Source organism: Oreochromis niloticus, linkage group LG5, assembly GCF_001858045.2.
Source record: "Oreochromis niloticus isolate F11D_XX linkage group LG5, O_niloticus_UMD_NMBU, whole genome shotgun sequence".
Classification (NCBI taxonomy): domain Eukaryota; kingdom Metazoa; phylum Chordata; class Actinopteri; order Cichliformes; family Cichlidae; genus Oreochromis; species Oreochromis niloticus.
Window position 1 is genome coordinate 28,299,248 of NC_031970.2, and position 60,519 is coordinate 28,359,766.

Genomic DNA, 60,519 nt, shown 5'->3' on the forward strand with positions numbered 1-60,519 from the left:
TAGGCACTTCCTTTCCTTGGCAAAATGGGTCAAAAGAAGGACTTGACAGGCTCAGAAAGTCAAAAATAGTGAGATATCTTGCAGAGGGATGCAGCAGTCTTAAAATTGCAAAGCTTCTGAAGCGTGATCATCGAACAATCAAGCGTTTCATTCAAAATAGTCAACAGGGTCGCAAGAAGCGTGTGGAAAAACCAAGGCGCAAAATAACTGCCCATGAACTGAGAAAAGTCAAGCGTGCAGCTGCCAAGATGCCACTTGCCACCAGTTTGGCCATATTTCAGAGCTGCAACATCACTGGAGTGCCCAAAAGCACAAGGTGTGCAATACTCAGAGACATGGCCAAGGTAAGAAAGGCTGAAAGACGACCACCACTGAACAAGACACACAAGCTGAAACGTCAAGACTGGGCCAAGAAATATCTCAAGACTGATTTTCTAAGGTTTTATGGACTGATGAAATGAGAGTGAGTCTTGATGGGCCAGATGGATGGGCCCGTGGCTGGATTGGTAAAGGGCAGAGAGCTCCAGTCCGACTCAGACGCCAGCAAGGTGGAGGTGGAGTACTGGTTTGGGCTGGTATCATCAAAGGTGAGCTTGTGGGGCCTTTTCGGGTTGAGGATGGAGTCAAGCTCAACTCCCGTCCTACTGCAGTTTCTGGAAGACACCTTCTTCAAGCAGTGGTACAGGAAGAAGTCTGCATCCTTCAAGAAAAACATGATTTTCATGCAGGACAATGCTCCATCACACGCGTCCAAGTACTCCACAGCGTGGCTGGCAAGAAAGGGTATAAAAGAAGAAAAACTAATGACATGGCCTCCTTGTTCACCTGATCTGAACCCCATTGAGAACCTGTGGTCCATCATCAAATGTGAGATTTACAAGGAGGGAAAACAGTACACCTCTCTGAACAGTGTCTGGGAGGCTGTGGTTGCTGCTGCACGCAATGTTGATGGTGAACAGATCAAAACACTGACAGAATCCATGGATGGCAGGCTTTTGAGTGTCCTTGCAAAGAAAGGTGGCTATATTGGTCGCTGATTTGTTTTTGTTTTTTTTGAATGTCAGAAATGTATATTTGTGAATGTGGAGATGTTATATTGGTTTCACTGGTAAAAATAAATAATTGAAATGGGTATATATTTGTTTTTTGTTAAGTTGCCTAATAATTATGCACAGTAATAGTCACCTGCACACACAGATATCCCCCTAAAATAGCTAAAACTAAACACAAACTAAAAACTACTTCCGAAAACATTCAGCTTTGATATTAATGTGTTTTTTGGGTTCATTGAGAACATGGTTGTTGTTCAATAATAAAATTATTCCTCAAAAATACAACTTGCCTATAATTCTGCACTCCCTGTATGAGAGTAAGAAAGAAAGGTATATCTTTGTGTCCACCTTTCTCTGTTAACGCCCTACCTGGCCCCCTGGCAAAAGCTTTGCTAGATCCGCCCCTGCACAGTTACCAGCTGTCAGCTAAATAAAAAAAAGGAGCTTGGTGTTTATTTCTCTCAGAAACAGTTCATAACTTCCCTTCAACTCATTCATGTCACCTAAAAAAAAAGGTAAACCTGTTTCTCCATCACCAGTTCAGCTCTGATGATTCAGTAAGGTCATCTCCTGGTTTCGACCAGCCGCTTCTACAGCTGTGGCTCCAGCAAACATCAGCTGATACTAGAAATTAAAATCAAATGAATTCTAACAACAGCTGATCAAGCTTAAACGTGCTGCTGTTGTTTAGCGCGATAAACAAACAAGAGAGAAAAGCCGATCATTGATCAGTTTCATGACTGAAGTTTGAACAGGCGAGAGAATGACAGGGGAGGCTGTCATAAAGTTCAACATCAGTAACTTAGCGGCACACAGCTGTATAGAAACTCCATCGTGCTAGCTACCACGCAGTACGAGTTATTATAACTGATTGTAAAAAGTCAGCACAACGAAAATAAACTACACCTAAACTCGGTTTATATCTGACCAAATAGAGTGCAGGTCATAACTTCTTACCTGAAATTCAGTTCACCTCACGCTCCGACCGGCAGCCGCCTGCTTCTCCTGCCTTCGGTTTCCCTGATCCACGATCTACCACCGGTCGATCGGCGGTCGCCTCGCCGCCTCGTTCCCCGCATGTTCTTTCTGACACACACCGGTGGATAGCTGCCCTCGGTTGTAGCTCCGCGTCAGCGACTACCAAACAACTCAGTTATTTTTTCCACATCGACCAGCATCTGGACAATCCACCGCCTTTCACTGTTTGTACCGTTACTAAAAAAAAAACCCTCATCGGCTCATAAAAACGAAAAATAAGTCCAGCTATGACCCTGAGTCAAAAAGACAGCCAGCTCGGGTTAGCTAGCTACCTGTCTAGCTCTTTGCAGGCACCGAAAACATCAGAGCTAATATGGGATGTCTTGGTAACACGAGCAGATATTTGAAGTTTACATCTGGCCAATCCACCACCTTTCACTGTTTATACCGTTACTAAAATGAATAAATAAATAAATCATCGGTCCATATAAACGAAAAATAAGTCCAGCTAAAACACATACTGTCGGCGAGCGACCGGGTGCTGACACGAGTTTCACCCGCCTCAATATAAGCCAAGCCTGGGTGCTTTTTCACGAAGGGTCGCTAGCGGTGCTAGCTAACTATGCTAGCGGCGCTAGCTAGCTAGCCGGCTATCAGCAACACATAAGAGAACTGCTGCTAAATAAACTACACCTAAACTCGGTTTATATCTGACCCAAATAGAGTGCAGGTCATAACTTCTTACCTGAAATTCAGTTCACCTCACGCTCCTGCCTTCGCTTTCCCTGATCCACGATTGACCTCCGCGTTAGCAAACACCGGTCGATCGGCGGTCGCGGCATGTCCTTTCTGTCATACACCGGTGGATAGCTGCCCACTGTTGTAGCTCCGCGTTATAGCACCACCAAACAACTCAGTTATTTTTCCACATCCAGCTGTAACTCCGATTCTGTGCGAGCATTTGCGAGAGACCGGGGAGGTGAAACGACAGAGAGAGTCCCCTCGCTATCCATTTGCAGCCAAGTGCGGCAGCTAGCTAGGTAGCCGGCTAGCTGTCAGGCAGGACCGACGTCGTCAGAGCACTGTCGCTAAATATGGGATGTCTTGATAAAACAAGCAGATATTTGAAGTTTACACACCTACATTCTCGCCTGAAAATATCTTAAAAGTTTATTTTGTGACCTAGAAACACGAATAAAAGACATATAAAACGAAGTGGTGGCCGCCATTGTTCACTCTGTAGAGGCGTGCTATGAATTGTGGGATATGGAGTTTTCAACACAAGGATAAATCTTTTCGGCTGTACTACTCCCGGTATACCACTAGAGAGAGCCAAGACACCACAAATGAAGTCTGTTTATTTGGCGCCAAAAGATGAATTGGCCTAAATTTGTACTAAAATATTAATATTTAAAAAACTATAAAAGTCATAAACACCAAAAGTCACAACATAATAGTCCAGCTCCAGCCGCACAAAATGATCTAACATATGTAATCCTAATGTCAAAACTGTTTGGCAGAGGAGCGCGGGAAAATTTTCACTAAAATATTAATATTTAAAAAACTATAAAATTCATAAACACCAAAAGTCATAGCACACCATTCCAGATCCGGCCGCACAAAATGAGGTAACATATATGAAGCTTGTCTCAAAACTGCGGGGCGTGATACGTGCCGAAATTTAGGCGGAAGATGGAGAATAATAATAACTAGAAAGCGAAAATTTCAGAAGAAATTTTATGTGTGCCTATGCCGCTGCTAATCTGTGTAGTTTTCCATTCATACGGCTACAGACAGCAAAACTCAGAAGAGCAGCCATTCTCCACCATGAATTATGGTAAAAACAAACACCGCTCGCGCCTCACAGATGACAGCTTACAGTTTTGGGTAAAGATGAGGTCACTTTGTACAGCCCCGATTTGCAGACGCTGTGCACACAGGTTCATAAGCAGAAGTCCCTCTGTACCACGGCAGACCCCGACAATGTTTGCACGAACACACTTTGAACCAGTACGTTATGGACCACTTTTCACACATGGTTGGTGTACCCTCCCAGCCAGCTGTAGCTTTTCAACTCACAGCCCGACACACACCCAAAAAACAGCCGAGAGAGCACAGACTACGCCCGAGAGGTGTGATTGCAGATGCCCCTCAGGTGGGTCCACCTCCCCTGCAGCGGCACTGCAGACCACGCCCCGCCACACATATCAAACACGTAAAATAAATATTTATGCACTTTTGCATTCACTTTTTGTTTTTTGTTATTTTTACACAGTGTTCTGAATGATGAACAATGGTCTACAGCCAATCTTGTGTATTATTATACAAACTTTGGTTGTAAGATTCAGATAACTATTTAATAAAAGCTAAATATTTTATACAGGGAGTGCAGAATTATTAGGCAAATGAGTATTTTGTCCACATCATCCCCTTCATGCATGTTGTCTTACTCCAAGCTGTATAGGCTCGAAAGCCTACTACCAATTAAGCATATTAGGTGATGTGCATCTCTGTAATGAGAAGGGGTATGGTCTAATGACATCAACACCCTATATCAGGTGTGCATAATTATTAGGCAACTTCCTTTCCTTTGGCAAAATGGGTCAAAAGAAGGACTTGACAGGCTCAGAAAAGTCAAAAATAGTGAGATATCTTGCAGAGGCATGCAGCAGTCTTAAAATTGCAAAGCTTCTGAAGCGTGATCATCGAACAATCAAGCGTTTCATTCAAAATAGTCAACAGGGTCGCAAGAAGCGTGTGGAAAAACCAAGGCGCAAAATAACTGCCCATGAACTGAGAAAAGTCAAGCGTGCAGCTGCCAAGATGCCACTTGCCACCAGTTTGGCCATATTTCAGAGCTGCAACATCACTGGAGTGCCCAAAAGCACAAGGTGTGCAATACTCAGAGACATGGCCAAGGTAAGAAAGGCTGAAAGACGACCACCACTGAACAAGACACACAAGCTGAAACGTCAAGACTGGGCCAAGAAATATCTCAAGACTGATTTTTCTAAGGTTTTATGGACTGATGAAATGAGAGTGAGTCTTGATGGGCCAGATGGATGGGCCCGTGGCTGGATTGGTAAAGGGCAGAGAGCTCCAGTCCCACTCAGACGCCAGCAAGGTGGAGGTGGAGTACTGGTTTGGGCTGGTATCATCAAAGGTGAGCTTGTGGGGCCTTTTCGGGTTGAGGATGGCGTCAAGCTCAACTCCCAGTCCTACTGCAAGTTTCTGGAAGACACCTTCTTCAAGCAGTGGTACAGGAAGAAGTCTGCATCCTTCAAGAAAAACATGATTTTCATGCAGGACAATGCTCCATCACACGCGTCCAAGTACTCCACAGCGTGGCTGGCAAGAAAGGGTTAAAAGAAAAAAACTAATGACATGGCCTCCTTGTTCACCTGATCTGAACCCCATTGAGAACCTGTGGTCCATCATCAAATGTGAGATTTACAAGGAGGGAAAACAGTACACCTCTCTGAACAGTGTCTGGGAGGCTGTGGTTGCTGCTGCACGCAATGTTGATGGTGAACAGATCAAAACACTGACAGAATCCATGGATGGCAGGCTTTTGAGTGTCCTTGCAAAGAAAGGTGGCTATATTGGTCGCTGATTTGTTTTTGTTTTGTTTTTGAATGTCAGAAATGTATATTTGTGAATGTGGAGATGTTATATTGGTTTCACTGGTAAAAATAAATAATTGAAATGGGTATATATTTGTTTTTTGTTAAGTTGCCTAATAATTATGCACAGTAATAGTCACCTGCACACACAGATATCCCCCTAAAATAGCTAAAACTAAACACAAACTAAAAACTACTTCCGAAAACATTCAGCTTTGATATTAATGTGTTTTTTGGGTTCATTGAGAACATGGTTGTTGTTCAATAATAAAATTATTCCTCAAAAATACAACTTGCCTAATAATTCTGCACTCCCTGTATGAGAGTAAGAAAGAAAAGTATATCTTTGTGTCCACCTTTCTCTGTTAATGCCCTACCTGGCCCCCTGGCAAAAGCTTTGCTAGATCCGCCCCTGCACAGTTACCAGCTGTCAGCTAAATAAAAAAGGAGCTTGGTGTTTATTTCTCTCAGAAACAGTTCATAACTTCCCTTCAACTCATTCATGTCACCTAAAAAAAAGGTAAACCTGTTTCTCCATCACCAGTTCAGCTCTGATGATTCAGTAAGGTCATCTCCTGGTTTCGACCAGCCGCTTCTACAGCTGTGGCTCCAGCAAACATCAGCTGATACTAGAAATTAAAATCAAATGAATTCTAACAACAGCTGATCAAGCTTAAACGTGCTGCTGTTGTTTAGCGCGATAAACAAACAAGAGAGAAAAGCCGATCATTGATCAGTTTCATGACTGAAGTTTGAACAGGCGAGAGAATGACAGGGGAGGCTGTCATAAAGTTCAACATCAGTAACTTAGCGCGCACACAGCTGTATAGAAACTCCATCGTGCTAGCTACCACGCAGTACGAGTTATTATAACTGATTGTAAAAAGTCAGCACAACGAAAATAAACTACACCTAAACTCGGTTTATATCTGACCCAAATAGAGTGCAGGTCATAACTTCTTACCTGAAATTCAGTTCACCTCACGCTCCGACCGGCAGCCGCCTGCTTCTCCTGCCTTCGGTTTCCCTGATCCACGATCTACCACCGGTCGATTGGCGGTCGCCTCGCCGCCTCGTTCCCCGCATGTTCTTTCTGACACACACCGGTGGATAGCTGCCCTCGGTTGTAGCTCCGCGTCAGCGACTACCAAACAACTCAGTTATTTTTTCCACATCGACCAGCATCTGGACAATCCACCGCCTTTCACTGTTTGTACCGTTACTAAAAAAAACCCTCATCGGCTCATAAAAACGAAAAATAAGTCCAGCTATGACCCTGAGTCAAAAAGACAGCCAGCTCGGTTAGCTAGCTACCTGTCTAGCTCTTTGCAGGCACCGAAAACATCAGAGCTAATATGGGATGTCTTGGTAACACGAGCAGATATTTGAAGTTTACATCTGGCCAATCCACCACCTTTCACTGTTTATACCGTTACTAAAATGAATAAATAAATAAATCATCGGTCCATATAAACGAAAAATAAGTCCAGCTAAAACACATACTGTCGGCGAGCGACCGGGTGCTGACACGAGTTTCACCCGCCTCAATATAAGCCAAGCCTGGGTGCTTTTTCACGAAGGGTCGCTAGCGGTGCTAGCTAACTATGCTAGCGGCGCTAGCTAGCTAGCCGGCTATCAGCAACACATAAGAGAACTGCTGCTAAATAAACTACACCTAAACTCGGTTTATATCTGACCCAAATAGAGTGCAGGTCATAACTTCTTACCTGAAATTCAGTTCACCTCACGCTCCTGCCTTCGCTTTCCCTGATCCACGATTGACCTCCGCGTTAGCAAACACCGGTCGATCGGCGGTCGCAGCATGTCCTTTCTGTCATACACCGGTGGATAGCTGCCCACTGTTGTAGCTCCGCGTTATAGCACCACCAAACAACTCAGTTATTTTTTCCACATCCAGCTGTAACTCCGATTCTGTGCGAGCATTTGCGAGAGACCGGGGAGGTGAAACGACAGAGAGAGTCCCCTCGCTATCCATTTGCAGCCAAGTGCGGCAGCTAGCTAGGTAGCCGGCTAGCTGTCAGGCAGGACCAACGTCGTCAGAGCACTGTCGCTAAATATGGGATGTCTTGATAAAACAAGCAGATATTTGAAGTTTACACACCTACATTCTCGCCTGAAAATATCTTAAAAGTTTATTTTGTGACCTAGAAACACGAATAAAAGACATATAAAACGAAGTGGTGGCCGCCATTGTTCACTCTGTAGAGGCGTGCTATGAATTGTGGGATATGGAGTTTTCAACACAAGGATAAATCTTTTCGGCTGTACTACTCCCGGTATACCACTAGAGAGAGCCAAGACACCACAAATGAAGTCTGTTTATTTGGCGCCAAAAGATGAATTGGCCTAAATTTGTACTAAAATATTAATATTAAAAAACTATAAAAGTCATAAACACCAAAAGTCACAACATAATAGTCCAGCTCCAGCCGCACAAAATGATCTAACATATGTAATCCTAATGTCAAAACTGTTTGGCAGAGGAGCGCGGGAAAATTTTCACTAAAATATTAATATTTAAAAAACTATAAAATTCATAAACACCAAAAGTCATAGCACACCATTCCAGATCCGGCCGCACAAAATGAGGTAACATATATGAAGCTTGTCTCAAAACTGCGGGGCGTGATACGTGCCGAAATTTAGGCGGAAGATGGAGAATAATAATAATAAGAATAATAAATCCGACGAATAGTAATATGTGTGCCTCTTTCCATAGGCACACATAATAAGAACTAGAAAGCGAAAATTTCAGAAGAAATTTTATGTGTGCCTATGCCGCTGCTAATCTGTGTAGTTTTCCATTCATACGGCTACAGACAGCAAAACTCAGAAGAGCAGCCATTCTCCACCATGAATTATGGTAAAAACAAACACCGCTCGCGCCTCACAGATGACAGCTTACAGTTTTGGGTAAAGATGAGGTCACTTTGTACAGCCCCGATTTGCAGACGCTGTGCACACAGGTTCATAAGCAGAAGTCCCTCTGTACCACGGCAGACCCCGACAATGTTTGCACGAACACACTTTGAACCAGTACGTTATGGACCACTTTTCACACATGGTTGGTGTACCCTCCCAGCCAGCTGTAGCTTTTCAACTCACAGCCCGACACACACCCAAAAAACAGCCGAGAGAGCACAGACTACGCCCGAGAGGTGTGATTGCAGATGCCCCTCAGGTGGGTCCACCTCCCCTGCAGCGGCACTGCAGACCACGCCCCGCCACACATATCAAACACGTAAAATAAATATTTATGCACTTTTGCATTCACTTTTTGTTTTTTGTTATTTTTACACAGTGTTCTGAATGATGAACAATGGTCTACAGCCAATCTTGTGTATTATTATACAAACTTTGGTTGTAAGATTCAGATAACTATTTAATAAAAGCTAAATATTTTATACAGGGAGTGCAGAATTATTAGGCAAATGAGTATTTTGTCCACATCATCCCTTCATGCATGTTGTCTTACTCCAAGCTGTATAGGCTCGAAAGCCTACTACCAATTAAGCATATTAGGTGATGTGCATCTCTGTAATGAGAAGGGGTATGGTCTAATGACATCAACACCCTATATCAGGTGTGATAATTATTAGGCAACTTCCTTTCCTTTGGCAAAATGGGTCAAAAGAAGGACTTGACAGGCTCAGAAAAGTCAAAAATAGTGAGATATCTTGCAGAGGCATGCAGCAGTCTTAAAATTGCAAAGCTTCTGAAGCGTGATCATCGAACAATCAAGCGTTTCATTCAAAATAGTCAACAGGGTCGCAAGAAGCGTGTGGAAAAACCAAGGGCAAAATAACTGCCCATGAACTGAGAAAAGTCAAGCGTGCAGCTGCCAAGATGCCACTTGCCACCAGTTTGGCCATATTTCAGAGCTGCAACATCACTGGAGTGCCCAAAAGCACAAGGTGTGCAATACTCAGAGACATGGCCAAGGTAAGAAAGGCTGAAAGACGACCACCACTGAACAAGACACACAAGCTGAAACGTCAAGACTGGGCCAAGAAATATCTCAAGACTGATTTTTCTAGGTTTTATGGACTGATGAAATGAGAGTGAGTCTTGATGGGCCAGATGGATGGGCCCGTGGCTGGATTGGTAAAGGGCAGAGAGCTCCAGTCCCACTCAGACGCCAGCAAGGTGGAGGTGGAGTACTGGTTTGGGCTGGTATCATCAAAGGTGAGCTTGTGGGGCCTTTTCGGGTTGAGGATGGCGTCAAGCTCAACTCCCAGTCCTACTGCAAGTTTCTGGAAGACACCTTCTTCAAGCAGTGGTACAGGAAGAAGTCTGCATCCTTCAAGAAAAACATGATTTTCATGCAGGACAATGCTCCATCACACGCGTCCAAGTACTCCACAGCGTGGCTGGCAAGAAAGGGTTTAAAAGAAGAAAAACTAATGACATGGCCTCCTTGTTCACCTGATCTGAACCCCATTGAGAACCTGTGGTCCATCATCAAATGTGAGATTTACAAGGAGGGAAAACAGTACACCTCTCTGAACAGTGTCTGGGAGGCTGTGGTTGCTGCTGCACGCAATGTTGATGGTGAACAGATCAAAACACTGACAGAATCCATGGATGGCAGGCTTTTGAGTGTCCTTGCAAAGAAAGGTGGCTATATTGGTCGCTGATTTGTTTTTGTTTTGTTTTTGAATGTCAGAAATGTATATTTGTGAATGTGGAGATGTTATATTGGTTTCACTGGTAAAATAAATAATTGAAATGGGTATATATTTGTTTTTTGTTAAGTTGCCTAATAATTATGCACAGTAATAGTCACCTGCACACACAGATATCCCCCTAAAATAGCTAAAACTAAACACAAACTAAAAACTACTTCCGAAAACATTCAGCTTTGATATTAATGAGTTTTTTGGGTTCATTGAGAACATGGTTGTTGTTCAATAATAAAATTATTCCTCAAAATACAACTTGCCTAATAATTCTGCACTCCCTGTATGAGAGTAAGAAAGAAAAGTATATCTTTGTGTCCACCTTTCTCTGTTAATGCCCTACCTGGCCCCTGGCAAAAGCTTTGCTAGATCCGCCCCTGCACAGTTACCAGCTGTCAGCTAAATAAAAAAAGGAGCTTGGTGTTTATTTCTCTCAGAAACAGTTCATAACTTCCCTTCAACTCATTCATGTCACCTAAAAAAAAGGTAAACCTGTTTCTCCATCACCAGTTCAGCTCTGATGATTCAGTAAGGTCATCTCCTGGTTTCGACCAGCCGCTTCTACAGCTGTGGCTCCAGCAAACATCAGCTGATACTAGAAATTAAAATCAAATGAATTCTAACAACAGCTGATCAAGCTTAAACGTGCTGCTGTTGTTTAGCGCGATAAACAAACAAGAGAGAAAAGCCGATCATTGATCAGTTTCATGACTGAAGTTTGAACAGGCGAGAGAATGACAGGGGAGGCTGTCATAAAGTTCAACATCAGTAACTTAGCGCGCACACAGCTGTATAGAAACTCCATCGTGCTAGCTACCACGCAGTACGAGTTATTATAACTGATTGTAAAAAGTCAGCACAACGAAAATAAACTACACCTAAACTCGGTTTATATCTGACCCAAATAGAGTGCAGGTCATAACTTCTTACCTGAAATTCAGTTCACCTCACGCTCCGACCGGCAGCCGCCTGCTTCTCCTGCCTTCGGTTTCCCTGATCCACGATCTACCACCGGTCGATCGGCGGTCGCCTCGCCGCCTCGTTCCCCGCATGTTCTTTCTGACACACACCGGTGGATAGCTGCCCTCGGTTGTAGCTCCGCGTCAGCGACTACCAAACAACTCAGTTATTTTTTCCACATCGACCAGCATCTGGACAATCCACCGCCTTTCACTGTTTGTACCGTTACTAAAAAAAACCCTCATCGGCTCATAAAAACGAAAAATAAGTCCAGCTATGACCCTGAGTCAAAAAGACAGCCAGCTCGGGTTAGCTAGCTACCTGTCTAGCTCTTTGCAGGCACCGAAAACATCAGAGCTAATATGGGATGTCTTGGTAACCCGAGCAGATATTTGAAGTTTACATCTGGCCAATCCACCACCTTTCACTGTTTATACCGTTACTAAAATGAATAAATAAATAAATCATCGGTCCATATAAACGAAAAATAAGTCCAGCTAAAACACATACTGTCGGCGAGCGACCGGGTGCTGACACGAGTTTCACCCGCCTCAATATAAGCCAAGCCTGGGTGCTTTTTCACGAAGGGTCGCTAGCGGTGCTAGCTAACTATGCTAGCGGCGCTAGCTAGCTAGCCGGCTATCAGCAACACATAAGAGAACTGCTGCTAAATAAACTACACCTAAACTCGGTTTATATCTGACCCAAATAGAGTGCAGGTCATAACTTCTTACCTGAAATTCAGTTCACCTCACGCTCCTGCCTTCGCTTTCCCTGATCCACGATTGACCTCCGCATTAGCAAACACCGGTCGATCGGCGGTCGCGGCATGTCCTTTCTGTCATACACCGGTGGATAGCTGCCCACTGTTGTAGCTCCGCGTTATAGCACCACCAAACAACTCAGTTATTTTTTCCACATCCAGCTGTAACTCCGATTCTGTGCGAGCATTTGCGAGAGACCGGGGAGGTGAACCGACAGAGAGAGTCCCCTCGCTATCCATTTGCAGCCAAGTGCGGCAGCTGGCTAGGTAGCCGGCTAGCTCTCAGGCAGGACCGACGTCGTCAGAGCACTGTCGCTAAATATGGGATGTCTTGATAAAACAAGCAGATATTTGAAGTTTACACACCTACATTCTCGCCTGAAAATATCTTAAAAGTTTATTTTGTGACCTAGAAACACGAATAAAAGACATATAAAACGAAGTGGTGGCCGCCATTGTTCACTCTGTAGAGGCGTGCTATGAATTGTGGGATATGGAGTTTTCAACACAAGGATAAATCTTTTCGGCTCTACTACTCCCGGTATACCACTAGAGAGAGCCAAGACACCACAAATGAAGTCTGTTTATTTGGCGCCAAAAGATGAATTGGCCTAAATTTGTACTAAAATATTAATATTTAAAAAACTATAAAAGTCATAAACACCAAAAGTCACAACATAATAGTCCAGCTCCAGCCGCACAAAATGATCTAACATATGTAATCCTAATGTCAAAACTGTTTGGCAGAGGAGCGCGGGAAAATTTTCACTAAAATATTAATATTTAAAAAACTATAAAATTCATAAACACCAAAAGTCATAGCACACCATTCCAGATCCGGCCGCACAAAATGAGGTAACATATATAAAGCTTGTCTCAAAACTGCGGGGCGTGATACGTGCCGAAATTTAGGCGGAAGATGGAGAATAATAATAATAACTAGAAAGCGAAAATTTCAGAAGAAATTTTATGTGTGCCTATGCCGCTGCTAATCACTGTAGTTTGCCATTCATACGGCTACAGAGAGCAAAACTCAGAAGAGCAGCCATTCTCCACCATGAACTATGGTAAAAACAAACACCGCTCACGCTTCACAGATGACAGCTTACAGTTTTGTGTAAAGATGAAGTTACTTCGTACAGCGCCGATTTGCAGACGCTGTGCACACAGGTTCATGAGCAGAAGTCCCATTGTACCACGGCAGACCCGACAATGTTTGCATGAACACGCTTTGAAGCATTACATTATGGACCACTTTTCACACATGCATTCACTTTTTGTTTTTTGTTATTTTTACACAGTGTTCTGAATTATGAACAATGGTCTACAGCCAATCTTGTGTATTATTATACAAACTTTGGTTGTGAGATTCATATAACTATTTAATAAAAGCTAAATATTTTATATGAGAGTAAGAAAGAAAAGTATATCTTTGTGTCCACCTTTCTCTGTTAATGCCCTAGCTGCCCCTGCACAGTTACCAGCTGTCAGCTACACAAAAAAGGAGCTTGGTCTTTGTCTCTCAGAAACAACTCATAACTTCCCTTCAACTCATTCATGTCACCTAAAGTGTAAACCTGTTTCTCCATCACCAGTTCAGCTCTGATGATTCAGTAAGGACATCTCCTGATTTCATCTTCATGCTCCAGCAAACATCAGCTGATACTAGAAATTAAAATCAAAAGAATTCTAACAACAGCTGATCAAGCTTAAACGTGCTGCTGTTGTTTAGTGCGATAAATAAGAGCGAACAGCCGATCATTGATCAGTTTCATGATTGACGTTTCAACACGCGAGAGAATGACAGGGGAGGCTTCGTAACGACAGAATAAATCATAATGTTTTCTCTGAATGTGGGACGATTCCGTTTTTACGGCACGGCAACTCTATGAACTAACCCTAATGAATAAAATAAAGTCCAACGTCAGTAACTTAGTGCGCACACAGCTGTATATAAACTCCCGTGGCAGTACGATTGTAAAAGGTCAACGAAAATAAATTACACCTAAACTCGGTTTATATCTGACCCAAATAGAGAGCGACCGGGTGCTGACACGAGTTTCACCCGCCTCAATATAAGCCAAGCCTGGGTGCTTTTCACGAAGGGTTGCTAGCGGCGCGAGCTAACTATGCTAGCGGCGCTAGCTAGCTAGCCGGCTATCAGCAACACATAAGAGAACTGCTGCTAAACAAACTACACCTAAACTCGGTTTATATCTGACCCAAACAGAGAGCGACCGGGTGCTGACACGAGTTTCACCCGCCTCAATATAAGCCAAGCCTGGGTGCTTTTTCACGAAGGGTTGCTAGCGGCGCGAGCTAACTATGCTAGCGGCGCTAGCTAGCTAGCCGGCTATCAGCAACACATAAGAGAACTGCTGCTAAACAAACTACACCTAAACTCGGTTTATATCTGACCCAAATAGAGAGCGACCGGGTGCTGACACGAGTTTCACCCGCCTCAATATAAGCCAAGCCTGGGTGCTTTTTCACGAAGGGTTGCTAGCGGCGCGAGCTAACTATGCTAGCGGCGCTAGCTAGCTAGCCGGCTATCAGCAACACATAAGAGAACTGCTGCTAAATAAACTACACCTAAACTCGGTTTATATCTGACCCAAATAGAGTGCAGGTCATAACTTCTTACCTGAAATTCAGTTCACCTCACGCTCCTGCCTTCGCTTTCCCTGATCCATGATTGACCACCGCGTTAGCAATCGCCTGCCCGGCCTCATATGTCTCGTTGGCGGCATGTCCTTTCTGTCACACACCGGTGGATAGCTGCCCTCTGTTGTAGCTCCACCACCAAACAACTCAGTTATTTTTTCCACATCCAGCTGTAACTCCGATTCTATGCGGGCATTTGCGAGAGACCGGGGAGGTGAAACGACAGACAGAGTCCCCTCGCTATCCATTTGCAGCCAAGTGCGGCAGCTAGCTAGGTAGCCGGCTAGCTGTCAGGCAGGACCGACGTAGTCAGAGCACTGTCGCTAAATATGGGATGTCTTGATAAAACAAGCAGATATTTGAAGTTTACACACCTACATTCTCGCCTGAAATAATCTTAAAAGCTTATTTTGTGACCTAGAAACACGAATAAAAGACATATAAAACGAAGTGGTGGCCGCCATTGTTCACTCTGTAGAGGCGTGCTATGAATTGTGGGATATTGAGTTTTCCACCAAGCATTACCGTAACTTTTGAATGATTTGCACAACCTTAAAAATTCCAATGGCTCCTGAAAGCAGCGACGCTGTGCGCACCGTTGAAATTGTCATCATTACGGTAATCCAAATAAGGGTAGACAGGCTGTACCACTCCCGGCATACCACTAGAGAGAGCCAACACACCACAAATGAAGTCTGTTTATTTGGCGCCAAAAGATGAATTGGCCTAAATTTGCACTAAAATATTAATATTTAAAAAACTATAAAAGTTATGAACACCAAAAGTCATGACATAATAGTCCAGCTCCAGCCGCACAAAATGATCTAACATATGTAACCCTAATGTCAAAACTGTTCGGCAGAGGAGCGCGGGAAAATTTTCACTAAAATATTAATATTTAAAAAACTATAAAATTCATAAAGACCAAAAGTCATAGCACACCATTCCAGATCCGGCCACACAAAATGAGGTAACATATATGAAGCTTGTCTCAAAACTGCGGGGCGAGATTCGCTGCAAAATTTCAGGCGGAAACTGGAGAATAATAATAATAATAAATCCGAGGAATAGTAATATGTGTGCCTCTTGTCATAGGCACACATAATAATAATAATAAGAATAATAAATCCGACGAATAGTAATATGTGTGCCTCTTGTCATAGGCACACATAATAAATCCGACGAATAGTAATATGTGTGCCTCTTGGCATAGGCACACATAATAATAAATCCGACGAATAGTAATATGTGTGCCTCTTTCCATAGGCACACATAATAATAAATCCGACGAATAGTAATATGTGTGCCTCTTTCCATAGGCACACATAATAAGAATAATAAATCCGAGGAATAGTAATATGTGTGCCTCTTGGCATAGGCACACATAATAAAGAGAAACAGGAACTCAGTAGTGTGGAAGCCCTTGAGGGCATCCACACAACTATCCATCTCCCTATGCAGTCTTAAGATGAAGATTTCTTCACTTAATGTTTGGCATGTGTGTTAAACTAAGGCATCACAAGGTATCAAGGGGAGTAGGGAGTAAATTTAAAAGAAAAAGCTGTTTTTGCTATTATCTATTGTTTGCTATTGTTCCTAGGTTAATTTACTCTTGGCATCCCGAGGGAGTTTATGCAGTTGGTAGTCTATGCCTGTTAAATATTTCAGTAGGATGAAGGTTAAATTGTAACTTTAGGTACTTTGTGTTCTGTTGTGTTGTGTGCTTTTGCGTTATTTTTCTATTTGCTTATGTTTTCTTTGGTTGCAGTCTGTTTGGCCTCTCAGGGCCACCGTATTTTTCCTTTTTGTGTGTTTTTGATTTTCATGTCAACAGTTGTGTCAAAAATTGGAGGTGAAGATCAAATTTATTCTCTAAAGGATACATTAAAACCACTCAAGATGTAGCTTCAAATTGCAGAAAAAAGTTCATTGAAAAGCAATTTCAATAAAACCCATAGGTTAGACAAAAAGAGGCAAAAAAGCACCCCCTGGACAAATCCCACCAATGACAGACATACGGGACTGTCGGAGGGTTCTTAATTAATAGAATGTGGCCTACTGTGCACTCCTACTCCTGACTTCATTCTGGGAGTTGTTCAGCTAAAAAAAACTAAAAAAAAGTACTCTCCACTTTGCAGTTAGCTACTTTTAGGTAGGTCACGCTGACCTGCAGGACTTCAACATCATAGTATTTGTCAAAACATACCATTTGAAGAATGCCTGTCAGTAGAACAGATCCTTTGTGATGTGGCCAAACGTGAGATTCACATCACTGATGTACAGCTTACAAATCAGCAGTAACTGTGTGATGCTTTCTATCAATACCAACCAAATTTTCGGAGGAATGTTTTGTAAGGAAGAGGACTCCCTTACTACATTTATTTATATTATATTATCTGTATAGCACTTTAGAGCACACTTCTCACTTCATTAAAAGCACCTTATCAAGCACTTTATTTAGCATTGCACTTTAAGCATGGATTTGCACAGTAAGACATTTGCACACAAGAAGTTTAATTATTTATTGAATATTTATTGGGAATTTTAAAATCAGTTGGTAGCCTTGTTTCAGATCCTGCACAGCTGCTCCTCATCAAGGAATGTGGTGGTTGTCTGTGAGGAAAAAAGAATGGTGATTGAGATTGTGATTAAGGTTTACCAGTAAGGAAAACTAATGCAAATGTGTGTGTGGGAAATCTAGGAATAAAAGTGGTGCAAATAAGTGTTTGTAAGATAATGATTATTCACCTTTTTTGACTGTGTCCTTTTCAAAGTGTTTGGGCAAATGTTTCCCCGGGGGTTCAGACACCATTTAAAGGTTCCGGGAGAGACCATTGGTTAAGAGAGTGTGGTGAATCTTTTTGTGCTTGGGGTTTTGGGTTTCTATAATATTGGGTTTGGTGTAAAATTAAAGTGTGAAATATTTATTAATATAAAAATGTGAAATGTATTTATGTATTCTAATTGATATATTGTATACTGTGGTGGAAGGTTGGGATTTAAGAATTTACCTGAGAGTGGAATAATGGTTTAGTCTGTGACAGCTGAACATATTTAAGGTTACCGGTTGTCATTAGAGAGGGTTGATTGTACTGTGAAGCTCAGCAAGTGAATTGTTGTAAGGAGAGCTGTATAGCAAATAAATACTTTTTGTTCCACTACACTTGCCTTGGTCCATCTCACTGTGTTTCCAGCCGCTGAAGGCTGCCCTGTTACATGTTTCCAGAACCTATTTGAATTTATATCACAAGGAATTAAGGCAGCTCAAAAGACAAATCCTTATACCAGGTCTGACCTGACATCTAAAAAAAACAAGTGGTTTGTAGTGTATTAATTTTTTTTTTAAAGTTACATCACAGCTATTTTGAAGTGTGAGGTTTGTATACTTTTTACATAATTACATTTGGTGCTTTCTTTTTTCATATTTTTGCAATATATTTCTGTAAATGTGGAAAACAAGTGAAATACTATAAAGGATTAATTTCCTAATTTATAGTTTCATCTGTTATCCAGCACTAAACTAAGAATTTTTACAAATTTTAATAGTAATAGTAAAATAGTATTTACCTCTGAAGCTCCCTCACGCTAAAAATAAAAATAAAAGATTATTCACTTCTTAACATGAACTATTAATTTTGATTAAAATGAAACTGAAACATATCAAATCAAAGGTTTATTTATTCAAATAATTAATTGTTAGGGAAAATGTACTTGCTATAAACAATTATGTAAATTTCATTACACCAGATTCCTTTAAATGTTGCACTTTTGTAGCAAAATTACATGAAATTGAATTAGCTAAAATCAGCAGTGTGGGCAGTGAAACATATAATACAATACAATTTTATTTATATAGCACATTTAAAAACCAGATGTATGCCAAAGTACTTCACAGAAACCAAATAAGAGCAATAATAAATGCAAGTAAATAAAACAATAAAAATAAAATATACTAACAGGTGGGAGACATAACTAGCCAATGATACACCAGGCATAGTAGGCACGAGCCGAAAGGCTGAAGGTTAGATCATAAAAAACATTAACAAAAGCAAAACAGATAAGTTACAGTACACTTAAAAATGCAGGGTCTAGGAGGGTGGGAAGGCAAGGCTAAATAAATACATTTTTAATCGAGATTTAAAAGACTGAATTGAATCAGGCGCGCGAATAGCTTGAGGAAGATTATTCCAGAGGTAGGGTGCAACAGAGGCCAATGCGCGGTCACCTCTGGTCTTAAGCCGAGATCTAGGTCGCACCAGGAGCATTTGGCCTGCTGATCTAAGCGCTCTCCTGGGGGTATAAAAGCTAAGGAGATCCGTAAGATAGCTGGGCGCGCTGTTATTTATGATTTTAAAAGTGAGCAATAAGATTTTAAAATCAATGCGATATTTAATGGGGAGCCAGTGCAGGTCGGAAAGAACTGGAGTAATAGACTCAAACCTACGAGTTCCCGTTAAGAGACGCGCAGCAGCATTTTGAACGAGCTGCAGTCTGTGAACAAGGGCAGAATGGAGACCAGTATAAAGGGAATTACAGTAATCTAATCTTTATGTAACAAAGGCGTGGATACGTGTTTCCAGGTTCTTACGTGGTATGTAGGGCTTGGCCTTATAGATTAGACGTAATTGATAGAAACCAGATTTAACTACAGAAGACACATGTTTGTCCAGCTTGAAGGAACTGTCCAAGACGACACCCAAGTTCCTCACAGTATCAGAAAAGGAGTTGGCAAACGGCCCAATCAACCTGCTCCAGTTGAATGGCCTCGCATCCCTATGTTGGTTCAGTTCCTGCAAAATTATAATTAAAATATTTGTCTGGGACTATCTTTGCAATGATCCAAAACAACTTGTTAAAAAGAAAGTGTACCTAATGCCAAATGTGTATGATTTATGTATTTGTTCTCACTGATATGAGCTCATGGAGTTTATGGAAGAGCTATGGATAGGACCATGTGTTCAGCTTTAATGTGTTCCCTCAAAACTGCTGATATCTGATCCTAGCTGGTAGAGCAATTGCATCCATATGCTTGAACTTTTGCTTACTTGTCTCTTATTCTGCAAACTGGTGAGAACCCCACTCCATGTCGACCAGGGCTCCAACAAATCAAGCTTAATTTGAATAAATGAACACTTCCGTCGTTCACCAGCCCAGATGGTTTGCATATGAATAAAGAGGCTGTCTGTTTAAATGTAATTTGTGAGATAGCTGTGGAGACTAAACCTGGCCGCTGAATCACGAGTCGCATTTTTCTGCTCTTACAAATCTCCAAAGTTTATAGAGAGACGATAACAAAAGTTAGACTGTGCAAGAAACAAAACAATAAACAACTTCAGCCCCTCTTCCGATATAAGATTAAACCACGTGTGTCACGGGTTGCCAGGGCAAGCCGTGTGTGAATGATTTAGGACCCAGGAAGCGGCAGCTCTGGTGCAAGTGAGTTTAATAAACAAAAGTAGATAGAAACAGAAATGGCGAGGGTGAACATGAAACTAACAAAACTAACCAGAAACAAAGATGCAAGGATCCACAGGGAAATACACGGGATGATGGACGGAAAGACGCAGACGAACCAGCAACTACAATGACAGAAGACACGACTTAACTACACAGGGAGATTACACACAGGTGACACAGCTGGGAGTGATTAACGTGACGAGACAAGGGAGGCAAACTGAAAACACTCACATAAAACGCAGACCTTCACAATAAAACAGGAACGTACACATGCACGTAATGACACAGACTCAGAGACGCGGACTAACACAGAGACCCTACTACACTAAAGGGGATACACAAGCAGGGATGACACCAAACAGAGGGAACACAACTAAACCCTGGGAAACCCAAAACAACAGTCATAAAACTATCAAACGTAAAAGTACACAACCAAAAACACTGGTTCACACACTCAGGACCATGACAACGTGCTTGGATAGTTGAATCATAACACGCCTACTTAAAGAGGTGAGAGGAGGGAAAGCAGTCTATTTCTTTCTCGCGGACGTTAGACTCATCGGCAGGATGATGGCTTGGCTGGGTTTCTTCTATCACCCATTCTGGGCTGTTTCGACGGCGCTGCTGGCTGCTGTTGTGCGCCTGCAGGTGAGAAACCGCTGGAATCCACAAGCCTGCGCCGTGCGGCTGACAGGGAAGACTGCTATAGTGACGGGAGCCAATACAGGTTGGTTGAATATTAAGAGCCACTAACACAAAGCTGCAGGCGTAGTTTGGTGTTAAAATTCTTGCGGTCTTTTTGTTGTTGTTTGTTTGTTTGTTTTGGTGGCTTGGGGGTTATTTTATTTATGTTTTTATTTATTTTGTGTGTGTGTGTGTGTGTGTGTGTGTGTGTGTGTGTGTGTGTGTGTGTGTGTGTGTGTGTGGGTGGGGGGGGGTCTCTTCACATTCCATGACTATGAAGGGTTATCCACAAATTGTGATCCTAGGGTGTGTCATCACTGAGGGTCTCATTTACAGGAATTACAGGAAATACCAAGGTAGCAGCAAGAACATGAAGAGAGGCTGTATTTGTTGCACTTCAAAAAACAAACAAACAAATTACACTGAAAGGCAGCCGACATGCTTTGACGTTTAAGATCGTGTAAAAATCTGTCAGAGATTCTGCATGACCGCGACTTAAAACTCTGTGGTAAAATGGAGTGGTTCTAACTCCAGCTTTCATTCCTCTCAGCTCTCAGACACTAACGTGTGCATTCATTATCCCTGCTGTTTGAAGTTATTAGGAGGCTTTTGTGGTCTTAGAATATAGTTCCCATTGCTGTTCATCAGGACCAGTACCATGATCTATGCATCTGTCTATATGCATCTATTTTAAAGTCATTCTAAACCTAAAATACTAAATCTCATTCTTCGGGAGTTGCAGTGCTGCGCTAATATAGATAAGGTGACCTTGAAGCATGTTAATTGTTTACTTGGAAGTTAAAAAAAAAAATTCTAAAATTTCCTTTTATTACTCCAGACCAAAGGATGTTCAACAAAGGGTCATCTAAAATTTCACCTACATTAAACATTTATTCATGGACTAATAATCTAACCTATGACTTCTTGCGTCTTTATTAAATCTAAAGGTAACAGAGTTGTTTAGAGAATAGGAGAAGCACTAAAACCAGCATAGTAAAAATGTAGGAGGTAAAGACAACAGTGATAGGACAGAGACATTATTCAGTGTTAGCTACACACCTTTTATATGCCGTCAAAATGTTTGATGCTTAGGATTTTCATGCCCAGCACTTCACCTAATATTTAACTAAGTACTCTGAACATTCATAGTGAGCATGGTTGCTTACGCTTTGGTTCTTCTGCAATTGTTTGTACAAATGTCAAAAAGACATTGCAGTTTGTTTGGTTTTTCTTTCTGGGGTTTTTTTGTTGTGGTGGTTGTTGTCATTATATCTCAGTTGTTTTTCCTGTCATTCTGAGGCTTGCTGTATAGCCTTGTGGCAAGAGTAGGACCCAAACACAGGATTTGGAAACACAAGGGAATAAAAACTCAATGCATTGGGTCATTGCCCCAGGGCTTTGAGTTTTGAGTTCAAAATCCTGGGTCAACAACCCAGAGACCATGACACATCCAGATGTTTTATGACTTTGTCAATCTGGAGTGATTACATCATTGTTTTCTCATTTCTACTTTAACCTCCTAGGACCTGCCGTCCACATATGTGGACATCACATTTTTGGTTATTTTGAACAAAATACTCAATTTTGCTCTACATGGGCCTGATATCCACTTACGAGGACATTATACTGCTACTGTTCTATCAAAATTTTAAATAAATATCCTCATTTGTGGCTCTCATTTTTCTTAAAAACAAAAATAAGGTTAAAAAAAAATCTGGAAATTCTTTGTTTTTACATTCATCGGGCCCCAATATGCCTAAATATCAAAGAGAAATTAAAAATGCATGTCGTGGAAGAGTTCGGGTCTTAGGAGGTTAATCTGTGTTTTTAAAAAAAAATACAAATATCGTGGGGTCCCTGAGGACCTCAATCAAAAGTATCCATCTCCCTATGCAGTCTTAAGGTTAAACTAAAGCATCACACAGTATCAAGGGGAGTACAGTCATTTTAAAAGAAAACGCTATTATATATTATTTGCTATTGTTCTTAGGGTAATCTACACTTGACGTCCCAAGGAAGTTTATGCAGTTGGTAGTCTATGCCTGTTAAATATTTCAGTAGGATGAGGGTTAAATTGTAACTTTATGTACTTTGTTACTAAGAGCCTGTGGCAAAAAACATATAATCTGTTACCATTTCTTTGGTTAAATATACGCAACAAAATGCCAAAGTCAACACAGTCTCTCAGGCATAAAGGCGTACGTGTGCAACAACAAGATTATTCCACAAAGAGCAAAAAAAATTCTGGGAAATGTCACTGATTATCAACAGCCTCATTTTTTACCATTACCCAAATATGTTTGGGAGGTTTTTTTTGTTTTGGCTTTTTTTTAGAATACAGTCAAAGAAACACAATAGAAGACGTTCAAAGTAGAAAGAGAGTAGAAACACAGAAAAGACTGCAACCATTTTAGTCTGACACACTGGATTATCTCTGTGTATATAAATATACAAATATGTGTATACTTAAACACCCATCTTAAAGCTTTTGAGGAATTAAGACACATCTTCCAGTTATGTGGGAATAAGTAAAAGTGCTGAAGACAGTAATACTTGCTTTGGGAACTGGGAGGTGGGATATAAATAACCTGGCCATTAAGTCTATCCAATAGTTTTTCTCTGAATTTGCACTTACAAAGTGACCCAAAGAAACATCACTGTTTAAGGTGCCTTCGTAGCTCTTTGGAATGATCGAATGCTACTGTGAGCACGGTAAAAGACTGAGGTAGAGGTAGAATATTTAGTTCAGTGCAGTGAAGGTAATAATACCGGACTGTCAGATAAACAATCAGACACAGTGGGAAAGACTCACTGTATTATTTGTGGTTTTTGTAATTTTGGTCATTATAGGAGTCTCTAAATCAAAGTTACTGATGACAATTATTACCTGACTATTTATGACTTATTTAATAAAAAACTTAGCAACATATTTCTGACTAAAGCGTGTTTAATTACATTTAAACAAACTGATTCCACACAATGTAAATATGGAGCTAGCAAAGAAGTCTCTCCCTTGTGTGTGTGTGTGTGTGTGTCTGCTACACTGATACACTCTCTATGATGGACAATTGAATGCAAATGACAATTAAGGGGAAATGTGGAAGTGTTTGTGGTTTAGATTTGTCTTTCTGAAGTTTTCATTGCTGCTATTTTAAATGACTTCAAAGGAAGATATCTCACTGAGTGTGTAACGTTTTTAAAATCCTTTCAGCACACATGTGTTCAGCATATGTGGTGTCAAAATTGAGGCCCGTTTGTAAATTGTTCCACATGATAACTCGTGCATGAAGATGACAAAAAAACGTTGCTTAATAAAACAAGTTTGCTCATCTGAAGAATCTGAAATCTAAGCCCATTCCTCTTTTCCACATTTTCTTATTGCCTTGTTGTTCCATATGTGTTATTTCCAAGACATCCTCGTACTGAGTGAGTATGGATGATTAATTTCCAGTGACAAAATGAGAGTGTCCACATCTACATTTCCAGCAATTGTGGAAACTTTTACCTCAATGCTAACTGCTCCAGAATGTGATGTTGCCTGGGAGCAGTAGAAGTAGTCTATTCTCAACTGCAGTTGAAGTCATCGATTAACCAGATGTTCATGGAAAGTGAGAGTTGTGGGAAACCGTAAGATTTGGGACTTCATTAAAGCATGATTTACAGTGTGTAAAGCGAAGACCCAAAATCCAGAATGCAAAGACCAAATCTAAAACAAATCTCAAGCCACATGTCTCAGTTGAAGAAAGTCTGAACAAAAACCCAGAATTGGAACTATAATGTCCCATTTACAAAGTAACAGTATCCAGGCAATACAGTGAAACACATGTGGAACTATTTATACAAAGACACATTGAGGGTATTTATGGGAAACAGGTGGGCAATGTGAAACAGCTTAAAATAATTATGTATAAAAAGACACAGAACACAACCAGTTACCAAAATAAAATGGGATGTCATCAGCTAAATAGACAGATGTGACACTAACACACACAGACTTGACATAGAATGACATGGGGGGAAGAAAGCTGGGGGAAAAATCACATAAGCAAGTATACTAAATCGATGCTAACAAGAATTCAAATGGAAATGAACAGAAGCTAAAAACTAAAAACTCCAAATGCATGAAAATCAAATATAACAATAAATGACCCAACAAAGTCCACAAAACTTAGGGCCGGATCAGGCGACCTTGAACTCTATAACTTCCTCTCCCATAGTTTACCTTTTAATTATTTCTCTCTGCTCTCTCCTCTTTCCTTTCACCCTCAACGTGTTGCAGCAGCTAGCTGTCAGAACCTGGTTCTGCCGAAGGTTTCCAAATAAAACAAAGTTTTTCCTTCCCACTGTTGCCAACTTCTTGCTCGGAGGTGGTTCTGTTGGGATTCTTTCAACACTCCAGGGTCAGTTCAAACTGCCTTGAGATGACTGTTGTTGTGAAATGGCACTATAGAAATAATAGTTGAATTTAATCGCAACAAAAGCCTGACATCATGCTGTCAAACAAACTGTTTCCTTCTAAGGTTTAGGAGAGGAAATATTTTCCTTTCAGTTCTAAATGTTAAAGGTTGTAATGGAGAACTGTTTAAAGATTGCATAATTTTATAACATCAATTAACCTTCCCTCAGTGAGTGAGATAAGAACAACTATCATTTAGTAGTTTGTCCTCACTTTCATCCTCGCTTTTTTGTTTTAGAAAGATTTGGGTCTTCGCCTATTTGGGTATATGTTTTAAAACCACTAACATGCGATATACATACATATATGTGTGTATACAACATGTCACAGTTTCTGAGCGATAAAGATCTACTTCAGTCTGCTTAAGCTGCATATCTGCAAGCAAATGCAAGCAAACACAGAACAAATGCCCAGATAATGTGAAAACTCCTTAAATTTAGAATGAAATCATAACGTTTGTAGGCTTTAGACCTTATGCAAATCTGTCTTTCGATTAATCTGTTATTTAAGCATATTTTAACAAGTAATATTTTGTTTTCTTCCACTCTGCTAGGGATTGGAAAGTTCATTGCCCTGGACTTTGCACGTCGTGGGGCTCGTGTTATCTTGGCTTGTCGGAGCGAAGCAAGGGGCACAGCAGCACTTAACGAAATTAGGGAAAAAACTGGAAACTTGGATGTACATCTGCGTCTGGTGGACCTTTCCAGTATGGACTCTGTCCGAGCATTTGCTGAGGGGATTCTTAAAGAGGAGAAGGCGCTGCACATCCTCGTCAACAATGCTGCAGTATCAGGTTATACAAGCAGAGCCGGTCCAAGGATTCCAACACAACCACCAAATCACTCTCACTGCTCATAACTAGATGAAGATGAGCACATACACACGAAGTAGAAATAGGCAAATGAATTAAATTTCTTATTTTATTTGAAAATGTTTAGAAAAAATATATTCAAATATGGGGGAAAAATCAAAATTTTAAATATTAAAATTTTAATATATTTTAATATATTAATAAAATTAAAAATTTTAATAAAATATATTAAAATATATTAATTTTTTAATATATTTTAATATATTTTAACACAAAATTGACATTTTGTGTTAAAATAGTAAACTAACACACAATGTTGTGAGACGTAGCAAAAAATGCTAGCTATTATAAATTATGAATGAAAATGCAGTTCTACTGCGAGCAAACAGTAAGTAAGGCTTGATCTAATGAAAAACACATCAGCTGGCCAGGAACTATATTCAATTTAATTTGTTGAAAATTAAAAGCCAGCTCTAATTTGCATAACAATCATCTATGATGATTGTTTGTTTGTTTAGTGCAGAGGTTCCCAAAGTGTGGGGCCCTCATACCGCGCCCCCGAGCCATTGCACGGGGGGGCGGTATGAAAAGAAAAAAAAAAGAAGAAAGAAAGCTTGGACACTGCTAGCATAATGGACAGGTTTTTGACGGGGCTCCCACACAAACGCAAAGCAGGAGATGAAGCATCGCCAAATATATTTCCAAACCAACTTCCTTCCAAGCCAAAGACTAGAAAATATGGTGAAGCATATCTTCCCTTTGGCTTCACCTGCACAAGTGCCAAGGTAGGTCTCCCCTGCAAAATTAGTTTCCCTGCGTCGGGAGCAGCGCTGGGCTCTCCAAATCACGGACAAACAGTATCCAACATTCTTGATTTTTAGTTCTCAAACACTTCTTGTAATGACTACTCCTGACATTTTTGGACATGTTAGCTCTTTATGCAGTAAAGTTACAGTGGGATACAAATAATATCAGGCTGATCCTGCCGTAATTTGTTCCCCCTGTTCAAATCACGGACTAACAGTATCCCACAGCTGTTTTTGTTTTTGAACCCATTTTGCACAGAGAGGCATTTTCTGAAAAATGTATTGACAGCAATGTTGAATATTATTACACAGGGGGGAAAAACCCAACTATATGTAAAATAATTACACCGTGACGCCTCTGCCTTTCTGAATGGAGGGACAGTAACTGCGTGTGTATGTAAGCGTGTAAAACCTGAAGATAGTCAGATTAACATTATTTTGTCTCTATCTGCCATTCTGCAATTCATCTCATGTAAACAATAACGTGGCGCACAGCGTGACGTGAAAAGAGGCACATACCTTTGACGTTGCGTGACGAACTCTATATTCCTCGTCCACACGTAAACGCGCGAACATTTTTCTTGTAAAACAAAGGGGGGGCTGGCAAAAAAAAAGTTTCAGAACCACTGGTTTAGTGAGTGAATCATTGAACAACAATTTCATCAACATGACAGCAGGGATTGAGGAGATGCACACAGAGGTCAGGTGCCTAAACAAATGGATCATTGTCGTGACTTGATACAGAAAGCAACGCTTCGCAATAGCTAAATAATCTAGAACAGGGTGCCAAACATAAGGCCCGGAAGCCAAAATCGGCCCGACAAAGACTCCAACCAAAGTTGATGGAAAATTTGATGGAGGGCATATATTTTGCACCTAAACTGTATTTTCATCCATTTTACACATTGTCCTCCTGACAAAGATCTCCCCCACAGCCATTCATACCACACCAAAGTAATAGATAAACCAATAAATCACAAAAAAGATCCTGTTTCTTTTTCACAGCTATACAATTTTGTGTGTCCGCAGTAAAATAGATAAATAGATAAATAAAATATGACGAATTTCTGTGAATTAACAAAAACCTTTTGCTTTATAATTACAGGACAGTTTCGACAATGGGCTACCAAAACTTTTTCTGTAGTTTTACACATTACTTTACATTACAACTCAAAGAATTGTGCTTGACATCCCCGATCTAGATTTTGTATGGCAGACTTTGCAGGGCAGCAACACAAATATTTACAAGTATAATTATGAAAAAGTTGGGATGCTGTGTAAAATGTAAATAAAACAGAGTGCAATGATTTGCAAATCTCATAAACCAATATTTTATTTTATTTTATTATTATTAGAAGATAGAAAGCATAAACATTTAAACTACAAAGGGGCGCCTACAAAGGGACCACTGTGTACCATCCCATCTTCTTTTAACAAGAGTCTGTAAATGTCTGGGAACATCAAATGCATGAAACTGAGGAGACCGGCTGCTGGACTTTTGGGCGAGGAATGTTGTCCCATTCTTGTCTGATAAAGTATAATATAATATAATCTTATTGTATTTTTCATTTCATTGTATGCCAAATATTTTCAACACTTCCCATCTTTACTTCTGAGAAACTTTGCCAGACTTTTAAGATGCTATTTTTTATTCCCATTCATGTTATTGACCTGTTGCCAGTTAAACTAATAAGCTGCATAATGCTCCTTCAGCTGTTTCTTTTTAGCACCACTATGTTCTATGTTCCATTAGCAAACATAGCGGAGATTTGTAAATCACTGCATTATGTAAGCAGTGTTCCAACTTTCTGAAGTTGTCTTGTACTAAAACACAGCACACAGAGTATCAGAGAGTGGTACACGGTGTGCTAGCCTTGTGCTACACGTCAAGCTTAGAAAACCTTTCCAATAAAAACTGTATCATTGTCCATTTGTGGAGCTAAATATGTGTATAGTGAAATCCTCACTGTAGAAGATCAGTTGTTCTTGTGCTAATTTGTTTTTATATTTGTAAGGCTAGTCTGATTTATGACATCAACTTTTAGATCAGCTTTTAATTCTAGGGGTTTAACTCTTTATCAATCAGGTTTACCAAGGAACATAACCAAAGACGGATTTGAGGAATCTTTTGCTACTAACCACCTGGGACCTTTTCTTCTCACCAACCTGCTGCTGGGTAAGACTGTGGGGTCTATTTAACACAGCGAATGAACTGTGTTGAGAAAACGAAATGCATAATACACTACTGCCTGCAATTGTCAGGTCATCCTAAATATCTGCCATTTTTTGGTGTCTCTTCTTCTCATCGTATCCTTCCTGCCACAACGTGTTTCATATTCTTTCCAGACCTGATGAAGAGTTCATCTCCATCCCGCATTGTCAGTGTCAGCTCAGTCAACCACAAGAGGGGTAAAGTGGACTTCTCTCATTTTCACGGCAAGAACCTGACCTATCGCATGGATCAAGTCTACAACAACACTAAGCTGCACAATATCATCTGTACCAACGAGCTAGCACGCAGACTAAAAGGCACAGGTAGGCTACAGGAAAGCAAATATTATGAATATACATGAGTAATCTCTCCCATTGGAACAACACTGAAAGAAAATAACTCACAAAATAAGAAGCAGTAACAAAAGATGGATGATGATCGCATTCAGATTTAAAATACACATAAACCACGGCTTTATGTGATTTAAATAATAATGCACTCTCTGATGATGATCAGTCTTTAAAAATTATTCTCATAGGACCATTGTTTGTCTTTACATCTCCTCTCCTCCTCTCTGTATTTGCACTATACATTATACCGTAGTTTGTCTGTTTTTCTAAGAAATCTGAAAGATGAAACTGGCCTTGAATATTCATAAAAGATGGTGGTAAAATATTGAGAGATTCTAGATTCTAGAAAGTATTGCAAATTAAACTTTCATTTTCAGTTTTTGCATCATGCTGAAAGTCAATCTCTTGCAATCATTAGAGGCTGAACGGTGAGTTGTTGGGCGATGTTATTTCATTACAGAAAAAGGCTCATATAGGTCGGCACCTGAACTTCAGTTTGTACCATCAAAAACACATCAGTGTAATTCTCATTACCATTCCTTTGGGCAATGCACTGCTTTACAGCTGGAATTGGCCTCCAGGCCAGCTCCACCTGCTTCACTCACTCCAGCCTCTAATACTTAGGAGAAAATGAATTTCTCAACATCTTATCAAACCCTCAGTGCTTACCTTTTCGGTGTCCGTCTCAGTGTTGTTTTTGTTTTTTGTTGTACTTTTGTCATTACATAGATGTAACTGCAAACTCCGTCCATCCCGGTATTGTGATGACAGAAGTAATGAGACACTATTCGCTTTGGGTCCGTTGGATTTTCAACCTCATTGGGTTTTTCTTTTTCAAGGTAAGTTGAAACAGGCAACCAAACTAAAATAAGATACCAAATCCAGACTGTTTCAATGATGGCACAAACCAAACTGCTAAAACTAGAATAACAAGTTCAAGCACTAAAACATTTGACACATCTGTGGTTAAGTATGAAATGAAGCTTTCCTGCTGTAGGAATCTTAGGAATCCTTTGTTCTTATTCTTTGCTTTTTTCCCCTTGAGGTTGTATCCTCATATCTTTCATTTTTAGCCCTTGTCTCTGTGATGTATACATCAGTTCTTGCATTCATATCGACATTTTAAACATGAGATAGTCTGCTGCAATGTGGGAAAACAAAATTACAGTTAGGTCCACGAGTTTTTGAACACCATTTTTGTTACTTTGCTTCTGTCAATCACCAAAACAGATTTCATATTAAACAATTGAAGTGATTGAAGTGCAGACTTTTACATTTACAATACAATACAATTTTATTTATATAGCACATTTAAAAACCCGAAGGCACACCAAAGTGCTTCACAGTAACATGTAGAGTCAACATAAATCAATAACAGGGTACAAATCAGGCACTAGCACAGACAGGATAGAGGCACTAACAGACCAGGAGATTTAGGTAAATACAAAATCTGATGAGACAAAAACAGCAGTAAAATTAATAAAAAATAATAATAAATTTAATAAAATCTAATAAAACATTTAACAGATTAAAATTTAAAAGATTAAAAGGGTGTTAACTGGTCAGGAAAGCCAAGTCAAACAGATATGCTTTTAATCTTGATTTAAAGGATTGGACAGAATCCAAGGCTCGAATAGAAGCAGGGAGGCTATTCCAAAGTTTGGGTGCAGCTGAAGCAAAGGCACGATCGCCTCTGGTCTTCAGTCTAAGCTTAGGTTGGGCCAGAAGTAATTGATCTGATGATCTTAATGCACGACAAGGGGTGTGCAAATTAAGGAGATCAGTGAGGTAGCTGGGTGCAGTGTTATTCAGGATTTTAAACGTGAGTAACAAGATTTTAAACTCAATACGATATTTGATTGGTAACCAGTGTAGATCGACAAGAGCTGGGGTAATGGGGTCAAACTTCCTAGTTCCAGTAAGAAGGCGAGCCGCAGCATTCTGAACGAGTTGCAGCCTTCGAAGAGAGAAGGCTGGGAGACCACAGTAGAGGGAATTACAATAATCTAACCTGGAGGTCACAAAAGCGTGGATAAGTTTTTCCAGGTCCCTATGTGGTATATAATGCTTAGCTTTAGAAATCTGGCGCAGTTGAAAAAAACCAGATTTAACTACAGATGATACTTGCTTATCGAGCTTAAAGGAGCTATCCAAATAAACACCCAGGTTACGCATAGAGTCAGAGAGAGAGTTAGCTAGGGGCCCCAGCAGGGCAACAAGCTGGTCTCGAGGAATATGGCTGTCGAACACCATAACTTCAGTTTTTTTCTCATTTAAAACAAGAGAATTTTCTGACAGCCAATCTTTAACCTCACTCAGGCAATCATACAGAGAGTTCAGTGATGCTGACAAATCATCAGTCAGTTGACAGTAGATTTGAATGTCATCAGCGTAAAAGTGATAGGAAATATTGTATTTTTCAAATATGGAGCCCAAGGGTAGCATATACAAAGAGAATAATAAAGGGCCCAAGACAGACCCCTGGGGCACACCACAGCAGAGAGGGGCAACAGAGGAAGAGTATCCTCCTATCACAACAGAGTAGGATCTGTCAGTGAGGTAAGAATTGAACCAATTAAGGGCAGAACCCTTGATGCCTACAACATGCTCTAGCCTCATCAAGAGTATATTATGATCAACCATGTCAAAGGCTGAAGACAGATCCAGTAAAACTAAAACGGCAGGGCGACCAGAGTCAGCGAATATAAGAAGATCATTATAGACTCTTAGCAGGGCCGTTTCAGTGCTATGGTGAGGCTTAAAACCAGACTGGTATTTGTCTGTGATATTATTTGCAACTAAATAAGCCTGTATTTGGAGAAAGACGGCTTTCTCTAAAATTTTTGATAAAAACGGAAGCTTCGAGATTGGCCTATAATTGGCAGGGTCTTTCTGATCAAAATTACTTTTTTTAAGAACGGGGTGCACTACCGCATGTTTAAAAGCAGTCGGGACACAGCCCACAAACAATGATAAATTCATTAAGAATAAAATGCAAGGCCCAATTTCCTCAAAACCTTCCTTGATAATTCGGGATGGAAGGATATCATGCACAGAATTCGAGTTTCTCAGTTTTTCAATTATTCCCTTAAGAGTGGGGAGTGATAGCAGCTCAAAGTGAGAAAAGGTGGACATGCATCCTAAAACCGGAACGGGATTCAGCACAAGAGAGTGAGAGTGTGAAGCCTTCAGTAATAAAACTTTCCCACTAAAATGATTAAGAAATTGTTCACAGAGAGCCTGAGAGGCCGAACTCAAAGAGTCCGGACAGGGATTTATCACTGAATTAAAAATTTTGAATAACATTCGGGGGTTTGCCTATCATTGTCAAAGTCTACAATCAAGACACACCTGGAATGGAAATACAGAACGTTTACAGCACAATACAAACCACTGGTTGCTTTCAGTGAGGCCAAATGAGGCTTTGCCAGAAAACTTCTAAAGAGCCTACCCAGCGCTGTATTTGGTATATTTGGTGATGTCCAAGGATTTTCACCCCCTTGAATTAATATTTCAGTCGGACATTGACTTAACATTCACTGTGGTGGTGTATAGAGGCAGAATTACAAATACTTGCACCCCTAAAGTTTTTCATCTGTCACTTGTATCTGTTGTGTCATCCAGTGCTCAACAACTGGCTGTACTAGGCACAAAACAGGGCTGGGATTACATGTTTTCCAGATGCATATTTGTAGCTCTAAGGATGTTTATTGACGTTCATGTTTCCTCTCCACCTTCCTAATCTCCTTTTCAGTCACCAGAAGAGGGGGCAGTGAGCACAATCTATTGTGCTGTAGCAGAGGAGCTGGAGGGTGTAACCGGGAAGTATTTTGATAGCGACTGTTCCCTGACTCTGCCTACCCCTTTAGCTCGGGACGCTGCCCTCGCGGTCAAGGACTTTGAATTCTGCGAGAGACTGACATCAAAGCTCTGAAACCACTAGCTGGGAGGGTTTGATAACAAGAGGGGTCAAAATCCAAACTCATTCATACTGCACCTACTACCTATGCAATTCTGATACCACAAAGTCTGATTTTTACTTTTTTTCCTTAAGTAATTTGCATGCACATTTTCTTTAAATAACTGTATTTTTGCTAATAAAGTTTACCCAACAGTGACCACTCAGTGCAATTCTTTCTTTTTAAAGGAACATTTAGTGAAATATTACAAGTTGTGTCTGTGTCCCTTGGGATCATTGCTAAATAGCTTAATGATAGAAATGATTTTTCAGAATATGCATTATGTCTGAGTAACTCTCATGCTATAAAGGGTTATGAATTTCCTTGAGGCTTGAGAGAAATCAGTTTCTCCTGGGAAAGAGGCTGACACCCTGTGGCCAACAAGCCAACATGCTTTCACAGAAATTACAGCGCAAACTGGAATGAGTGACACAATCACTTCCCTTTATTGATTAATTCAGTAAGACACAATAAAACTTTAAAGCATTCTGTGCTTTTTGAAGAATTTATACAGCATTCATCCCCTCATGCTATCAGCCTTGTTACTTTGCTGCGGAGACAGACAGTGAGAGAGCATTATGATTAACAAAGATTTGCATGCATGTATTAAGCTTCTTTAGATAAGATCATATTGCGGCTTTTTCAAAAATGTGACTTATCACCAATTATCTTGCACCAATCAAATACCTTTCTGACACTCCTGGGTTATTTCATGGATGATCTCTTCGAGCACTGGAGTCACGTGATCCAGCTGTTTTGGTGAAAGACGGACAGAATTCTCCACGATCTTCTCCTGGGCAGAATATGCACACGTAAGTGTTAATGTCTGAAACAGGTCTCGCTTATAAATGAGACACTGAGTCTCACTTATACTCACTCACTGAGTCTTTATTTACACAAACCTGTGTAAATAAAGGTTAAATAAAACATAAAAATAATGCCTTCTGTTGAATGAAAAAAAGTGTTTTAACTGTGACTGGATTGAGAATTTTACACTAGTTGTGAAGGCAATTTGTGTGTCTGTGTGCGCAAGCGCTCACGGGATTTCCACCACGTTCTGTCTGAGGAACCTGTTGGACAATGACTTCTTCAAACTGGCCATCCTCTGATCGAGGCTCCATGTCCTTTCTCCCTTCTCGCTCCTGCAGCACGGACACATGCACACATAGATGAACAAAATGAGACAAGCTGCTTTTTTTAATTTCTTAAGAAGCTTTGTCTTCTGTCTTTAAGTCACAGTTTAAAATAATCTTTATTCATCTAGTGAAACAAATCACAATTCATTTCAATCTAAATTTAGTTTTATATCTTTCCTGAGCGTCAAGAAATACAAAACTGAAAAATTCTAGAAAGGAGTGAAAAATGACAGTCAAAATGCAGTAAAGCCCAAAGTGATGCCATCAACTATACATAAGCTCAGTGAGAGAGCAAATTCTCCACTTGGACTGTTTGTCTAACCTGTGGGGTTCCACAAGGTGCAATCCTGGATCCATGATTATTTTCCTTTTCCATCCTTCCTTTAGCATGCATCGATCTTTGATTCAATTTTTTTCTGGAATTTGTATCATTTCTATGCTAATGATATTCAGATGTCCACCCTAGCTGACTGTTTATCACAGATTAGTCACTGGCTTCGGTAATTGCCTTGTTTTAAACTAACAAGACTTAGGCCATGATTATAGCTCTTCCTGAAATACATTCAAGAATCAGTCAAGTGATTGCTTCCATGTTCGTTATCATGGTGTAATATTCGACTCCTCAGACTTTGAGTCACATATAAAATCTATCACACATTCCTGTTACTTTCACTTAAGGAGCATTTTTAAATAGCAAAGTATGGTCCACACCTTTGAACTAAAGAAAATTGTTCATGCATTTGTGTCATCACACCTAGATTATTGTAACACCTTATTTACCGGCTTAGATAAACCATCTCTTTCACATCTGCAAGCGAGCTCGCATTACCCAAATTTTATTCTCTTTATGTTGGTGTCCAGTTGAGTCGAGAATTTGTTTTAAAATTCCCATTTCAGCCTGTGGCACTAAAGCTCTTGAAGAGTTTACCACTCCAGCTCTGTTTACCCAACTCTGTGGATTCCTTTAAAAACAGGTAAAAACTTTCTGTTTAATGAGGCCTTTTGTTGACATTCTTTAGTTATTTATGCTTTTATCTATTTTTATTCTGTTTTAATATGCTTCTCTATTCATTTTAATTTTAACTTTTAAATGTTGTACATCCTTTGTGACTTTTGTCACTAAAAGCATTACATAAATAGACTGTACTTACTCTGTTATTTGCTAGAAAAAAAACAACAACAATAACTTAATAGGCCAATTCTTTATTTGCTACTGTCAAGAGATGTACTCTAAGACACTTCTTCAGCTGAGAATCAGAGAGGAGAAACACAAAGTTTTACTTGCATGCAAGGGCAGCCAAAGAGCACTCACACTTGGAGTGAGGGCTCCGAGACTCGCGCTCTGCCACTGCCCTGGTCTTTATTTATACACAAGAAGAGTAATACGTTTGTTCAGTGGAATGTTGATGCATGAGCATGTGCGGATATGTGTGTGTCTGTGTGTGCGCGCGTGTGTGTGTGCGTATGCGTGTGCCAGGAGAGGCTCCTCTACCTGGTACAAAGTGAAACTGCTTATTAAGCTCTTATCTAGCAGGTACTGCTCCTTCCCTGCATGATAACGGGTCACAGTGAATCAAAACAGTCTGAGTTATAAAGAGGTCATCATGCAGTATTCTATCATATGCAAACTTATATTATTAAAAGATTATACTGACTACAATTTTCTATTGACAGCTACATTACAAAATCGAATCTGTAGGCAATATCCCACAATATTATCAATTATTTCACAGAACCTTTTGGTTTTTCAGGAACAACAGTAATCAGTTTACCAGTATGTAAAAGGAACTAATCCTAACCTTCAGAAAAGTTTGGGATCAAACACCAATGAGCTAAACGGCTGATTCATGACTGAAAATCGTGACTGATTTTGTGGTCTGGACTGACCAATTCATTAAGCTCTAGTTTAGCCCTAGTTGTACACACAAGCTGCTTACCTTCATCAGCATCAACTCTTTTGGGCTAAAGAACGTGATGTGTCCCTCCGTCCTCTGAACCAGCAGCGCCATCAGGCACACCAGCACCACGCAACCAGCCACTGCTCCACGCATGCTCATTTTGCTCTGTCCCCTAGAAACATACACATTGGTACATACAGAGCAGAAAGTTCACACACAATACAGTCTGAAGGTGGCCAAGCGACTCTATTTTGCAGTGGTCGACATCTGGCATGACATGCAGCATGTAACCGAGAGCGGACAAAGAAACACAAGGAATCTCGTGCTTATGTAATACAGAGTTTGGGAAATACATTAGAGATGGGGGGGGGGGCAGAACAACAAACTCCTCCAGAGGCAAGATAGATAAGAGGTTGGAACCATATTTACAACCAGCAAGACAGGTCTGTGCACAAATGTGAGTAGATGAAAACAGAACATCAAAGAGAAAGAGAAATGAGAAAGACCTAGAGGCAGAGAGAGACAGAAGCACAAGAAGCCATGAGTTACTCACATGCTGTGTCAGCGTTGGTTAGTTGCTTGAGGAAGTGTGCTTTAAAATGAGCAGAGCTCCAGTGGTCTGAGTGTCAGCTTGTTGCTGTCAGCCTTTATATCAAGCCCTCTCCTGATCCCTAAGCTTTTTACTGTCCTCCCTCACATCCGCTCCTCAACAAGCTCCTTCAAGCATAGTCCTGGAAACACAAATATTACTCAGGAACGGCTGGCTCATTTTTTTATTTTTTTATTAGGTTAGTATACTCACCTAATCTTCACTGGTACGTATAAATTATAAGATGAATGTATACTGTGCAGTTTTAAAAAAAATCAAAGCAGTCATTTCCTCATTTATTTTTACTCACTTTAGGAAGTAGAATTAACTCATGTATTCATAACACATCCTACAAAAGACAAACTGCAAACTGAAAAGTAAAGTTCAATTTTTACGTGACTTTCGTTTGGGTCACTGAGTTAAATATAGAAGCGGGGGAAAAACAATTACGACAGTCTTTTCAAAGAAGTCAGTCATATATCCTCGGCTCCAAGTAATTATCTAACACATTCTGACATTTATGACCTGCTACTAATTTGTGTTCGCGCACATACAGACCCACATGCATCTGTGCCTTGGAAACCTCATGACTTATTTCCTGCACGGTGGCGAAATGTTACTGCAATTTATTTTTATTTTGTTGTCAGAATACTCAGCAAGAGTGTTTAATTACAAGCATTGCTATTGTTCTGTGTGGTTTATTACATTTTAGGTGCATAGATGGAGCTCTGTATGTCTTCTCTAGCACTTTATATTACACAAGCACTATGACACACAGGTGACTGCTACATTTTTCTAACACCTAGAGTATGTATTTTAAAGTAACATTTAGGGATTTAGAGGCTTCAGGATAAATTATGGAAATTGTATAACCTTTATATTATAATACTAGTAAAGAATATGTATAAACAGTTTAAAATAAACCATGCTGTATATATTCAAATCTACATTTTAAACTTTGGCATACAGAATCAAACACCACAGCAAATGTTTCAAGACATCAATCACTGGGTACTGAATTTGGGATTTTCCCTTTAAAGGGGGAAAATCTCACTTCCAATGCCATGTTTTTACTCTTGGACTCTTGGAGTCACAATTAAAAAATAATCTTTATTCATCTTCTGAAACACATCATTTTACAGCCTTTCTTCAAGCCAGCTTTGCTGTCTGTGAATTCAGACTGAGCCCAAGGGCGCCTCCAGAATTTTTTCATAGGGTTAGCCATGTGGGGGCCACTAAAAATGTTGGGGTGTCACCTCAAAAACAGAATTTTCTAGTTTTATTATGCTGTTGTCAAATATAGGTTACTTGAAAATTATGGCAAAAAAGAGAGAAAGAAAATAATTAACCCAGTTAATTTCCTGCCATTAAAGTTGATATCATTGAAAATACGTACATATGAAACCCATTTTGAAATCCACAATAATTTGTTTTGATTGACTGATTGATCGATTGATTCCAACCTTCACTAATGATTCTCAGCAGAGCTGAGCAGAAGCTGTGGGGGGCCAGCAAATTCAGGGGATGCATTGCAATAACTTTTTTGGAATTACAGTCATTGTTATCTAAAGTCCCCCATTTTCAAAGGATCAAAGGTAACTGGACAGTCCTCTAACAAGCAATTTTCTGCTCCCTTGTTTCATGACAAATAAAGCAGCTGGAAACATTTGGTGTTAATTCAAGTGCTTTTGACAGTTAATCTCAATAAGAGGTCCAAAGAAATGTTGATGCAATTGAAGGAGTTAAAAAAAAACATTCACAAAAACACTTGACTTGGTTAGATGCGGTAACCATGTCATTGTAACAAGTCTATGATCAAGAGAGGTGTTCATGGATGAAAATAACGTGCAAACCACTAGGTACACTCAAGAGCAATGCCATAAAACATATAAAGAACCTGCAAAGTTGAGTAAGTGTTGTAAATGTTGACTAATTAATAAATAAATAAATACCACAATGACAAGAAGAGAAAAATATGGAGAGAAATAGCTAATGATGATTAAAGACGTAATTCTGAAGTGCACAGGCTGGTATTCTGTTCATATTCAGCCAAATACTGCAAAACTGATTAGTCAGCACTTCACAGTGCAAATGTATAATGACCCGAGCGATAATGCAAAAGCAACCAGCGAGCGAGCCATGGCAATGAAATGGGATATTCTTCAATTGCCTATTTATCTGATCCCAACCTAATATAGCATTTTGTTTAGTAATTAAACACAAACCTCAATCCAGAAAGACCCACATACAAGCATCAACCAAAGTGGCAACAGTGCCAGCATAACAGAGCATCTCAAGGAAGAAAAAAGCATGTGGTGATATTTATGGTTTACAGACTTCAGGATAGGATTTTCCTTCAATTAAAAATAAATCATTCTTATTTAAAATAATCCTACTTTGTGCAGTTAGTTTTTAATCTGGGTGGACACTGTATACAAATTACTTTAACTCCTAAACAGTTAATGTAATGCTTTTGTTAAGCGCCTCTAATTAAAACTGAACGCCTGGACTTCAAAATCGCATATTAAGTGTAAGACTTGGAATCCACTGTGGTAGTCTGCAGATGTGGTAGTCTGTATTTTTTTTTAAACTGCAGTCCCTGGCTATAGATATTTAAAACATTTCTCTACCAACAAATACACGTGGCCCAAACACTTTATTGTTTTCGTCTGTTTTGCCCCCTCCGACCTTTTCTCAGTGTGTGAACTGTAAATACACTGCTTCAGAAAAAAAAAACAAAAAATATTTTGGGACGCGTTTACCCACAGTTAGATGAGAACATATATAAGAGCACGAACCTTATATTTTAATATTTGTTTCTTCAGCATAGGAAATTGGGGAAAGGACGCATATTGAAGCTTTCTCGGTCGGGTCTCGCGATGTCAGAGCTGCTACCGCGGGATTTGGGGCGGTGCTGCTGTTTGCTGAAACGCGTGGACGCAGTCTTTTTGCTGAGGTGAAGCAGCACAGCAGACACGAATTGCGTGCTGCCGCAGATTTTCCAATCATGGTAAGCTGAGCGGGGTTGGATATGTTGGCATGACTGCAAATTGTTCGTTAAACTTTACACTTTAAGTTTTTTTGCAGTTAGTTGCGTTTTAAGAGTATAAATGTCTAGTTAGATTTAGTTCACTTCTGTCGAGCTAAAGGCCCTCCGACATTTGGGGAGCAGTTCCGCTAGTGCTGACATTAGCGGGAAAATATATATTTTACTTTAAAGGCTTAAAGTGACAAATGATGTGTCCAGCTGTGTTAGTCGCAGTCGTGCCAGAAGCACTGATATTGACAGTGCTGTAGCAGGTATTGTACTTTTCTAGGGGCCGTGTTAGCACAAGCTAGCTCTTAGCAAGCACGTTATACGCAGGCCTAGGTCGACACGTGGGTTCATCGAGACTGCAACGTGGTTACGTGTGAAAGTTACGACAAAGCAGTGGTAGCTAAACCTGAAGTGGGAAAACACTTTTGAAAAAGCTACTGCACATTTATGCCTAAAATTGCAATCTTATTTTAGGAATTAATCGAAAGTGAAGTTAGCTCGTGTCTCGCTGGTCAGCACGTGGGGACTAGTAAACACTTGATCTGAACGTAGTTTTAGAAACACCTTTCAGTTTCTGCTGGCTGCAAGTGTTACCTGTTTACGTCTGTCGTCTAACTCGATCGTGCACGTTCACCTTCCCTAGGTGTTGCTGCACGTGTTGTTCGAGCACGCGGCGGGCTATGCGCTGTTCGCCGTCAAAGAAGTGGAGGAGATCGGCATGCTGCTGCCCCAGGTGCGTCCTCTTCCCTAACTCCTGTGTACTATCTGTTTTGTGTGCTCTTTAAGCAGAGCACTGATAATTGTGCTTTTGTGTCGTGTCAGGTGGAGGCGAGCGTGCTGAGCCTCGGAAAGTTTAACAGCATGGTGAGCTTAGCCGCCTTCTTCCCCTTCAAGTCGGCCCAGGCCGCCCTGGAGAACATGAACGCCATCTCTGAAGGTATGTATGATTATCATTTTTCTCTTTATCAATCTTGTGTGGAAAAGTCCTCAGCTGTAATGATGTTTTATAATCTGTCAATCCACTGAGTTCTTGTGCTGACAGTTTCATATCAACCCTGAACACCTGAGGAAAGACTTTACATGGACAGCCGAAATTGTAGATTTTGATTTGTTCTTTTATCTGTAATAATTGTTAATGAGACTACTTTAATTATGTTCAATTTGTTCTGAGATGGCAAGATTGCATGATGGCAAATTATCGGGCTTTAATATGATAATATCACAATAGTCAGTGTCGTATCTTTTAGATGCCTTTCCATCTCAACCACGTGTCTACAGATGTAATTACATTCTTCCATCCCTTGAAGGTATGGTTCATGCTGACCTGAAGCTGTTCCTAGAGACCAATCTGCCCCAGTCTGGGAAGAAAAAATCAGTGTTGGGGGTTTCTGATGCCAAGATTGGAGCAGCGTTACAAGAAGAACTTAGCAGTTCAATCCAAACTGGAGGGGTGGTGGCTGAGATCACACGAGGTGAGAATGTTTACCTGAGAGTTATTACAAAATATGCAAAACGATACTGTGTCTATATAATAATGTGGACTGTTGTGATGTGAACTTGTGATCCTGAAACTCATGAAGGTTCATACTGAAAATCTGAACAGCCGTTGGATCTGCACTTTTCTGTTCGTGTTCTTCTTAACACTCAGCAAACCTTCTCAATCTGTCCTGTCCCGTCAGGTTTGCGTCTGCACTTCCACTCTCTGGTGAAAGGTCTGACTGCCCTGGCTGCCTCCAAGGCACAGTTGGGTCTTGGCCACAGCTACTCCAGAGCTAAAGTCAAGTTTAATGTCAACAGGGTAGATAACATGATCATCCAGTCCATTGCTCTGTTGGATCAGCTGGACAAAGACATCAACACCTTCTCCATGCGTGTCCGGTAGGAAATTTTCATCACACAGTAAAAGGACTGGTTTTTGCATAAAATTAAACAGTTTAGGGAACATGTTAACCTTTCATGCTGTTCATCTTTTACTCTTTTAATCTCTTCTCTAGTTTTATGGCTTTTCTGGTGACAGATTTGCATCAGGCTTTTTGTAGTTCAGGGTACATTTTGGGGCATCCTCCTAATGCTTACCACAGACAGCACACCTCAGAGTGCTGACTGTATAGAAACAGGAGGTAGATCAGTTACTCCCAACACTTCTGCTCTGCCAGCTGCTATCTGGTGAGGCAACACTGTTGGGTGGAACATCATGTATATTTACTAGCTCAGCATCTTGTAGCTGTTTGGGGTGTCGTGGCGCATGCATTCATTTTGGTGTGAAGTGTCCTGGTGCAAACTGTCAGAGTGCAAGATCATCTAGAACATTTAGGCATCAGTTATTGTCAGCTGTAGCATTCAAGTCTTAAAAGCTCCAGGCTTGTCCTACCGATACAGGACTCTGTGAATAGAATTGGATATCTTGAGAGAAAGAGAAGCTGTAATTTTGAAAGTGATATTTTTCAGCAGTCTTGAACTTAATTAAAAATTGTGCCATCTTAATGGGTAGTTCTGTTTTGTGCTTGAGCATAAAAGCCTCGGTTATTGGGTTTGTTTTATAATAGTTGTTTTTTTTGTTTTTTTTGTAAATGTGCAGCCTTTAAATGCTTACTCCAAAAACCCTGCACTCAAAGTTTTAACAACCTCTTGTTTATCTACAGTGAATGGTATGGCTACCACTTTCCGGAGCTCATCAAAATTGTGTCCGACAACTCGATGTACTGCCGCCTGGCTCAGCTCATTGGAAACAGGAAGGAGTTGTCAGAGGAGAGCCTAGAAAGTTTAGAGGAGGTGGTGATGGACAGTGCCAAGGCTCAGGCCATCCTGGATGCATCACGCTCCTCTATGGGTGAGTACACCGGACATTCAGAGTATGTGCTGCATAATTTCACAAAAACACATCCTGCTTGGGTCAAAGATAATTTCATCCACTTCATGCCATATTTTGAATCTGGTTCATTCACATACTCTACGCTTCGAGACTTAAGTCCCAACTCCACATTGTGCCCCTTTTTTGCCCACTCTGGACTACAAGTGTCCTTGGTGTCTAACACAGGGGGGTAGAGTAGTTCTCTCATAAACCTGTAGTGAAGGCATGCATCCTCACTGCGGATCCTGTCGGGAGAAACAATCTCACATTTCATGCCATGTACTGGTTTAAAATGTCACAAATGCAGCACCTGCTAAAGATACAATGCTGATCCATCCTCTGGTTGTTTGGTCTTCAGGTATGGATATATCTCCCATTGACCTGATTAACATCGAGAGGTTTTCGAGTCGTGTCGTGTCTCTGGCTGCCTACCGGCTGGAGCTGCAGGAGTATCTGCGCTCTAAGATGAGCCAAGTGGCTCCAAACCTGGCAGCCTTGATTGGAGAAGTGGTGAGTCTTAGTTTTATTTTAAGTTTTATTTTTAACCCGGACCAATGATGTTCTACCAAAATCTGTCAATCCACTGAGCCAGTTTGATGAAAAATGTATTCGGTGCTGATGGTCCTCATACTGTGTTGTGCATCCAGTGTCAAAATTGTGGTTTTTTGCTTAAAGGGGCCATAACAGATTTTCTTATCTCCAGGTTGGAGCGCGTCTGATCTCCCACGCCGGCAGTCTGACCAACCTTGCCAAGTATCCAGCATCCACGGTTCAGATCTTGGGAGCAGAGAAGGCCCTGTTCAGGTACTGGGGCACCCCCTCCCTGCTGGGGAAAAAAGTGGCTGCAGTGATGGCAGGGCTGGGCTGGAGCAGAGCTGGGTGACTGGAGAAGACATAGTCTCCTCTGGAGTGATCCTGCTCGCCCAAATGCACACCCACAGTCTGAGCACCCACTCACAGCACAGAGGTAGAAATTTGTCTAACACTACAGAATGTTTGAAGTTACCATCAAGTGTCTAAAACTAAGTTCTAGTGATCGCGTCCACATAGCTGCAAAGTTAAGTTGTATGAAACGTGCCTTCCAATGTGCATATTTTAATGTTGTCCACAAGAGGGAGCTGTTAAGTTGCTGGCATATTAGTTCTATATGCTGTTCATCCTGAATGTGAAAGCAGCTGTATTTTCACAGAGCCCTGAAAACACGTGGAAACACCCCCAAGTACGGCCTCATTTTCCACTCGACTTTCATCGGCCGTGCCGCTGCCAAGAACAAAGGTCGCATCTCCAGATATCTGGCAAACAAGTGCACAATCGCCTCACGTATCGACTGCTTCTCAGGTGAGTAACGTTCCACACGCCTGCATCGGCTTACATGCATGTGGCGCCATTGCAGTGATGCTCATATTTTTCGTCAACAGTATTCAGCCTTCGGGTTGGTGTTGAGAAGCTTTCTCCTGAGCAGAGCCACGTGTCTTTTAGGGACGCTGATTAGTCAAGTGTAATCCCCCGCTTGTTGAGTTAAGCTGAAGTTTTCTCGCTTTCTTACAGAGTTGCCTACGAGCGTGTTTGGTGACAAGCTGCGTGAACAGGTCGAAGAGCGGCTGTCTTTCTATGAGACCGGCGATGTACCACGGAAAAATGTGGATGTCATGAAGGAGGCTCTCAAAGAGGTTAGCTTGATATTTTTTATTTTATTTTTTTGTTAGTGATTTTTAAATGTCTTGTCAAAGGCCCAACAAATGGAGAATCAAGTTCCTGTAAGACATTTCAAAAGTATATTTGATTCATTCAATCTCTGTATGCTGTGAGTGATGAGACATCTTTCCCTGACATCTCGGTGAGGGTAAAAGCTGATTTAATGAGCCTGATGCAGCACCAGTACCTCTGGGGGAAAGTCTCAGTGTTTTATCCTGATTTAACTGAATTTGTCGTCTTTGTTTGTTTTTTGGTTCCCTCTCTCTCCTCATCTTAGGCTACTGATGTTGCAGCTGAGATCAAACGCAAACTAGAGAAGAAGGAAAAGAAACGTAAGAAGCGTGAGAAGAAGTTACAAGAACTTGAAGAAAATGGAGAAGCTAACGGTGATGCAGAGGTAAGAGTTGCTTTTTTGTGGCCTTGGCATGTTATGATTTGAGATGGGACCCAAACATGGTCTCTTCTCAGTGTACGGCATGCTATATAAGAAGACTCCGAACCATTGGCTGGTCCTAATCAATGGGCTTGATCACTGAAGAGAGTCGTACATTAAAGCTGTATCACAGGCATTAGGCTTTCAGGCTTCCAAGCATTCAAAAGAAAAGTTTCTGATATTTAACTTTTATTTATTTATTTTTGTCTGAAGGTGGAGAATGGAGAGGAGGACAACACTCTTAAGAAGAAGAAAAAGAAGAAACAAGCAGCTGAGGAGATGGAAGCACAGGCAGAGGAGGCCCCCTCTGGAGAAAATGGAGAAGAGACTTCAGCCAAGAAGAAAAAGAAACGAAAAGCGGAGTCGGAGGAAGTAGAGGAAGCTCCAGATGCCGAGGATGGAGCTGAGGAAACTGAGACTCCAGCGAAGAAGAAGAAGAAGCGAAAAAGTGAAGCTATGGACACACAGCCAGAGGAGACCCCAGAAACACCTGTGACTGAAAAGAAAAAGAAAAAGAAGAAATAAGATGCTGCAGAGTAAAGATGGGATGTGTGGACAATAAAATTGTGTACAGTTTTTTTTTTTTTTTTTTTTTTTTATTCAGATAACCCCTATATGAGGGTGTTAACTGTATAAGTCTAGTATATCAGTAGCTTTGTTGTACTGTCTTTTATTTTTGTAAGAATGCAGGTTATTTTGCAAATGAATGCTTATAACTGTGCCTTGGAGTCGGTAGTTTACCTGCACTTCTGAAAATAAATTGCCTCAAGCTTTTTTTGTTGTCGTTAAAAACATTTTTTTTTTTTTTTTTTTTTTTTTTTTTTTTTGAGAGCATTACTGTTAACAGGTAATCTTTCCTGCAAACCATCATTGGGAAGCTTTCCAAAAAAGGCTTCATAGTTTGTAATTCCAGCTTTATCAGATCTGAGCTGTTTAGAAAATGCAGATGTTGAGGCTTGAACCTGAGGACCCTCAAGTGTAGCCTGTTGTTGAGGATAGATTTAGTCATGTACTGCTGCAACATACCCCGTCCAGTCGGTTCACCTGGCACACGACCTTGATTATATAAGCTGGCATTTAACAGTCACTGTACTGAATGTCCTCCTCGTTATGGAGACGAGGCAGGCACATTTCAATACATGACTGCTCATCGAGGCTAGTCCACATATTTTCGTGTGGACTGTTGATATAGCTAAAATAGTCATGTGTGCACAGAATTTCTGAAAGGCTAGTTTTTTGGCAATTATGTGCAGAGGGTAACTGAAGCTTAATCGTAACTTAATGCAAGAAGAAAATCTGGTGTAGGCTTGTCTATAGATGTTCAGCATATTCAATTTTTAGGTCTGAAACAACTGCAGTGTGTATTTATACAGGTGGCACTTTTGTAAGCGCAGGTCTGGACAGTGACAAAACTGTTGTGGACTTTCAAAGTTGCTGAATGTCAAAACAGAGGGTGGCCACTGTGTTGTAAGATCATTATTTAACAAGGAACAAAAATGCTTAAAGTTTCTGCTGAACTGCTTCAAACGGCGCCAATACCCATACTTCCTGTTAAATGTCAGCCCTGAGCAACATGGTTTGATTACACATCAACCGTCCTTTGTTGTCAGACTTTCCAAGTATCAGTCTGAATTCATAACCTCCAAGTGTAGTAAGCAAATACTGATGCCAGATCGATAGAAACTGTTCATAACTTTTAATTTGGACAACAAGGATTAAACCAATGTTAAAATGACATCAAATCCAAGGCCTGGCTGGTCAAGCCAACCAACTAGTAAGAGTCAGGGAATGAGAGACAAATGGAAGGAAACCGGGGTAAAAAGAAAAGTCTAGCTATCAACTCAAGTCACCCTCAATATAAGGATTCACAGATGCGGGAGACCAAAGTTACAAAAAAAATATTTCTTCTAAAATTAAAAAAAGGCTTTTGCCGTGAAAATGATGGGTATAATCTATGTACATCATTCTCAGTTCATGTATGCATACAAAAAAAATCCACATCACAAGATGCTTGTGTTCAAGTATATTCACCATCTTCATCTCCTGGATTTAGCATTCTCATCTTTCCATTATTTTGAAATAAAATGTCCTTCAAAATAAAAACAAAATGCAGAAAACCACATTTTATGTCCTACCAATACATATATACTGTATAAATACATACATAAATATATTTTACATACAACAGCCATAAATTTGAAAAGGGGATATACAGAGCAAAGGGGAGGGGGGTGGTGGTAGTGTGTGTGTTTTAGCTTGTGTTGTAAATCGTTTGTCCCTCTATGATCTTGTCAGTCAGATATACTGGTGTGGTGCACGCACACATCACAGGTGTAGTCGTTCTCAGTTGGCCCAGTAAGGGGAGCTGCCGTAGCTCGACTTGTTGACTTGGCTCTTCTGCTGCAGGCTACTGGACTGGCCACGCTGGCTCGGGCCACCCTGAACATCAAACATCAATAAATAGGTAAACATCTGCAAAACGGGACATCCCAAAACAGATAAACCAGTATGAAGTGACAAAGATGAAACCCAGGAGACTGCTGGGAAGTATCTGTACCTGTCCGTCCTGAGCAAGATGGTGGTGCAGCAGCTGTGAGTGTGGTTGCTGGTGAGGCAAGATGTGGAGGAATGGGGCAGGTGCATAGCCTCCAGGAGCTGCTCCAGGGTTCAGAGGCCCTGGACCCCCCAGCGCTGATGGCAGACTGAAGGGAGGAGGGGTTCCTGCATGGAAACCCTGCTTATCAAAAGACTGCAGATAGAAGAGAGATGATTTATTAGTAAAGGCACAAACAGCACAGCAACACAACAGGGTGGGTGTGCAGCTGACATTTGTCACCTGGGTCTTATTGTAAACACTTCCACTGATGTCTGGCACACCGGAGTTACTGGATGTCACTGAGACCCCTGGTAGAAAAACAGTACAATTAAAACTTGAACTTTAAAAATTCAAAATAGCAACAGTGTCTTTTCTTTGTACCTTTCCCGGGGCCAGTAGCAGCAGATTTGGCTTGTGCCTGTGAAGAGGAGTTGTACCCTTTACTGTATTCCACTCCTGCCGGCCCTGCTGTCAGCTCTTCATACCCTGGAAAAGAAAACATCTCATCTCATCTTGTCAAACAAATCACAGTAACAACCCTGCTCGAATTGCTAGTGCTGACAGGCATTAGCATCGGTTTTTAGGAACCTGAGCTGAAGGTGTGCTGGCCATAGCCGCTGGGCTGCTGCTGTGTCTGCTGCTGGAAGGGGCTAGCCGAAGGGTTTCCCAGGCCGAGGCCCATGCTGTGCTGCTTGGCCGAAGCTGGTCCTGGCCCTCCAGGAGGAACAAACATAGTGGGGCCATATTGGAAGGTAGCAGCACTAGGTACGGCACCGGGCACTCCAGGGTAGTAAGGCAGGCCTGTGTAGCTGTAGCCTGGCGGCAGAAAGGCCTGCTGACTGCTGTGGTGCTGTGGCTGGCCCTGAGGCTGAGGCTGGGCCTGAGGAGGCTGAGGCTGGGCCTGGTTCTGTCCTTGGCTCTGAGCCTGGGGAGGCTGCGGCGCCGCCAGGCTTGTGGGGGGAGCTGGGGAGGTGGAGTCATTCCTGCCAAACTTTGTGACTTCACCTAGCAAAAACAGGAGAGAAGTCAAGTGAGAACAACCACCGGATTTTAGGATTTCAGACAAGGCCAGCCAAGAGTTAAGGTGCTTTACCTGAGTAGGGGTTGTTGGCAAGGCTCCCGTCTCTGCCGGAAAGAGTTGCTGCGGGGCCAGGGAATGTTATTCCATAGTAATCCTGCAAAGAGGGCTAAAGGAAGAGAAGAGGATCAGGAGAGGATCCACGACAACCTAAAAATCTAAACAAACACTAAAGAGATGATACACAAAAAGTTGTCCCACAAGTGTAACAATTCATCTCACCATTGGCAGTCTCGACTGGAGCATATGCAGGTCCTCATAGCCATAGATCTGCTGTGAGGCACAAAAACCCAGAAGGCTCAGTCTCACATCCTACAGAATACTGCATGTGTAAATACAAAAGCCCAAGTACACAAAAGTGACTCTAGATCTTAGAAGGTCTACTAACTGGGTAAGCAGGCAGCAGCCCTCCCGGGCCCATAATGTACTGGTTGGGCAGTAGAGGAGGCACACCCTGGGACAGGTTAGGAGGAGCTTTACCTGTTAAAACAATAACACACGTTTACTTTAATGTACGTCTAAGGGCTCTAATTTGAGCCACTTAAAAAGGTGGTATCATGGAGCCAGTGGTGTAGGTGAAAACAATGCCCTTAATGCATTACCAGTGGAGGAGGAGAGCAGGGGTGTAGTCCTTGGTGCAGAGAGGTTGGATGTGGCAGTAGCTCCATTGGAGCCAAGTCCCAGCACTGTACTGCTGGTGGCGGTAGCAGCTGAGTGAAGTCCGCTCGTACCAGCAATACCGCCAACTGTGCTGCTCATGTTGTTGCCCATGCTGGGCATGTTGGACAGGTGGCTGATGCTGCTGCTACTGTTGCTGCTGTTGTGGGCTGAGTGGAGTGCTGAGGCTGTGGGTTGGGATGACGTATAAGAGCCAGATGAGGGAGCCAGAGAGCTCACATTGCTGCTGTCAACACTGGTGTACTGTAGACAAAGAAACAAAAGAAGTGGCTTGAATTGAAGTAGTTCTATTTATTTATTATTTATTCTCCAGATTTCATTTCTTAAGGCATGCTGCCTATACTGGTTATTAAACGGGAGACACCCAGATGGCAGGGGGTCCTTTACCTAGGATCCCCTCCCCAAATAATCAAGACATTTATGCTTTTAAGCCTACCTTGGCTTTATTTTTATTAGGACTTTGGCACATCAGCCTGTTATAATTCCATGTTATTAAGCTGCAGAGGAAATCACACTGAGAACAAACAGGTACTTACAGTGTGAGAGCTGGAGCCCAGAGCTGAAACTGAGGAATGACTGCTGACATGACTGCAGAGGGAAGGCACAGTGGAATGTGTGATCATTAGCAAGTGTACAAGGAGGCACTACAAGTCACAAGGTTGGTTTTTTTGGTTTGGTTTGTTGTTTTTTTAAAGATGACACACCGAGAAAAAAAAAATCTTTCAACCATTTGGAGGAAACAGCAGGCAGATGGTAACAGGTACCCAAACAGTATGTATTCTCTTTTGGAGTAGGGAACACAAATGTCTAAATTAAAGCTATACTAAGTTACTGTGTGTGTTTAAGTGTGTCACCTGTTGAGGGAGTTGAGTTGGCTGACTGAGGGCAGGTCCGCTGCCAGGCCGGAGAGCGTGGTGGAGCTGTGTGGAGGCAGGGTAGACGGTAAATGGGAGGAAGGAGCTGAGGCGCCGTTGGTGCTGATGTTCATAGACGGTGACTCTGGTTTTGGTGTTGAAGAAGCTGATGAAGCTGAGATTGGGAGTACATAATCGTGTAAATAACCTGAATGAGCTTAGCCAAATGAAGAATGTTGACATTTTTAAACAGCAGCAAATATGCATTCAACCGACCAATTAATCAAAAGTAACTCACTGTCCAGAGCAGCAGAAGTCCTCACACCATTCAAACCGTTCTGGTGGTAAGAAAATATAGAGCAGCTGTGTTTTCATTCACTGATAACAGATAAGAACGTTTACAGCATCTACAAACACAGACTGTATCAACAAAACTTGAGTTCAATTCAGAGTTGACATTATTTGGCAAAACAGTGGAAATCAACCCTAAACAAATTTATCATGTTTGACAGGAAGTTAGTATGAGACTGAGCAAATGACTCATGACCTGTAATTTCTGAGTGACACTGTTTTTACAACAGGAAGTAATACTGTCTGGTTGTGTTGATGACCAATGACCTCAAAGATAGAAAATGGTCAAAGTGGAATGCAAACAGTCTACCGATTAGTTTATCTCCTCTCTCCACTCAAAGATTACCACCTTTGAGGACAGACTTTGTGAACTACTGCTCATTAGTCCCTTTTACTCACCATCACTGGCCCCGTGGCCTCTTTGTTCTGAGAAAATGCCAGTCTTGTGTGAGGGGGCATGGTCCCATCATAGCTCCCCCCCACCGTGGAGAAGGGAGATGAGGAAGGTACAGAGGCGGAGGTGGTTGAGGTTGTTGAAGAGGAGGAAGGAGTGTTGGTTGAGCTTGCAGTCCCTAACGATGAGGAGGTGTGACTGGGCAAAGCCACTGTGGAGGAGTGATAAACTGGCTCTGATGAGGAGAGGGGCAAAGACAGGGCCACCGAGAGAGGGCTGCCCAGTGACTCACTGCAAGGCACCAAAATGAAAAGAAGTACAGATAGGTTGACAGTTTAAAACTTTATGTACCATTTTCCATTCTGAGTCATCTATGATTAAATCCATCTTTTACACAGTATTTGACATACACAGTGTTTTGGGGATACATCTTGTTAAATGCATCGCTCTTGCATTGGTTTAGAAAGATTTAATAAGTGATCAGAGGCGGCACAGTACCTGAGCGGTTTAGAGTACAGGCTCGTCTGGCTCTGTGCCCCCGGTCCTGTTGCAGGTGGTGCTGAGGCAGGGGCCGACGCGGACTCCCTTGACGCTGCACTCACGCAATTATCCACAACTCCAAATTCTGGCAACGCCGACTCTGAGCCAAAGTCTAGAGCTCCAAACTGGAGGTTCAGTCCAGGAACATCAGCTGAGCCTGGCATCTCTACTGCAGTGGATGGGATCTTTCAGAAAGAAAGTGAAACAATCACGTTTTAGCACCTGGATATGAAGTATGTAAAACTGATGACTTTGGTTTGACTCAAAATTAAAATTCTAATAATAACGGCACACTTAAGGATAAAAGAATAAAAATAAAACCCCATGCGGCCCATAAGGTTCGTGAGTAACTAAATATTTATCTGAGAGCTTAAGGCCATTGCTATCTGTTTACCTTTGACGTGGGAGGTATCCTTCGTTTCTGGCCTTTGAGCTGTGCCCGTTGCTGCTGTGTCGTGCTGTTGCCCTGAGGGTCCAGCCCTGCATTTGGGGCAAGAGGTTTAGCACCAGCAGGAGCCATCACCGGGCCTGCCTGTGCTGGCGTGCTGGTGTGTTGGGGAGCAGGCGAGGCTGAAGCAGATGGTGCTTGCTGTTGCGATTGTGGACTCGTCTGACGCGCCAAAGGCAAGGAGGGGCCCGTGTGCCTCTGAACCAGCTGACTCAGCACAAGAGAAGGCTCTGGCTGCAGACCAAACTCACCTGCGGATTCACAACAACCAGAAGGAGCCGGGAACAGATTTGAAATAAGTGAATATAGATGCTTATGTAATAAACAAAAAAGAAAAAAAAAGAGAGCACCACTTTTCCATTTGTACACCTACGGCTGTACTGTGAGGACAGTGAGGTGGTGTTGGATTCTGAAGTCTTCATCTCCCAGCTAGAGGAGGAGGGTGGAGGTACAGGTGCTCCCAGGCCTGGCAGTCGACCAATAGAAGTGTTGCTTCCTTGGGTACTGACAGGAGGGGTTGCCTGGGATGAGGAAAGCTGACCCAAGCCAGGACCCTTCAGCTGTTCCAGTATCTGAACTCCAGGGTTGGCCTGAGTCCTTTTAGCCTGGCCCAAGTCCCCAAAACCAGCTCCCAGCACCGATGACTGGCACAGAAGAGGAGAAAACGGAGTCATCAATCTTTGTTTCTGGATCTCTGTACAACACATGGCAGATCAAAGACCATGTGACATGAGAAGGAGTGTAGAGTGTATTTTTACCAGAGCAGCATGTGCGTAGCTTGTGCTACTGGTGGCACTGCGGCTGTGCGGCTGCTGCTGGTGATGATGGGAGTTGGTAAAGACCAGACTCTGAGAGGAAGAAGAAGGTGGTTCTCTTGCTCCAACCACAGGCTTCTGCAGCAGAGAAGCGAGGTCCAGACTAACAGAAAGAGTCCATTCAGCCAATTAGAAAATATATTACAGCAACAAAAAAAAAGAAGAAGAAGAAGAAGAAGCAAAAATGTAATTTATGCACCTTTGCCCAGGGGTGATGTGGTTCTCAGCAGCAGGTGCACATGAGGAGGTGAACACTTTGGTCTCTGAGAGCTGCAGAAGGACACAAAGACAGACACACAATTGTTACACCATCAAAACATACCTGCTACTACCAGTCTGTAATGTGTGACACTGTGTCAACTCACACTAACATCCTCACTCCAGTCCTCAGCTGCCCAGTCTTCCAAAGTATTCCTCCAGGCAACTAAAGGACAACCAGTAATAAGTGAGAAGTGCAGACAGAATAAGCAGGTGTACAAGAAGCAGTATGCAAACTCTGATAGGGATAACGGTCCTGTCTGCTCTGTGGGCACACACCTGGAAATATAAGCTATGAGCGGTCTGTGTGTGCATGTGTGTTCTCTTGAGCTCACCTGTTCCATCTGTGCTGTTGTTGGTCGTCGTGTCCCAAACCTCTGTTTGTGTGGTCCCTGTCCCAGCCTCTGAGGTATAGTCAGCAGGATTGAAAGTCCTGGAGAAGATTTAAGGAGACAAATACTGAGACAGACACACAAACACACACACACACAAAAAAAGTGGTTTTCTAGTAATAGAAGTAATAGAAAATACTGCCAGATGAGAATGTGCGTAGTTAGAGGGTTTTAAAAAAAACCTTAACAACAGGCTTTTTCCCCCTCCTGGCTGCTTGGCCTTCAGATTTCTGTCAGAATGCATTTATCCTGTTAGTTTCTAAATGAAACAGTCAACTAAAAAAAAAAACATCTTCATTGTCATTGAAAATGTATTAATTTTCACCTAAAACTCTTTGAAGAATGAAACTCTGTGTGTGTGTGTGTGTGTGTGTGTGTGTGTGTGTGTGTGTGTGCGCGCATGTTGCCAGCATACCCCATCCCCTGGGCTGAAAACCTGCTTCCTGTTGGTGCTCTCCCTCGACCTCGAACTCCAGATCCTGTGTGATAGTCACACAAAGGTTAACAACTTACCCTCAAGTGTTCGCTATACTGACAGTGCTGTGTTGGTGCATCTGCTCACCTCTTCCACCTTTGACCCTCCGACCTCGGTCCGAGCCTTTGTCCACTGGTGTCACCTCAACACCGTTCTCCTCTGGACGTGCTATGTATGTAGAAACAAAAAAAGTGACTAACATGAACAGTAGGACAAACAATACTGAAAATTGAAAAACTGAAGTTCCTTACCCTGTCGGCTCCGACTGGCCCCCTTGCCTTTGCGGTTGCCAGTGGCACGACCCTTGCTAGCCTCCCTTTCGCCCTTCTTCTCCCTGTTCTCCTTGTTCTCCTTGCTTTCTGATGGGCCTTCTTTCACCAAGGGCTTCTTCTTTCCCACTGTTTCCCATGAGGTCTGAACACAGAAAAGTATTTTTTTAAATTAAACAATGACACCTTAAATAAACAGTACTGGATTAATAACATAATAATAACAATAATAATAATACATTTTATTTGAAAGCACCTTTCAAAACACACAAGCAAATAAGACAAGCATAAAAACAGGAAATGAACACAATAATAAAACAAAGTTTAAGAGCATGGAGAAGTTATACAGAGTAGGCCATCTTGAACAGGTGGGTTTTGAGGGTGGACTTAAAACAGGGGAAAGAAGTGATGTTTCTGAGGTCAGGGGGTAAGGAATTCCAAAGTCGAGGGGCAGAGCAACTAAAAGCCCTGCCCCCCATGGTAGTAATAAGACGAAATGAAGGAACAGAAAGAAGAAGAGAAGAGGAGGATCTGAGGCATCGGGATGGGATGGAGATCTGTACCAAATCAAAGAGATATGGTGGGGTAAAACAAGATACCAGCACTGAAGCATTCAATAGCAGCTTTAATTTAAAAGGAAAAAGGAAAAAGGAAAAAAACAAAACAAACAAAAGACACTGAATAACATTTTATCTGTGATTGCAGCTGCAGACAGCAGCAATTATTATTGTGAATAAACTGAAGGGTATTTTACATCCTTTTCCAATGAGCTACTGATGACAGACTGCCCAATTTAAAAGGTAACTCCTAGGTAGTGTTTTCAATGGAGGTTTTAGGTATTTTAACCAGCTCTTTAACCAGCTGCTTACAGCCCTCCTTCACCACCACTTAACTGCATTAGTAATCTCAATCCCTTCTTGTTCTTCCCGTCAAATGGAGTGCAGTTAGCGAGTGCTCCGGCTATGCCTGGTTAAACTGTTTGTTTACTTTTGAGTCACACATGCCTTCTTAGCTTGATTCTACTCAATGGTATGTTTTTGCTTCAAGTGGTGAAACAAGTTTGTTGTTCGCACCTTTAGCAGGAACAGTTTTTTCTTGAGTATTTGCCAAAGCATTGTGCTTTGTCGGAAGTTACCAAAGTAGCTCCCTTTCTTACTAAAAGCTTCTCACTGTCAGACATGTTTAAGCTTGTCTGCTTGTCCATGCTGGGAAACCTAAGTCACGGCGTCCTCATATCACTGGTACCGTGATATGGCACTTTTATCGTATTATAGCAGATGATATGATATGCCACGGCCCTAATGGTAACCCAACATGAACTTGTGTATTTTGTTCCAAGACATGCCACGTCAGATATTAGAGGGCACTGAAAAACATGAAAAAGAAAGCTGCGATGTTGGCGATTTTTGACCAACCTATGCTGTGACGTGTAAATAAATACAATAAATACCAGAAAAATTTTCCTTATTGTGCAACTACTCCTAAAGCATAAGAAAAATGTTTCAGAAGCATCCCTTTCTTTATGACATAGTGGACAGTACAGGTTTCAGATTACATAACAATGATAGCATTACAATAGAGACTTCCAGGGAAGACGGAAAACTATTTGCTATTTTTGGGCTTCCATGAAAGCAAAAACAATACTGATAGTCGAGCCTTACAGTCTTTCCTCAACATCTGAGCCAGCTGGTATTTTTCAAAACTGCTGAGACGTTCAGACACAACACCCAAGTGCTTACCAGGCATTTAGTGGCCTGTTTGACCTTGCGCTCGGAACAGAAGACCGAGGAAAATTTTGTACAACAGTTCATGATAAAAAAAAAAGTCACACAAGTACTCACAGGGACACAGCGCAGCTTAGAGACTGATTTTAGTGGATATGTGCATATCTGACAGAGCTGAGATGACACTACTTAAATTCTATTTTAACCAATAAGGTTCTCTTCAAATCCAGAGCAATGGCTCACACTCCACTTTAAGAGTACATGAAAATTTGAAAGTGACAGTACTGAACATTTTACTATATGGCCTGAGTATACACAATGATAGCAGTTAGCAAACCCTGATGATACCATTAAATGACACCAGCATTTTACATGTTTCATTTGTTTTAAAGTTTCAGCAACTTGTTCTCAACAAAAGAAAAAAAAATACACATCTCAAAAACCATCAAACAGAGGCTGTTATGAACAGTCAAAAGGAGATTAAAGGCTCTATATGTGTACTTTGCATTTATTCTGTTTGATTTCACCTAAAGTTGTCATTTACCATGTCTGTGTTGCTCTCCAGGAGGAAGTTGATGGCTCTGCTGACATCCTCATTGCAATCATGGAGCGCAACCATGCACTCATCCTGGTTTTTCCCCGTCACTTCCATCAGCTTGGTTAAAAAAGAAAAAAGAAAACATTAGAAAACAAGATTAGAAATGTCAAATGATAAAAACAAAATGCACAATGTAGATTAACGGAAGAACATAACAACATGGCCTGATTCTCCCTAAGAGTCTGACATAAGCCCCACACAGTCTGACAACTACTTAAGGGTCACTAACCTGGTTAACTTTGCCCTCAAAGTCAGCATCATTCTTGTCATAGATCATCTGAGCAAGCCGGATCTGCTCAGCAGTAGCCTGTAACACAGAAACAATTGGACAGCTTTTACCAAGAGAAAAATGAGGAATAAAGTATGTGAAATGTAAAGAGAATGAATTCAAATGTTTGGTTTGTTTTGAATTGTCTGAAATCACTTTATATTGTCACAATATAAAGTAAATGATTGTGAAGCTGCAATCAAAACAAAAGAAAATACTTTTCAGTACTGATCGTCAGATAAATTGCTTGTCACAGTTGCGTTGGGGTTTGTTTGGTTTTTTTTGCTTTTTTCTCTTAAAATGTCAGCATTTCAAAGAACTGTGGTTTTAGGTATGCAGTGGCTCACCTGTATTTGTTTCTGTGGTTGTGATGTGTGAGCGGAAGCTGGCAGCGCTTTTTCCCGAGGGCCCCGGGCCTTGTCGCCGCCCAGCGAGCTCATCATATACAGTATATACAAAACTCTGTATGTACAAAATAGAAAAATCTGCAGAAGGAAAACACAACATGTGTTGATGAGTGAACGGAAAGGAAAATAACACTGCAGTTACTGTGCTGCTAGAATAGAGCGTCAGTGTTTGTTTTTATTTTTATTTTATTTTATTTTTCTTGAATAAGTCCGAATGCCAAAAGTATGTACTCTAAGCCTTATTGGACAAATATGAATACTCCCCTTATGGAGGCTGTAAGCCCCACAGTTGGCCTGGTGACGCAACAGCTTTGCTGAAAATCTGGGTCAAGGAGGGAAAGCAACCCAGTGTCCTCTTACAAACAGCACAGAACTCTGTGCGTGCGAGGCAGAACAAACACTACACACCCTGACCCCACACCCCTTGCTTTTCTAGACAGTTTAAAGCAAATTTGTTGTACACACTCCAAGCACCAAACTTCTGCAGTGAAATACTGAATTCTTCTCTATACTTCTATAGTCCTGTGCAATATAGATCTTGTTTTACATTGGCACCAGCTAACATGTTTTTAAAAGCAGTTAGTAAACACTATCAGAACCACTTCCACAAGGAGGGCTTTATTTACCCATAAGCATACGGCCAATGTGACTTCTCAGTACTCTGTACTGCAACGTTTACCAGTGAATTTTCACTACAGTGTCCATCATAAGGACAACTACAGATGTTCCCACTCACCCATTTGTTTTATGTCAGAGAACAATAGCAAGTGCCTGAATGACGTTTGCAAATACAAAGCTGCCATTGGCTACTGGACTGAACAAAGCTTAATGCACAAGGACGACCAAGCTTCGAAAGGAATTTTAGCTTTTAAAAAAGCAAGAAAAAATAAATATATTATGCCTTTGGGAATATATGAAGTATACATAATAAAAATATTTAATAAAAAATATATAATAAAAATATTACTACATCGTAATTACGGGTATCGACAGCCATGGCCACAAACGATAACAAAACAATAATCCACTAACAGTATTTCGCAATTCCTACTATATTTATGTTGGCAACCAGAAATATCAAATCAGAGAAAAGTTCCACGAAGCCCCGTGTTTATATACATTAACTTATATCTGTTTACAAATATCTAAATTATATTTATCTACAGGTTATTATTCCAGTAACGAAGGAAGCAGAGGGTTGTTTTGAACCAATGCTAACATTAGCCCGCTGCTGTTACTTATATTTCGAGTTTAACAATGACACACTTTGCTAAAGGCTAACATCCCATATCGCTCTTTGAAAAATAAATCAGATTAACGTAGCATCGTTTTAGATTGAATACTGACCGACTTTGTGCCTTTGGTGTTATGGTCCCCTTTGTCCTCGCTAGCAAGAACCGAAGTTAGCTACCAGCTTGCTAACGCTGAGACCGTAGCGTCGATAGTGAACAAACGATGCAGTGGGATCGCGGATAGCTAACGATGCTATCTAAATCTGGTCCAAGTTGATAGCCAACGGCGGTCTAACTGGCTTCTTTAAGCTTTATAGGCATTTAAAGGTCCACACAGCCATGTTATGACAGTTGCCTTTAAACCAGACGTGCCGCAAACATGTAAACTAGACGCTAACCAAGCTAACAACAAAGGTACACGAAATCTAAAGCAAAGGCCTCGTAGCGAAGCACAATCCCATCCCGACATTGCTCGCCGGGAAACAAGACAACAGAAAAATTGCGAAAAACCATCCTTCACAACCTCGGGAAAGCGAAGCAGAAAAGCCAGCGACCCGGTGCTTCACCAAAAAAAGACAATAAGCACGTAATTCAAATACCCGAAAACACACAAACTTAAGTTGAAAAACGCAAGAAAATATGTTTTTATTACCTGCTAACACGCTTCACTCGGCCAGCAGCAGACAAGATGATCACGTGACGCGTGGTGCCGCGGTGGATGCTCATCTCTCGTCTCCAGGTCACAACTAAACTTCTCAGGTTTTACTGGATTTTTAATCGTGTTGTGCTTTTTGAAGACGCACACAGTTACGTATATCAGATAATGATATGATAATGTACATAAGTGCAGTGATATTTGCCAATCGCCTACATGTTTGAGATATTTGTTTATAAGGCATTAATCTCGCCAGTGTCAAGTTTACATTATTAAGCTATAACTGAGCAAAAGTACTTTCACGTTTCTTACATCTCTTCACTGTGTTTCTTTGACTTTGATTTCTCTCCCTGACTTATTATCTGGGAAATTTTCAACTTGCCATTTTTCACAGAGTTAACGTCATCTCTCATTTTTCAGCTAATGTGGAGGCAGAATTCATCCATATGCGCATTTACGCACTGTGTCATGTACTCAAAGTGTTCCTCTTTGCAATGCTATCTAATAAAGTTAGATTCAGATATCAATCTAGACATACTGTAGATCTTTTTTAGCTCCATTAATTACAGCATTTTGACAGACATTTTACTGCTGCTATAGATGAGAGAAAAGAAGAAAGCAAACTACACGAAAGTGATTTGGGGTGTTTTGTACTGAGCTGTATGACTTCACTTATGTTCAATATGGAGCGATTTCTGACTGAAAATCTTAAACAGTGCAAATCTTACAAATATGTAAAAATAACTATTACCGGCGCGGACACAGCAGGTATTTTGGTGGTTGGCTTTATTGTATATGTAATTGTAAGAGTTTCCCTTTCACGGCACAGAAATTTGAGAAGAAAATATTTAAATGAATCACACAACCCTTATTTACTGGTTTGCTGCACACTGCCTAACACTCAATTTAACGCTGAAAGAAGCAGACGTTACTTTGTTTGTGATATTCGTCAAAGCTTGAGAGTTCATTTCTTTTTAATGAGAGGGAGAAATGTTATCAGAGTGCGTATTGTGACAGGTTGATAGCTGTGAGCGCAGTGCTAAACCTTTGCTCTGTCCTGTAACACTTCACCCAGTCCTCACGCTGAGTGTTTACAGCTGTCTCCCTTTCTGCCCTTCATTAATAATACCCGTAGGTTACTTTAGCCTGTTTACTTTAGTTCTCGCCTACTTTAGTTCAGAATTAAAACGTGTATGCATGTCTCAGGAGTGCGCACAAAGAGCGATTTACATGTACTTTGTTGTTGTTGTTTGCTTTTTTTACTTCTCTCTGTCACACCCATAAATACCATGAATCCGTCAAAATAAAGCAAATATAGCAAAGTGTGACTGTGTTAGTGTGTTGGATTAATATATCACTCTTAAAATATGCAA

The 60,519-nt window shown here is 41.2% G+C and overlaps 3 protein-coding genes and 3 non-coding genes across 8 annotated transcripts; 5 read left to right on the forward strand and 1 right to left on the reverse strand.

The window, feature by feature from the left end:
* Positions 1 to 20,591: 20,591 nt before the first annotated feature.
* On the forward strand, positions 20,592 to 33,634 carry zgc:64106 (retinol dehydrogenase 11). The gene is made up of 6 exons (XM_003442708.5): positions 20,592 to 20,924; positions 25,891 to 26,130; positions 29,041 to 29,130; positions 29,301 to 29,489; positions 30,246 to 30,355; positions 33,271 to 33,634. The coding sequence occupies exons 1-6, from the start codon at positions 20,765 to 20,767 to the stop codon at positions 33,448 to 33,450; spliced, it is 969 nt and encodes a 322-aa protein (XP_003442756.1). The 5' UTR covers positions 20,592 to 20,764; the 3' UTR covers positions 33,451 to 33,634.
* Positions 33,635 to 39,982: 6,348 nt separating this feature from the next.
* On the forward strand, positions 39,983 to 45,888 carry nop56 (NOP56 ribonucleoprotein homolog). Its single transcript, XM_003442707.5, has 12 exons — positions 39,983 to 40,108; positions 40,779 to 40,868; positions 40,958 to 41,072; positions 41,443 to 41,607; positions 41,815 to 42,013; positions 42,778 to 42,965; positions 43,345 to 43,496; positions 43,690 to 43,790; positions 44,176 to 44,324; positions 44,535 to 44,656; positions 44,959 to 45,078; positions 45,328 to 45,888. The coding sequence occupies exons 1-12, from the start codon at positions 40,106 to 40,108 to the stop codon at positions 45,637 to 45,639; spliced, it is 1,716 nt and encodes a 571-aa protein (XP_003442755.1). The 5' UTR covers positions 39,983 to 40,105; the 3' UTR covers positions 45,640 to 45,888.
* LOC112847012 (small nucleolar RNA SNORA51) lies at positions 42,195 to 42,330 on the forward strand. The gene has a single exon (XR_003220285.1). It is a non-coding gene; the product is annotated as a small nucleolar RNA SNORA51 (small nucleolar RNA).
* LOC112847016 (small nucleolar RNA SNORA26) lies at positions 43,131 to 43,249 on the forward strand. Its single transcript, XR_003220289.1, has one exon. It is a non-coding gene; the product is annotated as a small nucleolar RNA SNORA26 (small nucleolar RNA).
* Positions 44,790 to 44,857, forward strand: LOC112847011 (small nucleolar RNA SNORD57). The gene has a single exon (XR_003220284.1). It is a non-coding gene; the product is annotated as a small nucleolar RNA SNORD57 (small nucleolar RNA).
* Positions 45,889 to 46,787: 899 nt separating the features above from the next.
* ubap2a (ubiquitin associated protein 2a) lies at positions 46,788 to 59,250 on the reverse strand. Of its 3 annotated transcripts, none has more exons than XM_013269960.3 (28): positions 59,144 to 59,250; positions 57,200 to 57,337; positions 56,814 to 56,891; positions 56,531 to 56,641; positions 54,245 to 54,407; positions 54,081 to 54,161; positions 53,934 to 53,997; positions 53,701 to 53,748; positions 53,462 to 53,559; positions 53,234 to 53,292; positions 53,068 to 53,138; positions 52,812 to 52,971; positions 52,427 to 52,697; positions 52,000 to 52,304; positions 51,564 to 51,790; positions 51,071 to 51,356; positions 50,619 to 50,658; positions 50,321 to 50,495; positions 50,003 to 50,054; positions 49,391 to 49,709; positions 49,177 to 49,268; positions 49,011 to 49,061; positions 48,804 to 48,897; positions 48,299 to 48,715; positions 48,092 to 48,196; positions 47,951 to 48,018; positions 47,672 to 47,863; positions 46,788 to 47,553 (listed from the first exon to the last, which is right to left on the reverse strand). In XM_013269960.3, the coding sequence occupies exons 2-28, from the start codon at positions 57,293 to 57,295 to the stop codon at positions 47,458 to 47,460; spliced, it is 3,819 nt and encodes a 1,272-aa protein (XP_013125414.1). In that variant the 5' UTR covers positions 57,296 to 57,337; positions 59,144 to 59,250; the 3' UTR covers positions 46,788 to 47,457. The 3 variants fall into 3 exon arrangements, with proteins under 3 accessions (XP_013125414.1, XP_013125415.1, XP_013125416.1); XM_013269961.3 differs by lacking the exon at positions 59,144 to 59,250 and adding an exon at positions 58,607 to 59,027; XM_013269962.3 differs by lacking the exon at positions 53,701 to 53,748.
* Positions 59,251 to 60,519: the final 1,269 nt, after the last annotated feature.

What these genes read in the sequence shown, in the direction of transcription:
- zgc:64106 (XM_003442708.5), top strand. Translation starts at nt 20,765, where the DNA reads ATGATGGCTTGGCTGGGTTTCTTCTATCACCCATTCTGGGCTGTTTCG. An exon ending in CAACAATGCTGCAGTATCAG is followed by an intron (nt 26,131 to 29,040) that starts GTTATACAAGCA and finishes TTTATCAATCAG; the next exon opens with GTTTACCAAGGAACATAACC. An exon ending in TCTCACCAACCTGCTGCTGG is followed by an intron (nt 29,131 to 29,300) that starts GTAAGACTGTGG and finishes TATTCTTTCCAG; the next exon opens with ACCTGATGAAGAGTTCATCT.
- nop56 (XM_003442707.5), top strand. An exon ending in GGTGGCTGAGATCACACGAG is followed by an intron (nt 41,608 to 41,814) that starts GTGAGAATGTTT and finishes CTGTCCCGTCAG; the next exon opens with GTTTGCGTCTGCACTTCCAC. An exon ending in ACCTTCTCCATGCGTGTCCG is followed by an intron (nt 42,014 to 42,777) that starts GTAGGAAATTTT and finishes GTTTATCTACAG; the next exon opens with TGAATGGTATGGCTACCACT.
- ubap2a (XM_013269960.3), bottom strand. Translation starts at nt 57,295, where the DNA reads ATGATGAGCTCGCTGGGCGGCGACAAGGCCCGGGGCCCTCGGGAAAAA. An exon ending in GAGGGTCAAAGGTGGAAGAG is followed by an intron (nt 53,998 to 54,080) that starts GTGAGCAGATGC and finishes ACTATCACACAG; the next exon opens with GATCTGGAGTTCGAGGTCGA. An exon ending in TCCAGTCGAGACTGCCAATG is followed by an intron (nt 48,898 to 49,010) that starts GTGAGATGAATT and finishes CTCTTCCTTTAG; the next exon opens with CCCTCTTTGCAGGATTACTA.